Genomic DNA, 70,012 nt, shown 5'->3' with positions numbered 1-70,012 from the left:
TGTGCGCCACTCAATCACGGCTGTTTGTGATACAGCCTGGAATCGAACCAAGGTCTGTAGGGAGGCCTCTAGCACTGAGATGCAGTGCCTTAGACTGCTGCGCCACTCAGGAGCGTGTCATGATTCTAGAGGATCATATAAAGTGTGTCATGATTCTAGAGGATCATATGAAGCGTGTCATGATTCTAGAGGATCATATGAAGCGTGTCATGATCATAGATTACAATCTGAAGCGTGTCCTGATTCTAGATGATCATCTGAAGCGTGTCCTGATTCTAGATTACAATCTGAAGCGTGTCCTGATTCTAGAGGATCATATGAAGCGTCATGATTCTAGATTATGAAAAGGTTAAAGAACTAAATTCAAATTACGATTATTTAATGTTCTTAGAACATTATTGTAAATTCACTAAAATGACACTTCTCTTACTTGGACAGATATAAGGTTTCAAATTCAAACACAGGTCTTCTTGAATTCACTCTATTGCAACCATCAGTGCACTTCTAATGAACCTCACGTTCAACAAAGCAGTTTGTTGCCAATGATAGATTGAGCCTACATAGATTTTTCTTTCCTTCCATACATGCAGGCCTCTTGGGCATTAGAATGATGTTGACAGTTTTATGCGTCTGTGGATATTGCTTTGGAAAATACGGTAGCAAGCCTTATGATCACTATAAATCCTATACGGCAGGGTTTATTATGGCTTCTGTTGATAATCCACAGTCATCATCATGTGAGAATAAACAATTGCAATGATAATTGAAACGATAGATTCATTCATAATCTTGTATCAGCCAATGTTTCAACAACCAAATGCAACAAATGGAAGAGTAGACTAAATCGACCGCGTATCCAATCATGCGACACTGAAATAGCGGCGCAGAACTGCCATAATAAAAAACCATTCTTACCGAATATACGCGTGCGATGCAGGCCTGCCATAACGGCAGCATAAACACTTCTAAAATGTTTAAATTGAGATGTTTGATTCGTTGTTTTTCAGCTTCGGTAACGGACAGATGGGAGACACGTCATCGCAAATAGTCTGGCTGGTTAGGACGTAAGGACCACTAGGCGTGATAAACGGCTGAACTTGGATGCGCCGGTTCACGATTATCTGCAACTGAGCGCTGTGGCTGCGTGGAGACAAGTTTGCTGTGACAGACGATGCTACCACAGAGTTTCTAATCCCAGAGGCGCAACATCGCGAGACTTCCGGGAACGCTTACAAGGGAAACCAGACCAAGCAGACCAGGCCGGGGTTTGGGAAGTCAATGAGAGAGGTGGTATAATAAGCATTAGTATTACAAGCTAGGTTTCCATCCAATTGGCGACAGATTTTCATACGAATATTAAAAAATGTGCATAAAGAAAATGAGTTTTCATGTACTGAATAAAAATATAAAGTTCAATGTGTTTCCGTCACATTTTCAACTATACCGATAGTGTTGTCAATTATTTATTTTTTTGCATACATAGCAAACGTGCCTGCATGGTCTTGGCATGTGTACTCTAGCCAACAGCTAGCAAATACAGTGGGGATAGGTCAGGGGCAGACTGGGACAAGAATTCGGCCCTGGCATTTTATCAACACCAGCCCACATCCCTCCACTCTTGGTGTCAGTTGTGTCACTAACTTCTACAGTTGGCGGCACCAGTACATGATTTGGTCGGGAATCAAATCATGAGTAATCATGTTATAAAGTCCTTCATAATGATTTATTAAAAAGTATAATAAATAGACTAAATCATTATGAATGACTTCATAACATGATTTGATTCCGACCAAGTCATGGGCTGTACAAGTTAGTGACAACTTACGCCAAGGGGTGCAGTGATGTTGGCTGGTTGCCACCAACTGTACAAGTTAGTGCAGATAATCGTGAACCGGTGCATCCAAGGTCAGCCATTTATCACACCTAGCTGTCCTTACGTCCTAACCAGCCAGACTATTTGTGTGTTAGTTTAAATGTAACCTTTATTTCACTAGGAAAGTCAGTTAAGAACAAATTCTTATTTACAATGACGGCCTACCGGGGAACAGAGGGGTTAACTGCCTTGTTCAGTGGCAGAACAACACATTTTTACCTTGTCAGCTCGGTGATTCGATCCAGCAACCTTTTGGTTACTGGCCCATCACTCTAACCACTAGGATACCTGCCGCCCCAAAATATCATAGGCTAATTCATTTGGGGTTTGAACACCTGAGGAAGTGGAAACTCAAAACACATTAACTATATCACTGACTCTAAATATAATACCCACTGCTAGTAGCCATGTATTCATCCAACAGTACATTTTGCCCTAAAAAGAAAAGTTGCAGTTGTAGCCTACTATCAATGAGACCTATAGGCCTATTCCCTCATAATGGCCGGTGAGTGAAATGCGTGGATACAGCTCTATATCTAAAAGCTATATAAAATATCTTGATTCTAAAATAGTTGCTATTAAGCTGAATATTAAGAGTTGAGAAATATAATTTATACCTACAGAAAAATGAAACACTCTTCGACAGGGACAAGGGTACGAAGCTTGAAAGCTGTGTTGTTTTTACCCCCGCAATTGCATTTTGAAATGTTATACTATCAGAACAAATATTTCTCTTGAGCACATGGGGGAGAGGAGAGTGGCTTGCTCTTCAGAGCAGCAGGCCCCAGCGAGGGTACAGGCACAGGGGCAGGGGCAGGGCAGACACTTACATTACAGGAATAATGATGATAACACTGTTTGACCAAATTAGGGTTTTAGCCACCCAGAAAATAGCACGCTTTGAGTGAGGTGAAAATGTAGAATGTTCTCTTTTTAGGTTTGTAGGCACCCTTTCTATTTTTTATTATCCAGGATCTTGGTTAACTGATGACAGTCGGAGCAGGTCTCTTTGCTGAACGCAGCGTTCGACTTTAAAAATGTGCGTTTGCGTGACCTCAGCTCAGCCTATCAGGCGTTCGCCCATTGATCAACCACAGGCTCATTATAGATTAGTATAACAGAGAAATTGCACAACAAAAAATCTGTAGCCTAATAAATTGCATACTTTCCCAAGTCGTAGTGGGAGCACCACACACAACATATCATCGTGTGACTCCAAGATAACTTTGTTGTGATGGATATTATATCAATATTTGGGCATAAAGAAGAATTCGCCGGCATTTCTTGCATAATACATGTTACCGACACTATAAGATCCCACCATGTCGAATAAACAAATTATCCGTCTGCATTTATAAAATAGTAATGAAACATCCCGTTTCCATCACAGCTGTTATAATTTTTTAAAAGTATTTTTTTGATATAGTATAACTTTACTGGCATAAAAATTGTGGATGGAAACGTGGTTACAGAATGTCAACAGTGACACTTCAGAGGGCAACCTTCTGCTCTGATTTGCATGCAGACAGTAGCTAGGTTTCCATCCAATTGGCGACAGATGTTCATGCGAATATTCTTAAAACTATTTTCCCACCAGGGATGTGTTTCCATCAAATAAAGTCTGTGCGTGATGAAGTAGTTCATGTAAAAAAAAATATGTACCTACTCTGAGGTGCGTTCAGTTCGCTTGAACGTTTGCTACATTGCCGAACCGGTTGTGCTGAACGACACGTTTCCCCAAAACGTTCTTGTACATTCTTTAACAGACTTTGAGGTACGTTTGCTACCGTTTGGTGGGTGTGGCTTGAAGCAATTAGTGATGTATTTAAAAGGGTAGTGGACATACTGACAGCATTCCCCAACCCCAACCCACATCCAAACCCCTCACCGTTTCTCAACTGGACGTTCAGTACAGCACCGTTTCTCAACTGGACGTTCAGTACAGCACCGTTTCTCAACTGGTCGTTCAGTACAGCACCGTTTCTCAACTGGACGTTCAGTACAGCACCGTTTCTCAACTGGACGTTCAGTACAGCACCGTTTCTCAACTGGACGTTCAGTACAGCACCGTTTCTCAACTGGTCGTTCAGTACAGCACCGTTTCTCAACTGGTCGTTCAGTACAGCACCGTTTCTCAACTGGACGTTCAGTACAGCACCGTTTCTCAACTGGACGTTCAGTACAGCACCGTTTCTCACCTGGTCGTTCAGTACAGCACCGTTTCTCAACTGGTCGTTCAGTACAGCACCGTTTCTCAACTGGTCATTCAGTACAGCACCGTTTCTCAACTGGTCATTCAGTACAGCACCGTTTCTCAACTGGTCATTCAGTACAGCACCGTTTCCGTTCAACTGAATGTTAAAGAACATGAACATGTTCTGGACGCAGCCCTGGATTCGGCACGTGCTGCTGTAGCCAACTGTGCTGATAGGCTAGTCGACATGAGATTATGGAGGTGTCATAATACACTTAAATGTAGCGGTCAAACAGGAAAATGGTTACTATTTGACATATCTTCATTTTAAGCCTACTAGAAAGTGTGTGCACTCAGGCCTGGAAGGAAGCGAAACTCATCCCGCTACCCAAGGGTCGGCAGCGTAGCCTAGTGGTTAGAGCGTTGGACTAGCAACTGGAAGGTTGTGAGTTCAAACCCCTGAGCTGACAAGGTACAAATCTGTCGTTCTGCCCCTGAACAGGCAGTCAACCCATTGTTCCCAGGCCGTCATTGAAAATAAGAATGTGTTCTTAACTGACTTGCCTGGTTAAATAAAGGTTAAAAAAATAAAAATAAAAAAAGAATAGTTAAGCCCCCATTACTGTCTCAAATAGCTGACCAATCAGCCTGTTACCAACCCTTAGTAAACTTCTGGGAAAAAATGGTGTTTCACAAGATACAATGCTATTTTACAGTAAACAAATTCATAACACACTTTCAGCATGCTTATAGGGAAGGACATTCAACAAGCACAGCACTTACACAAATGACTGATGATTGGCTGAGATAAAATTATGCTAAAAAGATTGTGGGAGCTGTTTTCTTAGACTTCAGTGCAGCTTTTGACATTATCGATCATAGTCTGCTGCTGGAGAAACGTATGTGTTATGGCTTTACACCCCCTGCTATATTGTGGATAAAGAGCTACCTGTCTGACAAAACACAGAGGGTGTTCTTTAATTGAAGCCTCTCAAACAAAATCCAGAATCCATTAGGAATTCCCCAGGGCAGCTGTTTAGGCCCCTTACTTTTTTTCAATCTTTATGTCTATGTATGTCAGATACTACAGCGACTGACATGACTGCAACACTTAACAAAGAGCTGCAGGTAGTTTCAGAATGGGTGGCAAGGAATAAGTTAGTTCTAAATATTTCCAAAACAAAAAGCATTGTATTTGGGACAAATCATTCACTAAACCCCAACTAAATCTTGCAATGAATAATGTGGAAATTTAACAAGTTGAGGTGACTAAACTGCTTGGAGTAACGCTGGATTGTAAACTGTCATGGTCAAATCATATTGATAGAACAGTAGCTAAGATGGGGAGAAGTCTGTCCATAAAAAAGCACTGCTCTGCCTTCTTAACAACACTATCAACAAGGCAGATCCTACAGGCTCTAGTTTTGATGCAGCTGGACTACTGTTCAGTAGTGTGGTCAGGTGTCACAAAGAGGGACTTAGGAAAATTACAATTGGCTCAGAACAGGGCAGCACAGCTGTCAATCTCTCATGGCTCAAAGTGGAAGAGAGACTGACTTGAACACTACTTGTTTTTGTAAGTGTTGACAAGCTGCATGTAACGAGCTGTCTGTTTAAACTTCTAGCACACAGCTCGGACACCCATGCATGACCCACAAGACATGCCACCAGAGGTCTCTTCACAACCCCCAAGTCCAGAATAGACTATGGGAGGTGCACAGTACTACATAGAGCCATGACTACATGGAATTCTTTTCCACATCAGGTTACTGATGCAAACAGTAGAATCAGATTGGGAAAAAAACAAATAAAAATACACCTTATGGAACAGCGAGGACTGGGAATAGACACACACACAAAGGTACAGACACATGCATACGCACACAAGCGCTAGCACACGCACTCTACACACACAGGTACAGTCGTGGCAAAAAGTTTTGAGAATGACAAATATACATTTTCACAAAGTCTACTGCCTCAGTTTGTATGATGGTAATTTTCATATACTCCAGAATGTTATGAAGAGTGATCAGATGAATTGCAATTCATTGCAAAGTCCTTCTTTGCCATGCAAATGCACTGATTCCCCCAAATCATCAGGTGTCAGGAGACAATGTGGCACCATCCGATGATACCCCCGGACAGGGCCAAACAGGCAGGATATAACCCCACCCACTTTGCCAAAGCACAGCCCCCACACCACTAGAGGCATATCCTCAACCACCAACTTACCATCCTGAGACAAAGCCGAGTATAGCCCACAAATATTTCCGCCACGGCACAACCCAAGGGGGGGAGCCAATCCAGACAGGAAGACCACGTCAGTGACTCAACCCACTCAAGTGATGCACCAGGGACGGCATGGAAGAGCACCAGTAAGCCAGTGCCTGTAATAGGGTTAGAGGCAGAGAATCCCAGTGGAGAGAGGGGAACTGGCTAGGCAGAGACAGCAAGGGCGGTTCGTTGCACCAGTGCCTTTCCGTTCACCTTCACACTCCTGGGCCAGACTACACTCAATCATTGGACCTACTGAAGAGATGAGTCTTCAATAAAGACTTAAAGGTTGAGATCGAGTCTGCGTCTCTCACATGGGTAGGCAGATCATTCCATAAAAATGGAGTTCTATAGGAGAAAGCCATGCCTTCAGCTATTTGCTTAGAAATTCTAGGGACAATTAGGAGGTGTGCGTCTTGTGACCGTAGCATACGTGTAGGTATGTACGGCAGGACCAAATCGGAAAGATAGGTAGGAGCAAGCCCATGTAATGCTTTGTAGGTTAGCAATAAAACCTTGAAATCAGCCCTTGCCTTAACAGGAAGCCAGTGTAGGGAGGCTAGCACTGGAGTAATATGATAATTTTTTGGGGTTCTAATCAGGATTCTATCAGCCGTATTTAGCACTAACTGAAGTTTATTTAGTGCTTTATCCAGGTAGCCAGAAAGTAGAGCATTGCAGTAGTCTAACCTAGAAGTAACAAAAGCATGGATTTATTTTTCTGCATCGATTTTGGACAGAAAATTTCTGATTTTTGCAATGTTATGTAGATGGTAAAAAGCTGTCCTTGAGATCAGGGTCCAGAGTAGCGCCGAGGTCCTTCACAGTTTTATTTGAGACGACTGTACAACCATCAAGCTTAATTGTCAGATTCAACAGAAGATCTCTTTGTTTCTTGGGACCTAGAACAAGCATCTCTGTTTTGTCCGAGTTTAAAAGTAGAAAGTTTGCAGCCATCCACTTCCTTAGGTCTGAAATACAGATTTCATTGAAATGTACAGCTGTGTGTCATCCGCATAGCAGTGAAAGTTAACATTATGTTTTCGAATGACATCCCCAAGAGGTAAAATATATAGTGAAAACAATAGTGGTCCTAAAACGGAACCTTGAGGAACACCTAATTTTACAGTTGATTTGTCAGAGGACAAACCATTCACAGAGACAAACTGATATCTTTCAGACAGATACGATCTGAACCAGGCCAGAACTTCTCAGTGTAGACCAATTTGGGTTTCCAATCTCTCCAAAATAATGTGGTGATCGATGGTATCAAAAGCAGCACTTAGGTCTAGGAGCACGAGGACAGATGCAGAGCCTCAGTCTGACGCCATAAAAAGGACATTTACCACCTTCACAAGTGCAGTCTCAGTGCTATGATGGGGTCTAAAACCAGACTGAAGCATTTCGTATACATTGTCTTCAGGAAGTCAGTGAGTTGCTGCGCAACAACTTTTTCTAAAAAAAATTGAGAGGAATGGGAGATTCGATATATGCCGATAGTTTTTTAATATTTTCTGGGTCAAGGTTTGGCTTTTTCAAGAGAGGCTTTATTACTGCCACTTTTAGTGAGTTTGGTACACATCCGGTGGATAGAGAGCCGTTTATTATGTTCAACATAGGAGGGCCAAGCACAGGAAGCAGCTCTTTCAGTAGTTTCGTTGGAATAGGGTCCAGTATCCAGCTTGAAGGTTTAGAGGCCATGGTTATTTTCATTATTATGTCAAGAGATGTAGTACTAAAACACTTGAGTGTCTCCCTTGATCCTAGGTCCTGGCAGGGTTGTGCAGATTCAGGACAACTGAGCTTTGGAGGAATACTCAGATTTAAAGAGGAGTCCATCATTTGCTTTCTAATGATTATGATCTTTTCCTCAAAGAAGTTCATGAATTTATTACTGCTGAAGTGAAAGCCATCCTCTCTTGGGGAATGCTGCTTTTTAGTTAGCTTTGCGACAGTATCAAAAATACATTTCTGATTGTTTTAATTTTCCTCAATTAGGTTGGAAAAATATAATGATCGAGCAGCAGTGAGAGCTCTTCGACACTGCACGGTACTGTCTTTCCAAACGAATCGGAAGACTTCCAGTTTGGTGTGGCGCCATTTACGTTCCAATTTTCTGGAAGCTTGCTTCAGAGCTCGGGTATTTTCTGTATACCAGGAAGCTAGTTTCTTATGACAAATGTTTTTGTTTTTAGGGGTGCAACTGCATCTAGCGCAAGGTTAAATTGAGTTCCTCAGTTAGGTGGTTAACTGATTTTTGTCCTCTGACGTCCTTGGCTAGGCAGAGGGAGTCTGGAAGGGCATCAAGGAATCTTTGGGTTGTCTGAGGATTTATAGCACGACTTTTGATGCTCCTTGGTTGGGGTCTGAGCAGATGATTTGTTGCGATTGCAAACGTAATCAAATGGTGGTCCAATAGTCCAGGATTATGAGGAAAAACAATAAGATCATTTATTCCATGGGACAAAACTAGGTCCAGAGTATGACTGTGGCAGTGAGTAGGTCCGGAGACATGTTGGACAAAACCCACTGAGTCGATGATGGCTCCGAAAGCCTTTTGGAGTGGGTCTGTGGACTTTTCCATGTGAATATTAAAGTCACCAAAAATTAGAATATTATCTGCTATGACTACAAGGTCCGATAGGAATTCAGGGAACTCAGTGAGGAACGCAGTATATGGCCCAGGAGGCCTGTAAAGAGTAGCTATGAAAAGTGATTGAGTAAGCTGCATAGATTTCATGACTAGAAGCTCAAAAGACAAAAACGTTGTTTATTTTTGGTAAATTGAAATTTGCTATCGTATATGTTAGCAACACCTCCACCTTTGCGGGATGCAATGGGGATATGGTCACTAGTGTAACCAGGAGGTGAGGCCTCATTTAACACAGTAAGTTCATCAGGCTTAAGCCATGTTTCAGTCAGGCCAATCACATCAAGATTATGATCAGTGATTAGTTCACTGACTATAAATTCCTTGGAAGTGAGGGATGTAACATTAAGTAGCCCTATTTTGATATGTGAGGTATCACAATCTCTTTCAATAATGGCAGGAATGGAGGAGGTCTTTATTCTTGAGATTGCTAAGGCAAACACCGCCATGTTTAGTTTTGCCCAACCTTGGTCGAGGCACAGACACGGTCTCAATGGGGATAGCTGAGCTGACTATACTGACTGTGCTAGTGGCAGACTCCACTAAGCTGGCTAACAGCCTGCTGCCTGGCCTGCACCCTATTTCATTGTGGAGCTAAGGGAGTTAGAGCCTTGTCTATGTTCGCAGATAAGATGAGAGCACCCCTCCAGCTAGGATGTAGTCCGTCACTCCTCAACAGGCCAGGCTTGGGCCTGTTTGTGGGTGAGTCCCAGAAAGAGGGACAATTATCTCAAAATTCTTTCTTTTGGGAGTGGCAGAAAACAGTTTTCAACCAGCGATTGATTCATCATTGCTTTGCACAAAAAAAGGCTTCACAGGCCAGGATATTGCTGCCAGTAAGATTGCACCTAAATCAACCATTTATCAGATCATCATGAACGTCAAGGAGAGCGGTTGAATTGTTGTGAAGAAGGCTTCAGGGCACCCAAGAATGTCCAGCAAGCGCCAGGACAGTCTCCTAAAGTTGATTCAGCTGCGGGATCGTGGCACCACAAGTACAGAGCTTGCTCAGGAATGGCAGCAGGCAGGTGTGAGTGCATCTGTACGCACAGTGAGGCAAATACTTTTGGAGGATGGCCTGGTGTCAAGAAGAGCAGCAAAGAAGCCACTTCTCTCCAGGAAAAACATCAGGGACAGACTGATATTCTGCAAAAGGTACAGGGATTGGACTGCTGAGGACTAGGGTGAAGTCATTTTCTCTGATGAATCCCCTTTCCGATTGTTTGGGGCATCCCAAAAAAAAGCTTGTCCGGAGAAGACAAGGTGAGCGCTACCATCAGTCCTGTGTCATGCCAACAGTAAAGCATCCTGAGACCATTCATGTGGGGGGTTGCTTCTCAGCCAAGGAAGTGGGCTCACTCACAATTTTGCCTAAGAACACAGCCATGAATAAAGAATGGTATCAACACATCCTCCGAGAGCAATTTCTCTCAACCATCCAGGAACAGTTTGGTGATGAACAATGCCTTTTCCAGCATGATGGAGCACCTTGCCATAAGGCAAAAGTTATAAGTGGCTCACGGTACAAAACATTGATATTTTGGGTCCATGGCCAGGAAACTCCCCAGACCTTAATCCCATTGAGAACTTGTGGTCAATCCTCAAGAGGCAGGTGGACAAACAAAACCCCACAAATTCTGAAAACTCCAAGAATTGATCATGCAAGAATGTGCTGCCATCAGTCAGGAAGTGGCCCAGAAGTGAATTGACAGCATGCCAGGGCGGATTGCAGAGGTCTTGAAAAAGAACGGTCAACACTGCAAATATTGACTCTTTGCATCAACTTGATATAATTGTCAATAAAAGCCTTTGACACTTATGAAATGCTTGTAATTATACTTCAGTACTCCATAGTAACATCTGACAAAAAATATCTAGACACTGAGGCAGCAGACTTTGTGAAAATTAATATTTGTGTCATTCTCAAAACTTTTGGCCACGACTGTACATTGTAATATTGTTGTAAGGTGGTAGTATACATGCTGTATTGTAGATCTGTAGTGTTGTAATAATGTTATATGATGTATGTACTGTTTTATATTTTGTTTGATATGTAATCTAAGTGTCTTAATGTGTTTGGACACCAGGAAGAGTAGCGGCTGCCAGAGGGATAGTTTTTCATTTTTCCAAAAGGGAATTTCAGGAACACTTCAAATAAGGGCTGTGTTTCGTGTAGGTCTACCCTGGTGTGACGTTTTGATATCCATCTAAATCTCTCTCAGACACGGTGACTTTTATCAATATAATTCAGCTTCATTTACTCTCAAATTCGAAAAATGCTAATTAGCATCAAAGTAGACATCATGCAAGACTACAAATCCCAGCATGCTCTTGCACGTCATCTCCAGCTGACACCTTTGCTAACAGGTATTGTCAATTTAAAACTTGCCCAAGACAGATCACAGAATTGTCAATTTAAAGAAATATAGCCAATTTATAAACGACTAAATTTAGCTAAAACGTTAGATAGTTAATCCAGAGATCCTTACATTTTCTTTGATTTGGCAGTCTCGTCCAGATCATCATGGTATTTGTAGTTCTTTATGATAGCCACATTAGCAGCTAATTAGCATTTCATTTTGGGGGGGTAAATACTGGTGAATATAATTGATAAAAGTTGTCTTGTCTTAGAGAGATTTACGCGGTTCTAAAATGTCACGCCAGGGTAAGCCTTCACGAAACACAGCCCTTGTTTTAAGTGTTTCTAAAATCCCCTATAGGAAAAATGAATGTTGGAAAAACTATTGGAACCATTTCCTTGTTTGACCGCTAGGTTTTATGGGTATTATGACTCATACTGTGGTAATCTATTATGGATATTTTTATTTGTCAAATGGCAGTCAAGCATCAATCATGTCACCAGAATAAGAAGCTTGATATTTATTGGAAAGGATCATCAAAACTCATCACGTGCACTTTCACCACCCCATGAAGTTTATCATGACTTATTTCATATGTAGCCTAATAAACTACATTGTTTCCCGAGTGGGAGGTCCACACAACATATCATCACGTGACTGCCAAGATAATTGACTTCGATATGGTTATTATATCAAAATTTGCACATAAAAGAGTTTCCACCGCCATTTCACGCATGATATATTTTACACACAAAAAGATACCGTGTCGAACGAACAAATTCTTTCCACATTTATAAAATTGTCCTGTTTCCGTCAGCCCAGTAGTCACTTTTTTCATGAGTCAGCTAATTACTCCAGGCTCCCGAGTGGCGCAGGGGTCTAAAGCACTGCGGTTCAGTGCAAGAGATGTCACTGGTTGAATCCAGGCTGTATCACAACCGGCTGTGATTGGGAGTCCCATATGGTCCCACAGGGCGGCGCACAATTTGCCCAGCGTCGTCCGTCTTTGCCCGGTGAAGGCTGTCATTGTAAATAAGAATTTGTTCTTAACTGACTTGCCTAGTTATATAAAGGTTAAGTAATTTAAATAAAAAAATCTGCATAGAATGGTTGGATGGAAAACTGGTTGCAGTGATTTTTAACCAGAAGAAACCGCCTTTATGAATGGCGAGACTCGAGGCTATAACAATGTGTATTCTACGTCACCGACACACCCATAAATGTCGATTCGCTGATAGAGCTGTACATGCAGCAGGCCACTAGGACTACAGATGTTGATCCTTGCAGTGGCAGCAGGTGACACACTGTCCGCAAATGACACTTTGAGTCCTCCTAAATACACGTTCTGACCATGTCTTCAGTACACGTGGCAAGCTTCAATAATTGTCATTTATTAACCCAAAAAATCCCTGACTTCTACAGTCCCAGAACTGTAATGCATGAAGGTCAGCATTAAAGTCATTGGTACAGATGAAAACCATATTACAACATCAAGAAGACTGAGTCCAACCTGAAATCACAGACTATCCACAACACCTCTCACGGACAGACAACGTAAATATATACAGAAAAATATAAAATGCAACAACTTTAATATTTTACTGAGTACAAGTTCATTAAAGGAAATCAGTCAATTTAAATACATTCATTAGGCCCTAATCTATGGATTACACATGACTGGGCAGGGGTGCAGCCATGGGTGGGCAAAGGCCCACCCACTGGGGAGCCAGGCACAGACAATCAGAATGAGTTGTTTCCTAACAAAGGGGCTATATTAGACAGAAAAACTCCTCAGCACCCACCCTCAGACCATCCTAAAGGTGAAGCAAGATGTGTGGGTTCTGGGCTGGCGTGGTTACATGTGGTCTACAGTTGTGAGGCCAGTTGGACATACTGCCAAATTCTCCAAAACAACATTGGAGGCAGCTTATGGTAGAGAAATTACCATTCAATACTCACTCTGGCAACAGCTCTGGTGGACATTCTTGCAGTCAGCATGCCAATTGCACGCTCCCTCAAAACTTGACATCAGTAGCATTGTAGACAAAACAGCATATTAATGGAACCAACAAGGTGCACCTGTGTAATGCCTTTTCATCAACTTTCTTGATAGACCACACCTGTCAGGTGGATTAATGATCTTGGCAAAGGAGGAATGCTCACGAACAGGGGAAAAACAAATGTGTGCACAAAATGAGAGAAATGTACAATTTAAGGTATTTTTTTATTTCAGATCATGAAACCAACACTTTACATGTTCTGTTTATTATTATTTTTTGCTAAGTGTACATGGTGCAGTCAAATTATGCAATACTTTAGTTCTGGGTCGACCAAAATTAACCCAGAACTATTGTAGTTTATCTTTCAAAAACATGAATACAGCTAAACCATAACATTACAAAAACACTTCAATTTGACAACACACAAGCTGTGTTCTAAGATGAGAAAGTTGAAAAGTTCATAATGAAGAAATATACATGTTACATTCACACAAGTCGTACAATGAATCCAGACCATGAATCCAGTCCAATTGTAACATTGCTAAGAAATTGGCCATTTTACGATTTATTAGAATTCTCCCAACAGCGTGACAAATATTTACAATTATTTACACATCCAGACTGAGATAGTGCCCCCAAACAGCACCCTGTGAGCCCTGGTCCAAAACTAGTGCACTACCCTACGGTCCCAGGTCCAAACGTAGTGCACTACATAGGGAATAGGGTGCATTTAGAACACAGTAGGTAGTCGTCCCCCAGGCAACAGCAGATGGACAGACTTAGAACTGCTGCAGGATCAGCTTCTTCTTCATGTCGTGAGAGAACTTGTTGGATCGGAACGCTTCGCTGTCATAGAACGCTGACAGGTTGTGGATGCTGATCTGTCTGGCCTGGGGAAGGAGAGAACAGAACAATTCAACTATACTGAACGAAAAGGCAAAATGCAACAATTTCAAAAAGATTGTTACTGAGTTATAGTTCACATGAGGAGATTAGTCAATTTAAATACATTTATTGGGCCCTAATCTATGGATTTCACAGGACTGGTAATACAGATACCACCCCCGCAAAAAAACAGGATCTCATCACGGTATTCCTTTGCATTCAAATTGTCATGGATAAAATGCAATTGTGTTAGTTGTCAGTAACTTATGTCTGGCAATTCCATAACCACAAACCCAACAGGGGGCACTCGTTTTACAGGAAACCGCTTGCCCACACATGTCTGCGTTGTAAGGCCAGTTGGAAGTACTGCCAAACTCTAAAATGACTTGAGGTGGCTTATGGGGCGAAGGTTCACCTTCCAACAGGACGACGACCCTAAGCACACAGCCAAGACAGCGCAGGAGTGGCCTCGGGACAAGTCTCTAAGACTCTTTGTGGCCCAGCCAGAGCCCTGACTTGAACCCAATCAAACATCTCTGGAGAGACCTGAAAATAGCTGTGCAGCAACACTCCCCATCCAACCTGAGAACTTGAGAGGATCTGCAGATAAGAATGGGAGAAACTCCCCAAAAACAGGTGTGCCAAACTTGTAGCGTCATACCCAAGAAGACTCGAGGCTGATATTGCTGCCAAAAGTGCTTCAACAAAGTACTGAGTAAAGGGTCTGAATACTTATTTGTAAAAAAATCTAAACCCGTTTTCACTTTGTCATTATGGGGTATTGTTTGTGTGTAGATTGAGGGAAACAAGCAATTTAATCAATTTTAGAATAAGGCTGCAACGTAACAAAATGTGGAAAATGTCAAGGGGTCTGAATACTTTCCGAATGCACTGTATATGGGGGAAACTATTGAACTTCACAAATAGCCCCAAATTATGTTTAATCTAGTCAAGATATAGAATGTTGCATTTATATTTTTGTTCAGTTTATATCAGCATTGACAACAAGTTAAACATTTTCCCCAAGGGGAAGAACAGAAATAGAAAGCAACTTCACACTACTCTATACAACCGTTACTCCACACAGAAGCATACAAAGCTCACCCTCCATTTGGAAAATCTGACCATAATTCTATCCTCCTGATTCCTGCTTACAAGCAAAAACTAAAGCAGGAAGCACCAGTGACTCGCTCAATACGGAAGTGGTCAGATGACGAGGATACTACAGGAGTGTTCTGCTAGCACAGACTGGAATATGTTACGGGATTCATCAAATGGCATTGAGGAGTACACCACCTCCGTCACCAGCTTCATCAATGACGTTGTCCCCACAGTGACTGTACGTACATATCCCAACCAGAAGCCAAGGATTACAGGCAACATCTGCACAGAGCTAAAGGGTAGAGCTGACGCTTTCAAGGAGCGGGACACTTATATGAATTCCCGCCATGCCCTCAGACGAACCATCAAACAGGCAAAGCTTCAATTCAGGACTAAGACTGAATCCTACTACCACAGCGCTGACGCATCTTGCTAGAATACAATGAGGGAGAGGAGACCGAGAGGAAACGATCTCAGATTGAGATTGCACCATGGTTAGCAGCTCGGTATAGTACATTACAGTAGAAATGAAAGGAATACATTTTACACCATTCATTAAGACACCAGCTTCATGACTAACAGCTCATTACCTTGTCCACCAGGTCTTTCTCTGGGATCTCGATGGTGTCCTGCTGTGCTCCGTACCGGTTCCTCTGATACGCCACCTGCTCTGACACCAGCTGCTTCAGGATGAACAGCAGCAACTCATTGTTGTCTTTTCTGAACGCCAGGTAACGGGCAAACGTCTAGAGAGAGGAGGAAACAAGGGATAAGTTTAGCAGACCTGGCAACCCTGTCCAAACTTTTAGAGTGCCAGACGCATGCGGCAAATGAGATTCAACACGCCGAATTGAGATCCCCCCCCCCCACGCTTGTGCGCATGCTGTTTGTGAGTCTGATCGCAATTGTAGAATTGTACTAAATCAAGTCTTGCAAAATGTTGGAATACTTTGACAGCATTCCATTTACACCCATGGTAGAAGTCAGGCTACACAAAGCTTAACTAGGCTAAGCTTGTTCAGTAGGCTACCGTAAAGAGAATCTGACTGCTGTTCAGTAGGTTACCGTAAAGAGAATCTGACTGCTGTTCGCTAAAAGAGTCTGGTGTTTCAGCCCATGTAAAAAGGTGCTCATTGTATTTCTTTGCAGCGCAAACATAATTTCAGATTTTTGAAATTGATACAATCTCAAATCTAGTGCCAAGGCGTTTTAGAAGCATTGCCTCTATAACTAATACCGGACACTCGTTCATTCTTCATCGCGCCGTCTTCTAAACTCCCGACTCCACTTAATGACAAGAGGTTCATATTTATTTTTGATTATACTTTTTGTGACGTGGATCAGAAGTAGTTACCGTCTATCAGGTCCGTCTATCAGGTCCTCGTAATGTTAAATGGAAAACACCTAATGAGATGCAGAACTAAAATGTGTATCCCACTCCCACAAACGCGACCAGGTATTTTTCCATTTCATTTCTTTCAATAGCAAAATGCGAGTGAACTGCTGGCCCTTCAGAGCCCACTGAATGTCCATCTTATGTTCTCTGACGTTAGCTTGAAACAATTAGTGTTCACCTTTCCACAACACACGGGGTCGAAAAGGGATTTGTCCATGTGTTCACGTACAGCTGACAGTCTGCAAACTCAGCTTCACAACAAACAGGAGGGGGGCCAGACACAGGGCAGCTACGTCCAATAATGATGTATTCATCTCCATGTCCGTTGACACAAACTCCGTACATGTCTGTGTGTTGCAGCTCGAGAATCGGGATGTGAGATTTACTCAGTTTTTGTTATGTAAAATAAATACCAAATCAGGCCCTATTCATTTCTGCATACTTTTAACTCGGATCTCGTACCTGGACAGAGAATTGCATAGTTGGTACGCAAAATGCGTACATGTTGGCAGGTCCGAATTAGTTTCAGAATAAAAAGCAGCAGTTTGTCATCTCGTCTGAGTGCCAGGTAACATCAAGAGGACCAGGAACCAGTGTTAGACATACTGTATTCACCTTGTTGTGACAGACAGTCCAACCCTTCTATATTAATAGTGTATGACCACTTAAGTGGAGACAAATCTATGTTGGGCTTTTCCTCCCTCCTGCACCATCTTACCCTTCACAGAACTAGAACACATATGACCCTTTTCCTCCCTCCTGCACCATCTTACCCTTCACAGAACTAGAAGAACACATATGACCCTTTTCCTCCCTCCTGCACCATCTTACCCTTCACAGAACTAGAAGAACACATATGACCCTTTTCCTCCCTCCTGCACCATCTTACCCTTCACAGAACTAGAACACATATGACCCTTTTCCTCCCTCCTGCACCATCTTACCCTTCACAGAACTAGAAGAACACATATGACCCTTTTCCTCCCTCCTGCACCATCTTACCCTTCACAGAACTAGAAGAACACATATGACCCTTTTCCTCCCTCCTGCACCATCTTACCCTTCACAGAACTAGAAGAACACATATGACCCTTTTCCTCCCTCCTGCACCATCTTACCCTTCACAGAACTAGAAGAACACATATGACCCTTTTCCTCCCTCCTGCACCATCTTACCCTTCACAGAACTAGAAGAACACATATGACCCTTTTCCTCCCTCCTGCACCATCTTACCCTTCACAGAACTAGAAGAACACATATGACCCTTTTCCGCTGCAAAACGGTTTGCTACAATTTGCTGTAGTGAACACGAAACCACGAATAGTCTAGCACATTCCCTGTGCTTACCTTCCTCATGCTCCTCATGACGCTGAACTTCTGAGTGTCGATGAAGCTCTCCAGCATGACTCTGATGGCCATGTTGACGTCGTCCTCCACTACGTAGTCTCGGAGGTGCATCCTGGCGTGGGCCTCCGCCATGCGGATCATAGACTCGATGTGACGTACCGTGATGGGGATGCTGCCTGTCGCCTACACAGACACATTAAGTTATTCAATTGTTATTGACAGTAGACAGTTTGGACAGATGAAGGTCACGACACCCCTCAAGGACAAAATACAACTACATGATAAAAGTATCCGTTTCGGCATCAACTCAGAAAGTAAATTAAAACATGAAATCGGCCCATGCCAGCTAAGGGCCTTGCATCATCTCCCCAGGCTTTAGCTCAGCTAGCTAGCTTACAGTCTTACCGGCTGAGGGCTCGAACCACCGGTTGTGACACACTCACCATGGACTCTTTGCGCAGGTCGCTGTAGATGCGAGCCACTTTATCCTGGTCCATCTGGTTGAGTTTGGGCCGGACCCTTTCCTTGGAGTACATTATGTATTTCCTCAGCAGCTCCTGGGGGATAGGAGGCACGTCTGTGGTGTTGGGCAGAACCACCTCCTCCAAACCAGCCATGCCACCCTCCTTGTTGCTGGGGTGATGCTTGATGTGGCTTCCCACCACGAAACGAGCCAGCATCTCATCCTGTAAATGAGGGACAAAGACATGTTAGAAGGTTGCAATATTGCAAAGAAGACATTGAAGACAATGATTGCTTCCTATGTAGGGACCCAGCACAAACACTGGGACAAGCACCTTCACGAGTTTCGATTTGCCCTGAATTCTGCTGTGCAAGAGTCCACTGGAGTCACACCTGCAGAGCTGAACCTAAGTCGTCCTCTCCGAGGACCCTTGGATATGGTGCTACAGCCCCAGCAGCTTACTCCAGACGCTGCTTGCTATGACCAGGTAGTCCATCTCCCGACTTGAGAGCTCTTGTCTCAAAGAACACGATCCAGGCTCGACTCAAGCAGAAGAGAAATTATGATAAGAACAGACGAGACATGCAGTTCCAGCTTCGTGATCGGGTGTGGCTTCGCTCTCATCCTTACTCGAAAGCTGAACAATTCTTCTCTGCCAAGCTCGCTCCTAAATGGCAAGGACCATATAGGATTGTGGAGCAGATGGGCCCTTTGAACTACCGAGTGGTGAAAGAGGACACAGGTGAAGATATGCGCGTTGTCCATGTCTCACGCCTTAAGGCCTGTTACCCCTCGGCTGAGGAATTGAGGCGATTGAGCGCCGCAAGGTCCTGGATATCTTTGAAGAGGAAAGTGAGGAGACTTTTCTTGGATTCCCAGACTCAGAAGTCTCACACCTTAAGGCCTGTGATCCTTCAGCTGAGGAGCGTGAGCTCCAAAAAGTAATGAATATTTTTGTAGAGGAAAGCGATGAGACCTTTCTCGGTTTCCCCGACCAAGATGTGCCTTCCAGGGCAATGGTCGGCTTTTTCCAGGGGAGGGGTGTGTGACGGCCCTGAATTATTCTGAACCGTCTCAGTGCAGCTCCTTCCAATAGGGCGCTTTCCCTTTAATTCCCAATTAAATAGCCAGCATCAGCTGCGCAAAGGGGTTGTGATGGAGACGTGAATGAGGATGTGTTCAACCCTCAGTGCCGAAGCTTCTCTATTCCGTTTGTTTTGTTGCCGTTAAACGTGTGTTTTGTAGCCTAAGAGAGTTTACCCAGGATCGGATCCACTCTTTGCGTCCGTGGACCACACCTCTCCGTTCTTCGTGGCCTTTCTCCGCTGGAGATCTATTGGCGGATTGGATTGTCTGACTGACCGACTGACTACCACCTTTTTGTATACGGTATTTCATTTGTTTTGATGCGATGTATACTTTGATTTATGTAGTTAGTTGTAGTTGAGGACTTAGTAAGAGTTGATACGCTTTAAAGTTCTGTGGTAAAATAATTGTTATATTGATTGTATGTTTAATACTGGGTTTACGCTACACGGAATGAACGGACAAACATTGCGTGACAAAAGTCACTTGAGTTCACTGAACTCCTTTACCGGGCTGGACTCTTTTTAGGCCCGAGGTACAGGACATTTCTGGAGGAACCAGAACTCATTGTGATATTATTATATGTGTGTAATCATTGTTGTTGCTAATACAACCCACGCAAAAGAATATAGTTGTTTTTGAAGTTCTTTCCAATGTTTTAAGGGTTTATGAAAAGTTTATTTCCATCCTGACTTTTACATAAGTCCTTTGTATTGGTGTAGACTTGACGGACCAGATGGGACTCATTCCCACCCAAACTAAAAGGAGAAACCAATGTTTTCTCTGGTAGGCACAACCTACCTGGCACCCCTATAAATAATAACCTCAAGTCAAAACCGTTACAAAGTGTCAATTCAATCAGCTAACTAACAAAACATCCGGTCATCTCATTACAGGGATGATGCGAGAACAACAGAAAGCTGAGAAGTTGGCCAATAGTCTATACCTGCACTGGGTCCACAGTATCTCTGACTACACACAGGATGTCAAAACGAGACACGATGGGCTCGGTCAGATCCACGTTCTCAGAGAAGGTCAGAGACGGGTCGTAGCGACCACCGATAGGGTTGGCAGCAGCGATGATAGTACAGCGTGCCTGGAGCGAGGTGACGATGCCAGCCTTGGAGATGGAGATGCTCTGTTGTTCCATGGCCTCATGGATACTGGTCCTGTCTGCATCGTTCATCTGGAGAGGAGACATGTTGAGCACTGCAGTCTACAGGAGGGGGACAGGAGTGTCCACAGACAGGAAAACCTACACTTCCATTCAAATATACTATACTTGGTCTCCCAAGTCTAACCCACACATTTCCCTCCCACACCTCAACCACCCTCCCCCACACACACCTTAACCATCTCCTTTCCCCCACACCTTAAAGTCGATGAGACAGACCCCTCTGTCCATTAACACCAGGGTCCTAGCCTCTAGAGTCTTAGTTTAACCCAAATCCCTTTCTTCCATCATATCAACCCTTTCTCCCTCTCACCTTGTCAAACTCGTCGATGAGACAGACCCCTCTGTCTGCTAACACCAGGGCTCCAGCCTCCAGGGTCCACTCCCTGGTGACCGGGTGTCTCTGTACGTAGGCGGTCAGGCCCACAGCGGAGGCTCCTTGGCCTGTGGTGAACACCGCTCTGCTGGCCACCTTCTCAACGTACTTCAAGAACTGGGACTTGGCCGTACCGGGGTCACCGCACAGGAGCACGTTGAGGTCACCACGCACCTTGTGCTTCCCACCTGGAGAAAAGAGGGAAAGGTAAGAGCCCAGAACAGAGGAAGGATAAATGACAGATGATAGAAGCATCATAGCAGAGGGTTGAGCAGCCAACCAGGGTGGCCCTCATTCAAAAAAGCTACTGAAAATGCTTTTTTATTTGATCAAACAGCCAACTCAGTTTAAAGGAAGGTTGTTCTCCAGAAGGAGCGTTGGCTACCGCTGATGTTGAATGGTTCACCAACCTGGGTTCTTGGGCTCTCCGCCAAACAGAGCCAGAGCCAAGCCTCTCTTGATGTCTTCATGGCCGTAGATGGAGGGGCCGACACTGGCAAAGACCTGCAGAGAAACAGGAGACAGCCCAGGGGATGAACAGGGTGTAAACAGTAGGGGATGAACAGGGTGGACCGGTTGTGGGGGGGATGAACAGGGTGTAAACAGTAGGGGATGAACAGGGTGGACCGGTGGGGGATGAGACTAAAGAAAATATGACTAAAAGCCAATCTACAGATATTGACAATTAACATTTGCTATAGACACTGACCAGGTGAAAGCTATGGTCCCTTATTGATGTCACCTATCAGTGTAGATGAAGGGGAGGAGACAGGTTAAAGAAGAATTTTTAAGTCTTGATACATGGATTGTGTATGTGGCCATTCAGAGGGTGAATGGACAAGACTAAATATTTACGTGCATTTGAACAGGGCATGGTAGTAGGGACAACGGTTTGTGACAAGAGCTGCAACGCTGCTGGGTTTTTCCAATCTCAACAGTTTTTCCTGTGTGTATCAATAATTGTTCCACCACCCAAAGGACATCCAGCCAACTTGACACAACTGTGGGAAGCATTGGAGTCAACATGGGCCAGCATCCCTGTGGAACGCTTTAAATAAAACGCCCTGATGAATTGAGGCTGTTCTGAGGGCAAAACAGAATGGGGTGCAAATTAATATTAGGAAGGTGTTCCTATTGTTTTGTACATTCAGTGTATATTGTGCCACAAGCCATTAATAATTGTTTCCACAGTATGTCAATGGGCTTGTATCTGTTATTAAATACATCAAAGAAAAAGACTGAAGGACTTATGACCACAGGGCCCCCCTCCCCTCACCGTACCAGCAGGGCCCCCCCCCCTCACCGTACCAGCAGGGTCCCCCCCGTACCAGCAGGGCCCCCTCCCCTCACCGTACCAGCAGGGTCCCCCCCTCACCGTACCAGCAGGGTCCCCCTCACCGTACCAGCAGGGTCCCCCCCCTCACCGTACCAGCAGGGTCCCCCCTCACCGTACCAGCAGGGTCCCCCTCACCGTACCAGCAGGGTCCCCCCCCTCACCGTACCAGCAGGGTCCCCCCCCCTCACCGTACCAGCAGGGTCCCCCCTCACCGTACCAGCAGGGTCCCCCCCCCCTCACCGTACCAGCAGGGTCCCCCCTCACCGTACCAGCAGGGTCCCCCCTCACCGTACCAGCAGGGTCCCCCCTCACCGTACCAGCAGGGTCCCCCCTCACCGACCAGCAGGGGCCCCCTCACCGTACCAGCAGGGTCCCCCCGTACCAGCAGGGTCCCCCCTCACCGTACCAGCAGGGTCCCCCTCACCGTACCAGCAGGGTCCCCCCTCACCGTACCAGCAGGGTCCCCCTCACCGTACCAGCAGGGTCCCCCTCACCGTACCAGCAGGGTCCCCCTCACCGTACCAGCAGGGTCCCCCCCCTCACCGTACCAGCAGGGTCCCCCCTCACCGTACCAGCAGGGTCCCCCCCCTCACCGTACCAGCAGGGCCCCCCCTCACCGTACCAGCAGGGTCCCCCCTCACCGTACCAGCAGGGTCCCCCCGTACCAGCAGGGTCCCCCCCCTCACCGTACCAGCAGGGTCCCCCCGTACCAGCAGGGTCCCCCCCCTCACCGTACCAGCAGGGTCCCCCCCGTACCAGCAGGGTCCCCCTCACCGTACCAGCAGGGTCCCCCCCTCACCGTACCAGCAGGGTCCCCCCGTACCAGCAGGGTCCCCCCGTACCAGCAGGGTCCCCCTCACCGTACCAGCAGGGTCCCCCCCCCGTACCAGCAGGGTCCCCCCGTACCAGCAGGGTCCCCCCCCCCTCACCGTACCAGCAGGGTCCCCCCCCGTACCAGCAGGGTCCCCCCTCACCGTACCAGCAGGGTCCCCCTCACCGTACCAGCAGGGTCCCCCCTCACCGTACCAGCAGGGTCCCCCCTCACCGTACCAGCAGGGTCCCCCCTCACCGTACCAGCAGGGTCCCCCCTCACCGTACCAGCAGGGTCCCCCCCTCACCGTACCAGCAGGGTCCCCCCCCCCTCACCGTACCAGCAGGGTCCCCCCTCACCGTACCAGCAGGGTCCCCTCCCCTCACCGTACCAGCAGGGTGTCGTCCCCCCCGTACCAGCAGGGTCCCCCACCCCCTCACCGTACCAGCAGGGTCCCCACCGTACCAGCAGGGCCCCCCTCCCCTCACCGTACCAGCAGGGTGTCCCCCCGTACCAGCAGGGTCCTCCACCCCCTCACCGTACCAGCAGGGTCCCCCACCGTACCAGCAGGGTCCCCCACCGTACCAGCAGGGTCCCACCTAACTCACCCTCTCTCCGAGGTGCTCGTGGTCTGACGTCGCACCAGCAAAGTCCCTCCTAATGGAGTCTCTCTCTGATGTGCTCGTGGTCTGACAGTTTACCAGTAGGTGTTACTAACTTACCCTCTCGCCGATGCGCTCGTCCTTGGACAGCGCCACGATGGCCTTGATGTCCTCGTCAGTGAGCTCAGCCACGGCCACTTTGTTGTCTCTACGAGCGATATGATTGGCCATGATGACTGTAGCGAACACTGGGAAGCCGTTGGCCATGTTCAGAGAGCCGTCATAGTTGTTGTTGTAGATCCCGGTCAGTTCCTGGAGGAAAAGAGCAGTTATTATTACAACCAGCTAGCTAGGTTATTAAGTCAACATTCTCTTTGACAAGCAGCATCTAGAATGTTAACATTCTCTTTGACAAGAAGCATCTAGAATGTTAACATTCTCTTTGACAAGAAGCATCTAGAATGTTAACATTCTCTTTGACAAGAAGCATCTAGAATGTTAACATTCTCTTTGACAAGAAGCATCTAGAATGTTAACTCCAGACATGATGCTGGGATTAGAAAATAAAAGTAAAAAACATGGCTGTTCAGAATGGCCTCGCATTCATCAAGTACCTACTAAAATAATACTTGATGCAATGACATGAGTCTTTCGTCTCACAGCCCCGTACATCCCACAAGCAGACAATGTTACACTGCCCTACAGTGTTGAGAATTAGAGAGACTAGTTCTGTTAGGAGTCAAACTTACTATTTCGTCTCCAGGTTTGCATTGGTCCACCAGGTCAGCCAACAGGATGGCATCTTTGGAGCGTGGGAGGCGGCCAGCGGCGATCTTCCCGGGGCTCTCCTGGATGGTGATTCGCTGGTAGTTCTGGTACACAGTCTGATAAAAAAATTTATCAGTGGTCAAAAACACTTATTTATTGCCTAGTCTATCTATTAGTCAGCCCCTCAGCCTTCACATTCTGGTGAAGAATCCGCCGTGGCGCTGAGGGCAGAAGCCTGGCTTCCCTTCCTGGTTCAACCTCATTAGATACTATTTTTATTGGTCCACTCATGTTTCTAACCTTTTTATGAGTATTTCTATTGGTCGACTGACTCACCAACTCCATATTAATGTCGAAGGGGCCGAAAGACTGGCACTCAGGGCAGGAACCTGGCTTCACTTCCTGGTTCTGGGATTGGAAGAAGGGCCCCAGGATGAAGTTACACTTGTTACAGTTGTACTTGACCATTCCCAGCTGCGGTAGAACACCTGTACAGCAGGTCACCACTCCACTGGTACGGATCAACTGGTTCAGGTGGAGTTGTCTGGAGAGGAGAAAAAGCATTCATATTAATCCTATAGAGAGGAAGTGATGCAAGAGGCTCAGTATCAGCCTGTGTGCATGCGAGTTCCCTCAACTCTACTGCCACGTTGTAGCTCTGTGACACTGTAGGAGACGAGCCTCTCGCTCTGTTGTTACTGCAAAAGTCAGGCCTGATCTACTAATGCTAAATTTGTATCGCGGAGTCTACTTTTTTTTTTAAATCATGGAAGACATGTGATCAGTATTAACCTGAGGGATCTCAGCTCCTCGACGAGGGGCAGGTTGCAGATCCTGACGTGGATCTCCTGAGCGATGCGGTCGTATTTTGGATACATGGCCAGGACTACCTCCTTGGCTGCCTCGTCAAATATCTTCAGCATCTCAGTTGGCGCCTCGGGCAGGAAGTAGGCCAGGACATGCTCCCTGGCTGCTAGGTCCTCGTAGTTCACCACCAGACTCTCCTTGTTCTCTGGATGGGGTTGGATCAAATACATCAATCTTTCGTCAAGACTGTGAACCTTTAGACACAGTAGAGTAAAGCCAGGTGCAGAATCCCTAATGTTGTAGTTCATATAGTTTGTTCTCTATCCTCTTTAAAAATAGTGAACCAACATGGTTTTCAGCACTTCCCCTGACTGATCAAAATTAGTTCTCATGGCTCTCGTCTCTCTGCAGCAGAGGTATAGGTGAGCAATGTTAGGAACATCAAATCGTAATACATATAGAATCGTGAGAATAGCAATACATATTGTATCGGCACCTTCGTATTATAATATCGTATCGTGAGGTCCCTGGCAATTCCCAGCCCTACTATAGATACTGAAAATTACAAGTCACCTTGTGACTCTGCAGTCCGACTTCAGAACAGACCTAACAAAGCTCTAACAATACAAATACATTACATGACCAAAAGTATGTGGACACCTGCTCGGCAAACATCTCATTCTGAAATATTCAGCATTAATATGAGAGTTGGCCCCCCCCTTTGCTGCTATACCAGCCTCCACTATTCTGGGAAGGCTTTCCACTAGATGTTGGAACATTGCTTCCATTCAAACACAAGAGCATTATAGTGAGGTTGGGCACTGATGTGTCAGCGTTCCAATTCATCCCAATGGTGTTTGATGGAGTTGAGGTCAGTCCTCTGTGCAGGCTAATCAAGTTCTTTCACACTGATCGAGAAACCATCTTTATATGGACCTCACCTTGTGCACGGGGCATTATTATGCTGAAACAGGAAAGGGCCTTCCTCAAACTGTTGCCACGAAGTTGGAAGCACAGAATCGTCTAGAATGCCATTGTATTTCCCTTCACTGGAACTAAGGGGCCCAGCCCGAAACATTAAAAAAAAAAAATACGACAAAGACCATTATTCCTCCTCCATTAAAATGTACAGTTGGCACTAGGCATTCGGGCAGGTGGCATTCTCCTGGCATCCACTAAACCCAGATTTGTCCATCAGACTGCCAAATGGTGAAGTGTGATTCATCACTCCAGAGAACGCATTTCCTCTGCTCCAGAGTCTAATGGAGGCGAGCTTTACACCACTCCAGTCGACGCTTGGCATTGCACATGGTGATCTTAGGCTTGTGTGCGACTGCTCGGCCATGGAAACCCATTTCATGACGCTCCCGATAAACCATTCTTGTGCTGACGTTGTTTCCAGAGGCAGTTTGTCACTCAGGTGTGAGTGTTGCATCCGAGGACAGACAAATTTGACCCACTTCAGCACTCCCGTTCTGTGAGCTTGTGTGGCCTACCACTTAGCGGCTGAGCCATTGTTGCTCCTAGACATTTCCACTTCACAATAACAAACACTTACAGTTGTCTGGTGCAGCTCTAGCAGGGAAGAGATTTGAAAACTGACTTGTTGGAAAGGTGGCATCCTATGACGGTGCCACGTTGAAGAAAGTCACTGAGCTCTCCAGTAAGGCCATTCTACTGCCAGTGTTTGTCTATGGAGATTGCATGGCTGTATGCTCGATTTTATACACCTGTCAGCAACGGGTGTGGCTGAAAAAGCCGAATCAACTCATTTGAAGGGGTGTCCATATATATTTGTATGTATGTATGTATGAGTACCTTTGCACATGTCGCTGATCTTCTCCTTGAACACGTTGTGACCGTTCTCATCTACGTGGGTGCGCAGGAAGTTCTTAAAGCGGTGGTAGATCTCCAGACGTGGCGCGGCCATGACCACCCACTCCCTGACCGAGTGGCCCTGCAAGCAATACATCCATCAATCCATCCACCAACCAATTAATCCATCCATCAACCATCAATCAATCCACCAACCAATTAATCCATCCATCCATCCATCAATCCATCCACCAACCAACCAATTAATCCATCCATCAATCAATACATCCACCAACCATCAATCCATCCACCAACCAATTAATCCATCCACCAACCATCAATCCATCCACCAACCAACTAATCCATCCACCAACCATCAATCCATCCACCAACCAATTAATCCATCCACCAACCAATTAATCCATCCATCAATCCATCCACCAACCAATTAATCCATCCATCAATACATCCCCCAACCAATTAATCCATCCATCAATCCATCCACCAACCAATTAATCCATCCATCAATCCATCCACCAACCAATTAATCCATCCATCAATCCATCCATCCCCCAACCAATTAATCCATAAATATAGCACGTGTTGTGTTGTACAAGGTAAGGTAGGTGAAAATACAGTGGACTTCACAGAAATATAAGTCAATAATATGAATGAATATAATAAATATTTTATTACCTTCATGTCCTCTAGGTTCTCGATGCTCTCGATCATTTCCTCATCGTCCACCCCTGTGCCCTCTGCAGCCCGCTCCGCCAGGCGACGCCTCCGGGCCGGGCGCTCTTCATCCTCATCCTCACTGTCTGTTAGAAGGAAGAGGAAGGTGATGAGGAGGTGGAGAGTTGAAAGGTGATGAGGAGTTTCTTAAAAACTGACCATTGTGTGTCATTTCAATCCCACTATCTAAGAGTAGAACAACTAATCTTATGGTCAGAAAATATATAACAGACTATGAAAAAGAGAACTTCTCACCATACAGCAGTCCTCTCCTCAGCCTGCCTCCCTGCTCCCGGTCTCTCCTCCTCATAGCGTCCTCAGCAGCAGCCCTGGCTCCAGGAGACAGCTCCGACAGCTCCTCATCAAGATCCAGACCCTCCACCTCATACCTGTCCAGCTCAGGAATGGCTCGGTAGTCTCTGCATGGGGAGGGATGGGAAGAATGTATAAGCAAATCATATTGTATTATAAACCTATATAATTTGTGGTATAAGTGCTTAGTAAACATGCGATAACATAGCTATAACCTGAAAACACTACACGTAAAGCACTACAGTACAAGACTACATGGTCTGAACACCTCTCTCTCCCCTCCCTTGCTCACCTCTCCATTGCATCTCCAATCAGTTCCTCCCCGTCTCCCTCATCCTCCTCCCCAGGCAGAGTTCCTTCACCCAGGAGCCCCTCAGACTCATCCTCAAAGGGGGGCAAGTCTCTCCCGGGGCTGGAGGTCAGTTCCCCCCGCCTGGAGAATCTGCTGGGGCTGGTTGCCATGTGATATGACTCAGATGAATCCTGACAACAGAAAAAGACAAGCAGTCAAGTCAGATGTATTTTTGCGTTGTTACATTTGCTACAGATGTTGCATTTCATATATTACAGAGTCCATCTATTGTCTCAACACACAGTTTAGTGCTAGATAGCTTGCTAGCTAAGATTAATATACCTATTCCTTAAAGATGGTGAACAGAAGCTCAAACTGTGGAAAGCAGTTTACTAGCCAGCTAGCTAACGTTATCAGTAATTTATTGCTGCATTTAAAATTAGTAATTTAGCAGACGTTCTTATCCAGGGCGATTTACAGAAGCAATTAAGGTTAAGTGCCTTACTCAAGGGCACATGAGATTTTTCACCTGATCGGCTTCGGGATTCGAACCAGCGACCTTTCTGGCCCAACGCTCTTAGCAGCTAACTTTCATAGTGACAATGATGTGCCTAGCTACGATGGCTGACAAAATGGCACACTTTAGCTACCTGGCTAACAATAGAAGCCATGCAGATCACATTTTTTTTGTGTAATTTAGTTACCGTTACATGGCAATGAACACTGAACTTACCTATATAATATAAACGATTAACTACAGATTTTAGATCAGTTTGATATCTGGCTAGCTAGCGAACTAATGAAGATTAATACAACTATGGATATAACGTTAACCAGCACATGAGTTGTCTGTCTCAGACAACGTGAGTCGATTCTTAACACTTTCTCAACTTTGACTGGCGAGCAAAAGACTTCACGAAAAAACAGAAATCTTCAGATAATTTATCAAGGAACATAAACAACTTTCAATGCAATGGGCTTTATTGGCATGGGAAACATGTTTACAATTGCCAGAGCAAGTGGAATAGATAAACGTGAAATAAACAATCAACTATCTGTCAAGTAAGAAACATATAAGATGAATATATTGCCGATTTTGATAATAACCACTCACCGCCATTATTCCGTGCTTGCTTGTCTCTACTGCTGCCACGCAAAAGTTTTTTTTTTTTTTTTTACCACTTACTTTTCCCGCGAAATAATCACGTGATATACAAAACGCGCGAAATATCATGAATATGTAATAATGGTACCAAAGAGCAGCATTATCATTGGTCAGAGCAAAAAGAGTACTCTGTGATAGGTCAATATAATGTAAAGCAGGATACTTAGGATGCGCTCGATTTGTTTCACTCAGAAAGCCGGGTAGCTGATTATCAGTTGTTTTACTGAAGACGTGAGAAACAGAATTGTGCCGTGTTCTCTCACATATTGGCCATCTTTTCTTTGTGAAATACACATGACATATTACGCTCATTTTTTACAGGAATTATACATTATTTCTGCACTAATGTTTAGAACCATTTACATTAAAAAGATGACAAAATATTTGACAATGTATTACATTTTAATAGACAGTACTCTAATTCAAATATTTTACAATGTATTACATTTGCTTTTTATCTAGATAATGCAACCAAATTATTTTAGCTTCACACTCAATATATACAGTATTGATTTAACATCAGTGCATGGTTCATTTTGCCTGTAGTAAAAACATAAACAGCAATCAGAATATTAATATGTAATTATTTCATTGTAAATCAAGATGGACCCTGTAAGATTAATATCACTCTTACAGTACATAACATTAGTCAAACACCTCTAAAGAGGATATACAGCGCAGGAACAGTGACAGCAAGCGCACCGTAAGCCAGAACAGTGTTGTACATGGTAGTCTGGCTTATTGAGGCCTCAAGTCTTCTCTCCGTCTGGTCAAGACCTTGCATGACGCTCTTAGTGTCGCAAACAAACATCTGGGAATCTTGCTGACTTATAACTACTGACGGCTTTTCTTCCCTATGATAAGTCTCTATCAAGTTTTGAACAGCCAGAAGTTCTGATTCCACCTTCCCAACACTCTGTTCAAGCTGACCTAGCTGTGGCTGGATGCCTTCTAGAAGACTCTGTGCTTTCTGACTATAGAACAATATCTCTTTCAGAACTGCCTCGGAGGCACTGGGAGAAGGCTGGGGTGGAACCACGATGGGTTCCGGAACCCGAACAGCCACTGGCTTCTTCACATCCTTCTCAGCTATCACCTGAGCTGCTCTATGCTGAAGAGTAACCCTCAGAGTGTCTATAAGGCCTCTCAGCTCCTGTTGTTGAGACTTATGCATACCGGCCTGGACTTTTATAGCCTCCTGTAGACTTACAGGTCCTTTCTGAGCCTCCAGTAGTAAGGTCTTCAGCTCCTGTAGGCGTACTCTGTTGATATAGGTTGACCCCATGACCCCTATCAAAGCTCCGAGCACTGAGCCTATCACAGACCAGTTCTTTGTGCGCTCCGCCCGTGTCCGCTCTTTTTCGTGGCTCTCACGCACACCAGCTGAGAATAAGGCAAACTTCTCTCGTTCTGCACCCTCTGCATTCTCGTAGGCTGTCCGCAGGCGACGCTCCTCCTACAAAAGTGAGAATGTCTTATTTTCCTTATTAAAAATGGATACAACAACTAAAGTCGCCAATGTGAGTCTCTTCAACTCAAGCACAACAAACTGCTTTGCAGCTGACGCTGTGTGTGTGCGTCTGTGTGTGTGTATTTTCATGGGATTGGGCAATGTGACAGCAAAAATATACATTCATATTCAACAATGGATTGTACATCTGATTATGTCTCTTAACAGTATTACCTGCAGCAGCTTGTGCTCCAGTGTGGCCAGCTCAAGGTAGTGGGCCTCCTCTCGTGAGACCCGATCCAGTCGGTCCCTCACCTCCTTCAGCTTGACCTGTAGGGCCTCCAGACTGCAATGGGCCTCGCGCACCATGCCTCTGGCCACCATGAAGGCCCTCTCTGCCTAAATATACAGATGATTAGAAATTTAGGGAAAGTATATGATCTGACCGGAAAAACCTCTGAGGCCTTAGATATAGACCTTAGTTATAGGCTATGGGTCTTGAGCTGTTCAGATTACAAGTTTAGGAAACTGTGTGAGAAATAGAAACAGGAGTTTCCCTGACTACTTGACCTGAGCAGGAAGAACTCTGGGCACTAGTTATAGGTCTCCAGACAACACCTATACACAGGACCCAGAGTTTTCCCTCTTGTAAGGTCATGTGGTCAAGAAAAACTAAGCCTCAAGTGATGAAATAGCGAGATACAGTTAGAGAAAAATACCACAACCTTCAGTTTCCTGACTTGCCTTCCATACGGACTTACCTCTGTGACTTGAGACTGAGCATCTCGGACTTCATTCAGGCCGACAAACTCCTCATACCTCTCCCACCAGTAGTTAACTGTGTTTGAGGCAGTGCTCACTGACTTCTGTCCCCACTGCTTCCCCAAGTCAGTCAGATTCTGTATTGTAGCCACAGCACGCTCTTGAATAGGAACAACAGGTTTGTCTGCTCCGTCATCTTTTGAAGATGGGGGCGGTTGTTGTTGTGTGCTGTAGGCCCTGCTGAAAGACACTGTCCCTCTAACCGTGCCAGTGATGTGGAAACGGTAGAGACATGATGTTCCATGGCACCATGGTAGGAGCTGTTTACCTCTGTACCTCATTGAGAAGCCAGTCGGTTATATTCACTATGATGCTAAAGCACAAGACATTGGAGCTGCCACCTGTGTACAAAAAAATAAATAAAAATAAACAAGACAGTACAGTAGTCAAAGCCTGTTGATGTTTGAGGTATCAATTAATGTTTATCAATGTTTCGACGTAGCTGTCAAAAATGATTGAATAACTCTAGTTAATAACGTTACAGTCTAGTTCGCTAGAGTTAGATCTTCCAAAACGCCACTATCTTAGTTACTGTACTTTGTATCCCCCTGGCATTTCCTGTATCACCTCTGCTTCAAATATGCTGGGCTATCTGGAGGATAATATCTACATTTCTGCAGCACTGCAGAAGCTCGGTTGACCTCTACAATGCTGGTGTTATGGCCATTTTGGATGTCATCCATGATGCAGTGGTTTAGACACCCAATGAACTACCATAGATAGCGGCCTAGCCAGCGTAGCTACCTAGCTAGCAGCTGAGTTTTCAAACTTGCTTTAGGCAACCCAGGGCTAAATACACATCATGTTTTAATCCTGGCTATTGCTCTCTGATTTTTTTGTTTTGTTGTTGTTGTTGTACATAATAAGAATAATCACGTACCGGTTGTCTTCAAGTATGAAGCAAATTATCAGCTGGCTACAAAACGTAGGGAGTAATTTTATCATAAAATGTTTATGATCAGGCACATCACAAACATTCTGCATCCGGTTTAGAGTGGAAGTAAGGTCCTAACAGCGCGGATTAGAAACAAAGATTGTCTAATATATTGCCAAGATAGTCAAGTGACCGCTCTGACAAAGAAAATACTCGTTCTCAAATATGTAAGCAAAGATTATGGATATACTGACAAGATACACGCCTCTGCCCTAACAGTGGTATTCGTTGTCCACAAAACGTCTGTCTAGCTCCCGCCTATTCTTTCTTTGGATTAGTGGATACAACTCATTTTTGTCATATTTTTTGGAATATTTGATGAGGGTTGTTGACGTCAACAGCCAGTATTCAATGACGCTATATATTTATTTAACTAGGCAGGAAAGTCAGTTAAGAACAAATTCTAATTTACAATGACAGCCTACACCAGCCAAACCCGGACGACGCTGGGCTAATTATGCGGCGCCCAATCACAGCCGGTTGTAATACAGCTTGGAATCGAACCAGGGTGTCTGTAGTGACGCCTCTTGCACTGAGATGCAGTGCTTTAGACTGCTGCGCCACTCGGGAGCCCTATTTTATTAGTATGCATTGCAATCTCGAGACAACTCCAATATATAGTGTTTTTTCTCAAAGTTTACGGAATGTTACGTGTCCAGTCATAACAATTGAAGCATTATGAAACTTCTATTCGATCAAATAAACCTCACATAGCAAATAAGCCATTCGTTTTTTGGTTGACCAAATTCGTCACTCTCTCATTGACCTCCGTTTGAAAACCCCATGCTTGGTGAGCGAAACAAACGAAAATAGCCACCTGCTGGAGGGAGACAGATTTTCCACCGAGTTGGGCCTCTTCCTCTTCCTCTTCCTCTCTGATGTAAAGCATGCAGGAAGAGACCAGATCAGGTGGGACCATTCTAGTCAATGAGAGAGTAAATAAACATGCAAACAACAGGCCAAATAGATAGATATATAGCTAGGACACATCTTTGTATCTGTGCCATTATAGTGTCTATGACAGCATGGGCAGCGTCATTGAGGCTATCTCAATTTTAAAGCAGTCCATCTTATTTTTCTTCATTGGCAGATTGCTCCCAACTCAGGAATCACCACCCAGTTAACCCCACGTTAAAATGGTGGATGCCCTCATTGGCAATGTCCACACTATAACAGGTTATATCCATGATGACTGGCGCAGCAGTCTAAGACACTGCATCTCAGTGCAAGAGACGTCACTACAGTCCCTGGTTTGAATCCAGGCTGTATCACATCTGGCTGTGATTGAGAGTTCCATGGGGGCACACAATTGGCCGGGGTAGGCCGTCATTGTAAATAAGAATTTGTTCTTAACTGACTTGCCTAGTTAAATAAAAAATGGTATTCTATTTATCTCCATAGTAACAGTCATAACTCTGATATAAAGAGTGTGTTTGTAAATTCAATCTGGAGTGCCAGAATGTGCTCTGGGGTTCATAAATTCAGAGCATTGTCAGTTTGTAAATTCAGAGCGCTTTGCTCTCGGAGTGTTCAGAGTGCACACTGGGTGCTCTGGCCAAGGAGTAGGGTTGATGCAATCATTCTGACCTCACAATGGCAGTCAAGCACCAAAGCTAACTCGTTAGCTACTTCCAGACTCGAATGAGAGAACCTCACTGACCATTTTACTTGCCCTGGTAGAGCTGGTTAGGCAGTGTTCATGTTATCCAGAGCGTTGGTGACTGTAACTGTGCTGCTGGCAACAATTGAATTAAATGTTTTGCTGACGTTTACTGACACCGGCCATATTCAATGGTTGTTGAGCGTTTGTAAATTCATCAGTTGTTCTGCGCTCTGGCACACTCAGATGAGAGTGCTCTGAAATTGGAGTAGATAACCAGAGCGAATTTACGAACACACCGAATGTTGTTAATTTTTCTGAAATGCTATGTGACTCCACTTATATCAGTGCAATCATAACAACCTAACTAACTATCATGAAACTTCTATAAAATCAAATAAGCCTCAGGTGGCAAATTAGCAATTACTTTTTTTTAAACAAATTTGACACATTGACCTCCATACAAACATCCATACAAACATTCCTCACTTATTTTGGTGACCGGAGAAGTAGGTGACAGTCAGGTGAAATCCATATATTAGGGCCTAGTTAGTTTCTTTCAATTGACACATTTCCTTCTATGACCTGTAACTCAGTAAAAGCTTTGAAATTGTTCAATGTTGCGTTCATATTTTTGTTCAGTAGTAATATATATATATATATGTACAGTACCAGTCAAAAGTTTTAGAATACCTACTCATTCAAGGGTTTTCTTTATTTTTACTATTTTCAACATTGTAGAATACTAGTGAAGACATCAAAACTATGAAATAACACATATGGAATCTTGCAGTAACCAAAAAAGTGTTGAACAAATCAAAATATATTTTATATTTGAGATTCTTCAAAGTAGCCGCCCTTTGCCGCCCTACTACATGATTCCATATGTGTTATTTCATAGTTTTTATGTCTTCACTATTATTATAAAATGTAGAAAATAGTAAAAACAAAGAACAACACTGGAATGAGTAGTTATGTCTAAACCTTTGACTGTTACTGTTAATTGTTTTTTCGTTGTTTGTGTGGATTTTTGGTCATTATATTTCCCCGATACTGGAATTACTTTTCTTTGGTGAAGTTTTTCACCCCGTCCAGTTGATGGCGACAATACACCTTTTGCGTGTAGTTCGCCAATAAACCAGAAGAAGAAGAAGAAGCTTATTTTCGTGGACAGACTTTTGGCGGAGTAGAATTTCTCGCTTAGCCTCTTCCTCTCTGTTAGAAAGCAACTGCGGACACGCTAGCTCAGTTGTTTTATTTAGATTTTATTGAAACACTCGCAAATATGTCCGGAAGAGAAGGTGAGATTCACATTTAAATATTTGACATGCACCTCGATATTTATTTTAAGGTGAAAAGTAATAATGACGCTACTAGATGGTTAGCAACCCATGCAACGTAATGTATGTATCTAGCTAGCTGGAATAGCTGGCGAGCCTTACTACTAATTTAGGCTAGAAAGCTGAATCTTTTAAAACTGCGATGGCATTTGTATGTACCATAAATGCCCATACATTGCTGTTTGCTCAAAACATCTTACTACCTGCTCCTAGGTAATACATATATCAAAATGATTCTATATGGTCAGCTTGTGTAAAGTGTGGAACTATACCGCATGTCATGAGCAGTTTAGCTAACAAGCTTCCTTCTGAAGGCTTCTGTGTGTGACGCGCTTATGCGGTATTCATTCATTCATTCATTCATTCATTCATTCATTCATTCATTCATTCATTCATTCATTCATTCATTCATTCATTCATTCCACGATACATTGATTCATATTGATTGAATGCGATATGTTCTTGTCTCATAGGTGGTAAAAAGAAGCCATTAAAAGCTGCCAAGAAAGCGACAAAGGAGATGGATGATGTGAGTTTGTCATTGTTTGCACGATGTTATATGTAGCCTATATCGTGTAATAAACTATTCTAATGAGGGAACACTCAGTGTTTTTCTAAATGTTTGGAATTAAATAGCAGCCTAGTGTATTTCCATTGTAATCCTTATCACATTTGCTTTATGTCAAATCCAGGATGAAATGGCCTTCAAACAGAAGCAGAAAGAAGACCAGAAAGCCTTGGATGCGTTGAAGACGAAAGCAGCAGGAAAGGGACCATTAAGTAACAATCATTTATTTGTTTTTGTTGACGATCCGAATCTAATCTGGATTCTTAAGTGTTTCTGATTTACTGAACAGCCAAAAGTAATCAAAAGGTGGACTTTCAATTCGCCCCAAATCTACCCAACAACCCATACACTGATTCCACATATGCAGAGTATTAATTGACCTTGCCTTGTGTTTGTAACTGTTTTATACTGCAGCGGATAACGCCCATTAGCCCAAAGAAAAAGCATTGCAAGTCAACGCTGAGCTGAGGAGAATAGCTCTAGTGATTCTGATGTCACTAGGTGGCAGTGTTTAGCTTTCTGGATTTTCTTGCCCTGTTCAATGTACTCTGCTTGCCACAGCTCTTTTAGTAGTCCCTCTGTCTACTTAAGTTTTCTAGAAAAAGTTGAGCATATTTTGCATGGTTTTCTCCATTCTCTTGATTTTTCCTTTTTGTTTCAGCTGGTGGAGGAATCAAGAAGTCTGGAAAGAAGTGATTATACATTTGAAGACTATGTACTCATTTGTTGCTGAATCACAGCCCCCTGTCAAAATCAACTCCTGCTACCCCCTCCCCCTCATTATTTGTTTCATTTGGGTCCATTGTAGAAAGAGGAAAAACATGTAATGACCCTTTTGAATAATTTCCAATGTGTTCTTGTCAAGAAAGTTCTGAAATAAACTATTGTGACTACTGCAGTATTTTCACTCAATCTATATTGAGATTCTGTCAAGAAACACATCAGTATTAGATCATTAGCTACACTAAACACATACAGTACTAATATGACAAGTATTGTGGTAAGTTCAATGTAACTTTTCCCAAGGTTGACCATCTGCATCTTCAGAACCAGTATCACTAAATTCAGCTTCTCTGGTTGGATAAGGCTTCTTCTCCATCACCTCTTCACTCACTTCCTCCGTCCTCCTGTCCATGTACAGGGTTCTATGTCCCAGTCGCAGAGCCTGAAAATGAGTGATACTTATCTGCATTTTTCTGCATCGTTTTTTGTTGTTGTCTGTGGAGTGATATTTGTAAAGATGTTGCTGTTTTGTTCTGTGTTTAATACCCCGTTTTGACAATTTTCTTTTAAGAGGAAAGTTTGGGAGATTCAGAATAAAGATCAATGATGCTGCTTACTCTGTTCTGTTTGTGTTTTCCTTTTCAGCTCTACCTCCACAGGGTAATGGTCGCTCACCTTCAGGGCCTAATACAGCAGAGTAGTTAGATGTTGAGACATGAGCCAGACGGCTCAACTTTGACATGTACTGTATTTCTATAGACGGGTTGTCAAAATGTAGACTACTAACATGTTCATTTCATCTAGTGCATTGGAATGTATTCAGAGCCCTTGATTTGTTTCCCCACATTTTGTTACGTTAAATTTACCCTAAACTTGATCACGTTTTGCCTCTAACCCATAATGATGAAGCAAAAACTGATTTGGACTTTTTTTTTAGCAAGTGTGTTACAAATAAACACCTTATTTACATAAGTATTCAGACCATTTATGAGACTTGAAATTGAGTTCCGGTGCATCCTGGTTGCATTGATCACCCTTGATGTTTCTACAACTTGATTGACCTGTGGTAAATTCAATTGATTGGACATGATTTGGAAAGGCACACACCTGTCTATATAAGGTCCCACATTTGATGGTGCATGTCAGAAACCAAGCCATTAGGTTGAAGGAATTGTCTGTATAGCGCCGATACAGGATTGTTTAGTGGCACAGATCTGGGGAAGGATACCCCAAAAATTCTGCAGCATTTAAGGTCTCCAAGAACACAGTGGCCTCCATTCTTAAATGGAAAAGAAGTTTGGAACCACTAAGACTTTTCCAAGAGCTGGCAAACTGGGCAATCGGTGGAGATGGGCCTTGGTCAGGGAGGTGACCAAGAACCCGATGGTCACTCTGACAGAGCTCTAGAGTTCCTCTGTGAAGATGGGAGAACCTTCCAGAAGGGCAACCATCTCTGCAGCACTCCACCAATCAGACCTTTATGGTAGAGTGGCCAGATGGAAGCCACTCCTCAGTAAAAGGCACATGACAGCCCGCTTGGAGTTTGCCAAAAGGCACCTAAAGAACTCTCAGACCATGAGAAAAAAGATTCTCTGGTCGGATGAACCCAATAACTCTTTGTCCTGAATGCCAAGCATCACGTCTGGAGGAAACCTGGCACCATCCCCACGGTGAAGCATGGTGGTGGTAGCATCATGCTGTGGGGAGGATTTTCAGTGGCAGGGACTGGGAGATTAGTCAAGATTGAGGAAAAGATGAACAGAGAAAAGTACAGAGAGATCCTTGATGAAAGCCTGCTTTCCTTACAGTTACTGGCCCAACACTCTTAATCACTACGCTACCTTCCACTTAGCTGTATAGATATTTTCAAAACAGGTCACATGGTTTTAAAGAAATTCCGGCAAAAAATGCATGGCCCTAGGGAGAATGAAAACTGTCAAACAGCAGCAACCTTGTACTTGTTCATATGTATTATATTAAACCTAGACTAACATGGGGTTTCTTTTCGTCAGGGAGCCTTGCATTCTCTGCTTTAAAATGTCTCAACACTGGTAAGGGGAAACCGGAGAGCTATAATTAAGATCCATCCAAATGCAATTTGATTTAGCAAATAACAAAGATGTGGACTCGAGTCACATTACTTGGACTGGAGTACTACTCTAGTCACAAATTGTTGTACTTGAGACATGACTTGCAAAAATAAAAAACACTTGACACTCAACTTCGATTTGAGCATCTATGACTCGTGACTCAACTTGGTCTGGAGCTGTATGCCTTCCCTCCGTGGCGTCATCCCTCTAAGGCCTTTCTGTTCGCCTGCTAGCCCCGTGCCGCTAGCTGCCTGAAGCCACGCACTGGGCATGTATAATCACCTGGCTACGCATGCCTTTCCCTAACGTCACCATGCCGTGTCGATTGCTGTTCTGGTTTGTAACTATTCTTTTATTTCACTGTAGAGCCTCTAGCACTGCTCGACAAGCCTTGGCTAACAATTTAGTTCCACCTCCCACACACGCAGTGACATCACCTGGTTTAAATGCTATTTCTAGAGACAATATCTCTTTCATTATGACTATATGCACAGGTTTACCCCCACTGTATTCACATCCTACTATACCTTTGTCTGTACATTATGCCTTGAATATATTCTACCGTGCCCAGAAATCTGCTCCTTTTACTCTGTTCTGAACGTACTAGGCGTCCAGTTCTGTTAGCCTTTAGCCGTACCCTTATCCTACTCCTCCTCTGTTCCTTTGGTGATGTAGAGATTAATCCAGGCCCTGCAGTGTCTACGTCCACTCCCATCCCCCAGGCTCTCTCATTTGTTGACTACTGCAACCGCAAAAGCCTTGGTTTTATGCATGATAACATTAGAAGCCTCCTCCCTAAGTTTGTTTTATTCACTGCCCTAGCACACTCCACCAATCCGGATGTCCTAGCCATGTCTGAATCCTGGCTTAGGAAGGCCACCAAAAACCTTGAAATTTCCATTCCTAACTATAACATTTACCGACAAGATAGAACTACCAAAGGGGGCGGTGTTGCAATTTACTGCAAAGATAACCTGCAGAGTTATGTCTTACTATCCAGGTCTGTACCCAAACAATTTGAGCTTCTACTTCTAAAAATGAACCTTTCCAGAAACAAGTCTCTCAGCGTTGCCGCTTGCTATAGACCCCCCCCCCCTCTGCCCCCAGCTGTGCCCTGGACACCATATGTGATTTTATTGCCCCCCATCTATCTTCTGAGCTCGTGCTGCTAGGTGACCTAAACTGTGACATGCTTAACACCCCGGCCATCCTACAATCTAAGCTTGATGCCCTCAATCTCACACAACTTATCAATGAACCTACCAGATATAACCCCATATCTGTAAACATGGGCACCCTCATAGATATCATCCTAACTAACTCACCCTCCAAATACACCTCTGCTGTTTTCAACCAAGATCTCAGCAATCACTGCCTCATTTCCTGCATCCGTAATGGGTCTGCGAGCAAACGACCACTCCTCATCACTGTCAAACGCTCCCTAAAACACTTCTGCGAGCAGGCCTTTCTAATTGACCTGGCCGGGGTATTCTGGAATGACATTGACTTCATCCCGACAGTTGAGGATGCCTGGTTATTCTTTAAAAGTGCCTTCCTCACCATCTTAAATAGGCATGCCCCATTCAAAAAATGTAGAACCAGGAACAGATATAGCCCTTGGCTCTCCCCAGACCTGACTGCCCTTAACCAGCGCAAAAACATCCTGTGGCGTTCTGCATTAGCATTGAATAGCCCCCGTGATATGCAACTTTTCAGGGAAGTTAAGAACCAATATACACAGGCAGTTAGGAAAGCTAAGGCTAGCTTTTTTAAACAGAAATTTGTATCCTGCAGTACAAACTCAAAAAAGTTCTGGGACACTAAAGTCCATGGAGAATAAGAGCACCTCATCCCAGCTACCCACTGCTCTGAGGCTAGGAAACACTGTTACAACCGATAAATCCACTATAATTGAGAATTTCAATACGGCTTTCTCTACGGCTGGCCATGCTTTCCACCTGGCTACACTTAACTCGGTCAACTGCCCGGCACCCTCCACAGCAACCCGCCAAAGCCCCCACCATTTCTCCTTCACCCATATCCAGAAAGCTGATGTTCTGAAAGAGCTGCAAAATCTGGACCCCTACAAATCAGCCGGGCTAGACAATCTGGACCCTCTCTTTCTAAAATTATCTGCTGAAATTGTTGCAACCCCTATTACTAGCCTGTTCAACCTCTCTTTCGTATCGTCTGAGATTCCTAAAGATTGGAAAGCTGCCGCGGTCATCCCCCTCTTCAAAGGGTGAGACACTCTAGACCCAAACTGCTACAGACCTATATCTATCCTACCCTGCATCTCTAAGGTCTTCGAAAGCCAAGTTAACAAACAGATTACTGACCATTTTGAATCACATCGTACCTTCTCCGCTATGCAATCTGGTTTCCGAGCTGGTCATGGGTGCACCTCAGCTACGCTCAAGGTCCTTAACGATATCATAACCGCCATCGATAAGAGACATTACTGTGCAGCCGTATTCATCGACCTGGCCAAGGCTTGTTACTCTGTCAATCACAACATTCTTATCGGCAGACTCAACAGCCTTGGTTTCTCAAACGATTGCCTCGCCTGGTTCACCAACTTCTTCTCTGATAGAGCTCAGTGTGTCAAATCAGAGGGCCTGTTGTCCGGACATCTGGTAGTCTCTATGGGGGTGCCACAGGGCTCAATTCTCTGTATACATTAATGATGTCGCTCTTGCTGCTGGTGATTCTCTAATCCACCTCTACGCAGATGACACCATTCTGTATACTTCTGGCCCTTCTTTGGACACTGTGTTAACTAACCTCCAGACTAGCTTCAATGCCATACAACTCTCCTTCCGTGGCCTCCAACTGCTCTTAAACGCAAATAAAACTAAATGCATGCTATTCAACTGATCATTGCCCGCACCTGCCCAGCCCATCCAGCATCATTACTCTGGACGGCTCTGACTTAGAATACGTGGATAACTACAAATACCTAGGTGTCTGGTTAGACTGTAAACTCTCCTTCCAGACTCACGTTAAGCATCTCCAATCAAAAATTAAACCTAGAATCGGGCTTCCTATTTCGCAACAAAGCTTCCTTCACTCATGCTGCCAAACATACCCTCGTAAAACTGACCATCCTACCGATCCTTGACTTCGGCGATGTCATCTATAAAATAGCCTCCAACACTACTCAGCAAACTGGATAGTTGTGATGTCTTCACTATTATTCTACAACGTAGAAAATAGTAATAATTAAGAAAAACCCTGGAATTAGTAGGTGTGTCCAAACTTTTGACTGGTACAGTATTTAGCATGGTTTTATTAATGTCTAGATTTTCACTTTTTTCAGCTGGTGGAACAATCAAGAAGTCTAGAAAGAAGAGATTTGGCATTTGAAGACCATGCACTCATATGTTGCTGAATCACAGCCCCCTGTGAAATCCAGCCCCCCTCCGTCTCTCTCCCTCAGTTTTTTTCTTTCATTTCGATCAATTGTAAAAAGAGGAAAAACATGAAATGACCTTTTTGAATTATAATTTCCAATGTGGTCTTGTATATAATAAAGTATTGTAACTACTGCAGGATTTTCACTCCATCTTTATTTGAGATTCTGTCAAGATACAAATCAGTATTAGATCAGTAGCTACACTAGACATACAAACATGATATACAGTATTAATATGACTAGTATTGTGGTAAGATTTAATCACAGATCAACGTAAGTGTTCCTAAGCTTGACCATCCGAATCTTCAGCACCAGTATCTCTAAATTCAGCTTCTCTGGTTGGATAAGGCTTCTTCTCCATCTCCATCACCTCTTCACTCACTTCCTCCATCCTCCTATCCATGTACAGGGTTCTATTTCCCAGTCGCAGAGCCTGAAAATCAGATTTCTTTTGTTATATCTACAATTATTTTTCTGTGTCAGGTGATATGTGCATCTGTGTATGGATTGATATTTGAATGTCTGTGTGGAATGATTTGTTTGTAAAGATGATGCTGTTTAGTTTTTTTGTCTTTACACCGTTTTGACAATTTTTTGAAGAGGAAAGTTTGGGAGATTCAGAATAAAGATCAATGATGCTGCTTACTCTGTTCTGTTGGTGTTTTCCTTTTCAGCTCTACCTCCACAGGGTAATGGTCGCTCACCTTCAGGGCCTAATACAGCAGAGTAGTTAGAGGTTGAGACATGAGCCAGACGGCTCAACTTTGACATGTACTGTATTTCTAGGACAGGTTGTCACAATGTAGGCTACTAACATGTTCATTTCATCTACTTATAATATTGTAATCAAACCATCTACCAGGATGGAATTAGTCTGTAACCTGCATACTTACATCTTCTTCAGAAAGCCCGTATTCAATCTGGAAGTTGAATGGTTTGGCAGAGTTTGGCACGACGGCGTCAAGCATGTCATCCCCATAGATCACAATCCTAGATGTTGATCAGAAAAGGAAGTCAGCAGTCATTCCATATTACACACAAGTACACTAGTTTTATAATAGTTCTTATGACGGGTATTATGACATTTTAACCACCTTTAAACAATACCAAAGAAATGTCAAATGAACTCCATAGGTGATCATCTGTTTCATACATGAGGTGTTCATTAATTAATTTCACAAATCACAGTGCGCCACCTGTCATAAGTGTTATCGTTGCCTGTGTTTGCTGTGGTATCCACATCATCTTCAATCAGCCAGTGGAAATTTTTGTCACTGCGGATACGGATGGCTTTCATGCCCTTTTTAGAAAGGTAGGAACCGTCTGCATTGAAGTCACCTAGGATCATAACGTTCTGGTACAGAGAGAAACATTCAACAACAAAGTTACGTTTCATCCAGAATAAGGAAACTGTTTTTAGTTATCTTGAAATCACCATGTGGCTGGTTTTGTATTTTACTTGTCAAAGGCTCATATATGGTTTTTGGTGACAAGTGCACTTTCTAAACCCAAGGGAGGTGTTAAGCTCTGTCAATGGCTTATTTCAGAACTTACATCAGTCTTCCATTTCTTTGTCACTTCCAGGAAGACATCATAAAGCTCATCCAGCTCCTTCATTGAATCGTCAGGCTTGGTGTGCACTGGGATCAGTACCAAGTCCTCCAGCACTGAGAAACACAGGAAGAGATGAGAAATATATATTACAGCTGTTTATGATTGGGCTGTCATTCTCTGCTGCAATATCCAGCTGTCTGTCTGTCACGTTCATATTATTTGCTAAATTAAATGCCATATGGCTGGATCATGCTTAATTCTAGCACTCCTGTGCCCCTTACCAGTGTTGAGACATTTGAAGCGGAGAATGTAAGGCTCCCTGGCAAAGGCGTCCACATCTCCAACCTGGTTGTCCTCATATTGCCAGGAACCAACCAAGTCCACCAAATCATCCCTTTCAGAACAAACAGTGCAACATATTTAACAGCATTATTCCTGCATTAAAAACATGTTTTTATCAGATCACAATGTGAAAAAATTAACAGCATCAGATAGAGGTTTATGAGGGTAAAGTTGACGGTGGGTTTGAATTGTACCTGTACAGAAACATAAACTGCTCCTTGTATCTGTCTCTTCCCAGACGAGAGCTGATTTGCAGAGTGTAGTGTTGCTTCTTATTGGCCCTGTAATGACACACCTGTAATGAGTGATACTTATCATGTAAGGCCAGGAGTTTCCCCAGTTGTATATTTTATAGCGTCACATGAGGGAAATCACTTGACTTATTTAATTCCTCCAGGAACGTTTTCACTGAAGTTTCTCTCTTATCCACCACCTCCAGAATCAGTATGATGTCATAGCGAGACACAATCTGATAGGACGAAAGGAAGGAAAAGGAGAAAAAGTTCATTAGTTTATCTGTTTATATGTAGGATAACATCCTTGTTTTAGGATAGTTTGCCAAATGTTTATCTGATCACAAATACAATCATATACAGTTGAAGTTGGAAGTTTACATACACCTTAGCCAAATACATTTAACTCTGTTTTTCACAATTCCTGACATTTAATCCGAGTAAAATTCCCTGTCTAAGGTCAGTTTAGATCACCACTTTATTTTAAGAATGTGAAATGTCAGAATAGTAGTTGAGAGAATGATTTATTTCAACTTTTATTTCTTTCATCACATTCCCAGCGGGTCCAGAAGTTTACATACACACAATTAGTATTTGGTAGCATTGCCTTTATATTGTTTAACTTGCGTCAATTGTTTTGGGTAGCCTTCCACAGGATTCCCACAATAAGTTGGGTGAATTTTGTCCCATTCCTCCTGACAGAGCTGGTGTAACTGAGTCAGGTTTGTAGGCCTCCTTGCTCGCACACGCTTTCTCAGTTCTGCCCACAAATTTGCTATAGGATTGAGGTCAGGGCTTTGTTGTCCGTAAGCCATTTTGCCACAACTTTGGAAGTATGCTTGGGGTCATTGTCCATTTGGAAGTCCCATTTGCACCTAAGCTTTAACTTCCTGACTGATGTCTTGAGATGTTGCTTCAATATATCCACATAATTTTCCTTCCTCATGATGCCATCTATTTTGTGAAGTGCACCAGTCCCTCCTGCATCAAAGCACAGCAACATGATGCTGCCACCACCATGCTTCACGGTTGGGGTGGTGTTCTTCGGCTTGCAAGCCTCCCCTTTTCGACAAAAAGGGGATGGTCATTATGGCCAAACAGATCTATTTTTGTTTCATCAGACCAGAGGACATTTCTCCAAAAAGTACGATCTTTGTCACCATGTGCAGTTGCAAACCGTAGTCTGGCTTTTTTTATGGCGGCTTTGGGGCAGTGGCTTCTTTCTTGCTGAGTGACCTTTCAGGTTATGTCGATATAGGACTCATTTTACTGTGGATATAGATACTTTTGTACCTGTTTCCTCCAGCATCTTCACAAGGTCCTTTGCTGTTGTTCTGGGATTGATTTGCACTTTTCGCACCAAAGTACCTTCATCTCTAGGAGACAGAACGCGTCTCCTTCCTGAGCGGTATGATGGCTGCGTGGTCCCATGGTGGTTATACATGCATACTATTGTTTGTACAGATGAATGTGGTACCTTCAGGTGTTTGGAAATTGCTCCCAAGGATGAACCAGACTTGTTGTGGAGTTCTACAATTTGTTTCTGAGGTCTTAACTGATTTCTTTTGATTTTCCCATGATGTCAAGCAAAGAGGCACTGAGTTTGAAGGTAAGGCCTTGAAATACATCCACAGGTACACCTCCAATCGACTCAAATGATGTCAATTAGCCAATCAGAAGCTTCTAAAGCTATGACATCATTTTTGGACATTTTCCAAGCTGTTTAAAGGCACAGTCAACTTAGTGTATGTAAACTTCTGACCCACTGGAATTGTGATACATGGAATTATAAGTGAAATAATCTGTCTGTAGACAATTGTTGGAACAATTACTTGTGTCTTGCACAGAGTAGATGTCCTAACCGACTTCAACCACTCAACAATACATTTGTTGAGTGGTTGAAAAATGAGTTTTAATGACTCCAACCTAAGTGTATGTAAACTTCCGACTTCAACTGTAACTGTACCTTCACAAGGGTAGCAAGGGTGTTTGGGTTTGATAGCTTACGCCTCCCAAATTTCTGGATGTTGAAAGATGCAACCTTCATGACTGCTGCTTGAAAAAGAGAAAAATAAAATCCAATCCATGTAAAACTATAATGAACTGCTAGTTGATCACACAAGCAACAATTACAGAGAAAGGATGTAATTACCTAAACCAAAACAAGTTTAATAGTCTACACGTGTTAATTGCCCTCTGTGTGGGTTTTTATGATAATGCACAATAGCAATGGGAAACGTCTGCTTCCAGCTCACACTCTCATACACATAGATCCCCTGAATGCAGGTCACTTTCCAGACCACTTTCCAGCCCACTTTCCAGCTCACACTCTCATACACATAGATCCCCTGAACGCCTGAACGCAGCTCACTTTCCAGCCCACTTTCCAGCCCACTTTCCAGCTCACACTCTCATACACATAGATCCCCTGAACACAGCTCACTCTCCAGCCCACTTTCCAGCTCACACTCTCATACACATAGATCCCCTGAACGCAGCTCACTTTCCAGATTCCAATCACCTGAATTATGATCACCTGATCACACACCTGTGGGTCATTTACACACACTATTTAGTTCAGTTCATTGCACCCCATCATTGTGAGGTATTGTTTGTTTTGATACACATTCTAGTCGGAGCTCTGTTTATTTCCATATTAGTCCTCCCGTGTATCATAGTTTTTGGCCATCCTCACTAACGATGCCTTTTTGCCTATTCCCTGCCTGTACTTTTGCCTATCAGATTTCCTGTTGTCAACCTCTAAACTGATCTCCCGGACTACGTTATTAGCCTTTTCCCTGCCTGTACTGTGACCTTTTTGGAGTCCCTGTGTGACCTTCTGCCTGCCCCTGCCCCTGGACACAGCTACCTGCTTCTTCCTGTGGTCTTTTACCAATAAACACCTGCTGCGCCCTGCGCTTGAAACCAGCACTCTGTCTCCCATCATATTCATTACACAATGTCTCATAAATGGCTCAACGCAAGGAAAACATGCTTCAGGACATACATTAGGATATACTCAGTACATCTGGCTACATTCTTGTTAAAATTCCTGATGCAAAGGTAGTGTTTCTATTGGCATGGCCACATGATGAAACTACTTTAGTGAAAGGGTTGGAAAGCATGTCTCTGAGTACACTTATTTAGAACCTTTAAGAAAAGGTTCTTCTGCATGACCCTGTAGAACCCTTTATGGTTCCAGAAGCTTTTCACCCAACAAAGAACTCTTTTAGAGCCATTAATTCTGTAGAGAAGGTCCCTGTAAATAGAACTCTTTCTAAGAGTGCAGTCATCCACCTTGTTCTGTGGCCCTGTGAGATCTATAACAACCCTCCATTATTTTCAATGGCAGAAGATCGCCTCATGGTGTGAAAAAAAAACATGACTATTACAGCGCAACACATGAATCTGCTAGAGATCATAATAGTAGTTTACAAACTATGTAATATGACGGTCATTACATTGTACATTGAATACTGAAAATCTAATTTGGACCGGAGTCTCCTTCAAAAAATTATTTATTTATATCAAGGGATTAAGCTAAAATATCCCTTCATTGTGTTAGATTAAAGGTCAAGAGTAATTGTCATATCAACGGTCTCTCACGGGTTGGATGGAGGTAAAACCAGTTGATCAAGGTAGGATGGAGCTGGATAAACTGTAGCTGAGACATTCAAATTCAAATGCTCCAAGATTAGTTGATCTGCTGACAACAGAATGGAGGGCAATTTCCCTATGGAACACGTTGCAACATCACAGCTCCACAGTCTGTGGTTGCAACTCTAATACAGTAATACAACTGTGAGCCAGCAGTTGTACCATTATTTAAATGTATTCTTTACTTAACCAGGAAGTGCTGTTAGATGAGAATGTATTTTTGAGGGAGACCTGGGAAAAGCAGCATTTCCGTACAGTACTTTCAACAAAGTCTAAAGAGGTATAGGCTTAGTCCCTCCAGATGTGTAGTTCCTCACCCGATGTGAAATTCCTAGTTGTGTGGAATTCCACCAAGCAGGACAGATAAAAAAGTACATGAAGTCACTTTAGTCCTACAGGGACTCAGCATATGGACTAGGAGCAGGTTACTGTAGCAACAGCGTGTGACTGATTCTAACTTCTCTTTGTTGTGCAATAAACAGGGTTTCTTCTCACAGAACAGTAGTTCTGGATGACTGGCTGGAACAGAATTATGAATTCAATGTCATGTAGGTAGCATGCAAAAACAATCCAGCATATTTCAGGCAAATGAAACCACTAGAGTTGTAAAAGGATGTAACATGATCTCTGTTGACAAGCTCCAACATGCTCAGACATTACCTGTGGTATATTGTGTGGGAAGGGGCTTACAATAATGTTCTGTCTGCTTTCTTTCACTGACAAACTTGCAAAAACAAAGGATATATTTGACCATCAGTTCAAATACTTCCAAATCCTAATAGCACCATAATAACAGAAGGCTTAGAACAGTGTTTCCCAACTCCAGTCCTCCAGTTCCCCCGACAGTAAGCATTTATATTGTAGACCTGGACAAGATCCCATGATTCAACTTGTTAATTAATCATCATGTTCTCAATTAATTAAATCAGCTTTGTTTGTCCTGGGCTACAACAACAAGGTGTGCTGTTGGTGGTACTGGAAGACTGGAGTTGGTGAACACCTGCTTAGAGAGGGTTATATCTCTGTAGAATTGGCTACATTTCCAATATATCACAATTCCTCTAGTCTTTTATTGCAACGCAAAACAAGAATCAAGAAAATCATTGAAAACATTCCAAGTATTTCAAATATTTTGTGCAAATGAAGGAATACCTGATATATGTAAATTCCAGCTTGACTTCACTTACCTGAAGGGATGATATGCTCTATGATGTTGTGGCGCAGTATCTTGTTTAGCAATGAACAACTGTAACTTTCTGGGGCTTGGCCTTCTTATAGAGATCACCTGATTGGCTGAAACTGTTTGGTTGGGAGGACCTATAGACTGGCCCCAGCAGAACCAGCCAGTACAGGATAAACATAACACCAACACACCAGTCCTCTTTGCACACCACAACATTCCTGCCCACACACTTATCTCTGAGATCCCCCACAACAACATCTGGAAGTGGCTTAGCTTTCTATTGGAGGATACAGAAGTATTTTAAACCGGGTAGTTCGAGCCCTGGATGCTGATAGGCTGAGACAATATACCGCAGGTATTACACAAAAACACTTGTTTACTGTTCTATTTATGTTTTTGACCTGTTTATAATAGCAATAAGGCACCTCAGAGGTTTGTGGATTATCATATCAAATTCAAATCTAATTGTATTTGTCGCATTCTTCGTAGACAACAGGTGTAGACAAACAGTGAAATGCAGAGTTAAAGAGTTAAAGATGAAATAGAAATAGTGACACAATGAATAATGATTAAAAATAACATGGCTATAGATAGGGAGTAGATAATAACATGGCTATATATAGGGAGTAGATAATAACATGGCTATATATAGGGAGTAGATAATAACATGGCTATATATAGGGAGTAGAACATAACATGGCTATATATAGGGAGTAGAACATAACATGGCTATATATAGGGAGTAGATAATAACATGGCTATATATAGGGAGTAGATAATAACATGGCTATATATAGGGAGTAGATAATAACATGGCTATATATAGGGAGTAGATAATAACATGGCTATATATAGGGAGTAGATAATAACATGGCTATAGATAGGGAGTAGATAATAACATGGCTATATATAGGGAGTAGATAATAACATGGCTATATATAGGGAGTAGATAATAACATGGCTATATATAGGGAGTAGAACATAACATGGCTATATATAGGGAGTAGAACATAACATGGCTATATATAGGGAGTAGATAATAACATGGCTATATATAGGGAGTAGATAATAACATGGCTATATATAGGGAATAGATAATAACATGGCTATATATAGGGAGTAGATAATAACATGGCTATATATAGGGAGTAGATAATAACATGGCTATATATAGGGAGTAGATAATAACATGGCTATATATAGGGAGTAGAACATAACATGGCTATATATAGGGAGTAGATAATAACATGGCTATATATAGGGAGTAGATAATAACATGGCTATATATAGGGAGTAGATAATAACATGGCTATATATAGGGAGTAGAACATAACATGTACCAGTATCAAGTTGCAACTGTTCTGCCTTATTATTATTCAACCATGCTGGTCATTTATGAACATTTGAACATCTTGGCCATGTTCTGTTATAATCTCCACCCGGCACAGCCAGAAGAGGACTGGCCACCCCACATAGCCTGGTTCCTCTCTAGGTTTCTTCCTAGGTTTTGACCTTTCTAGGGAGTTTTTCCTAGCCACCGTGCTTCTACACCTGCATTGCTTGCTGTTTGGGGTTTTAGGCTGGGTTTCTGTACAGCACTTTGAGATATCAGCTGATGTACGAAGGGCTATATAAATACATTTGATTTGATTTGTGCAGGGGTACAAAGTGCAGGGGTACAAAGTAATTGAGGTAGATACAGTACTAGTCAAAAGTTTGGACACACTTACTCATTCAAGGGTTTTTCTTTATTTTTCTTTATTTTACATATTTTCTAATAATAATAATAATAATAATAGAGACCAAAAAAGTGCTGAACAAATCAAAATATATTTTGTATTTGAGATTCTTCAATGTAGCCACCCTTTTCCTTGATGACACAACCTTGGCATTCTCTCAACCAGCTTCATGAGGTAGTCACCTTGAATGCATTTAAATTAACAGGTGTGCCTTGTTAAAAGTTAATTGTGGAATTTCTTTCCTTCTTAATGCGTTTGAAACAATCAGTTGTGTTGTGACAAGGTAGGGGTGGTATACAGAAGATAGCCCTATTTGGTAAAAGACCAAGTCCATATTATGGACCAAAAGCACTCACAAACTTCTACAGATGCACAATCGAGAGCATCCTGTCGGGCTGTATCACCGCCTGGTACGGCAACTGCTCCGCCCACAACTGTAAGGCTCTCCAGAGGGTAGTGAGGTCTGCACAACGTATCACTGGGGGCAAAATACCTGCCCTCCAGGACACCTACACCACCCGATGTTACAGGAAGGCCATAAAGATCATCAAGGACATCAACCACCCGAGCCACTGCCTGTTCACCCCGCTATCATCCAGAAGGCGAGGTCAGTACAGGTGCATCAAAGCTGGGACCGAGAGACTGAAAAACAGCTTCTATCTCAAGGCCATCAGACTGTTAAACAGCCACCACTAACATTGAGTGGCTGCTGTCAACACACTGACACTGACACTGACTCAACTCCAGCCACTTTAATAATGGGAATTGATGGGAAATGATGTAAATATATCACTAGCCACTTTAAACAATGCTACCTTATATAATGTTACTTACCCTACATTATTCATCTCACATGCATACGTATATACTGTACTCTATATCATTGACTGCATCCTTATGTAATACATGTATCACTAGCCACTTTAACTATGCCACTTTGTTTACATACTCATCTCATATGTATATACTGTACTTGATACCATCTACTGTATCTTGCCTATGCTGCTCTGTACCATCACTCATTCATATATCCTTATGTACATATTCTTTATCCCCTTACACTGTGTATAAGACAGTAGTTTTGGAATTGTTAGTTAGATTACTTGTTGGTTATTTCTGCATTGTCGGAACTAGAAGCACAAGCATTTCGCTACACTCTCATTAACATCTGCTAACCATGTGTATGTGACAAATAAAATTTGATTTGATTTGATTTGATAGAACAGCTGAAATAAGCAAAGAGAAACAACAGTCCATCATTACTTTAAGACATGAAGGTCAGTCAATCCAGAAAATGTCAAGAACTTTGAATGTTTCTTCAAGTGCAGTCACAAAAACCATAAGTTCATTAGAGTCACCAGCTTCAAAAATGGCAGCCCAAATAAATGCTTCACAGAGTTCAAGTAACAGACACATCTCAACATTAACTGTTCCAATTGGAGACTGTGTGAATCAGGCCTTCATGGTCAAATTGCTGCAAAGAAACCACTAAAGGACACCAATAATAAGAAGACACTTGCTTGGGCCAAGAAACACGAGTAATGGACATTAGACCGGTGGAAATCTGTCCTTTGGTCTGACGAGTCCAAATTTGAGATAGGTGAACAGATGATCTCTGAATATGTTGTTCCCACCGTGAAGCATGGAGGAGGAGGTGTGATGGTGTGGGGTTGCTTTGCTGTGGACACTGTCTGTGATTTATTTAGAATTCAAGGCACACTTAACCAGAATGGCTACCACAGCATTCTGCAGCGATACGCGATCCCATCTGTTTTGCGTTCAGTCGGACTATCATTTGTTTTTCAACAGGACAATGACCCAAAACACACCTCCAGGCTGTGTCAGGGCATTTGACCAAGGAGGGTGATGGAGTGCTACATCAGATGACCTGGCCTCCACAATCACCTGACTTCAACCCAGTTGAGATGGTTTGGGATGAGTTGGACCTCAGAGTGAAGGAAAAGCAGCCAGCAAGTGCTCAGCATATGTGGGAACTCCTTCAAGACCGTTGGAAAAGCATGAAGCTGGTTGAAGCTGGTCTGCAAAGCTGTCAACAAGGCAAAGGGTGGCTACTTTGTAGAATCTAAAATATATTTTGATTTGTTAAGCACTTTTTTGCTTACTACATGATTACATATGTGTTATTTTTGATGTCTTCGCTATTATTCTGCAATATAGGAAATAGTAAAAATAAAGAAAAACCCTTGAATGAGTAGGTGTGTCCAAACTTTTGACTGGTACTGTATATGCAGAGCAAGCGAACTAAAGACAGGTGCATGTTTTGTGGAACAACACACGCAAGAGCCTGGCTCGTGTCCTGCAGTGAGCCAAGTTATAACGTTTCTGCAGGCCGGGCTCAGGATCAGGGGTCAGCAAATAGGGCTGGCAGGGGTACCCTCTGTCACCAAGCAGGTAACCATCAAACTCTCCTATGATAATACGAGGTGTCACAGGCCGGCTCATAGCCTGTGGCAAAAATGAGGGGACACGAACAACAGGTATCGGCCAATCAAATAGGTTCTTTATTATAAACCAAAACTATTAACCTTAAACAAAGAAAAGGGAATGAGGTGTGAAAGTATCATGATGTAGGGTGTATGTAAAGTGCAGGGATGCGTGAATCTATGTGTGTGAAGGATTAGTGAAGCCGTTTAAATACCCTGAGCCCAGGTGACTCCAATCACTAACGACCCTCCTCAACCTGCAGGAGGAACCAGCCCTGCACTGCAGAGGAGGGGCCGTGACAGAGGATACAGTTTAAATGTTCAGTTGCAATATGAGGAAACAAAATATTGATTAAAATAGGATATAGCTATATATACTGTAAAAACTCACCACGAGCAAATCTAGCGCTCAGTGGACACTCACCATCGCTCAGCGTCACCGATGTTAAATAGAAAACTCCCGTTGGCAAAAAAAACAAAAATAAAGTGCAACACAAAGAATTTGTTCACGAACTCAGTGCATGTCCACGATGTGTCATATGAACGATATGAGGGCTGAGAATATTGTTCAGATGAATGATCGATTGTGCAGGGAAAAAAAACATAAACGCTCAAACTGATAATCATCAGGGAATGAGAAAACATCCAAGCGGGGTCTGATCACCCTCTCTATTTCTGCTGAGTATTTGTGCTTCAATATCAACTGGCTCTTCAAGAAAAGGACACGTCTGACAAAAGGACACGTCTGACACGTTCTTCAACCTGCAGGCTTCAGCTAAAGAGAAGGAGAAACTCCGGGTTAGTTGAAGAAAACCTGCCAGTGAGCAGGTTAACTTCGCAGAGTACATTGCCATAGTAACTGACTCAGAGTTGAGCTGAACTGGCTTTGTGAAAACCCCCAAAAACCCAGAGTTTGCCTTCAACTCTGAGTCAACTAACTCTGATTTCCTCCCCTATATCTGTCACCTCCTTAGTTCCATTCCCCAGGCAGTATTGACTGTGTGTTTCTTCTCTGTATACTACACTTGTATCTGCCCATGATCCGTTTATTATTAAACTCACCACCTGTACTTGCTTCCCGACTCCCAGCTTCCACATTACAAATCTTCTCTTGATAATAAGTGTGGGAATTAGAGCATTTTTTATGTCCTGCTGTGAATTTAAATGTAATGAGTACTTTTGGGTGTCAGGGAAAATGTATGGAGTAAAAAAGTACATCATTTTCTTTAGGAATGTAGTGAAGTAAAAGTAAAAGTTGTCAACAATATAAATAGTAAAGTACAGATACCCCCAAAAGACGACTTAAGTAAAAATTCTTGAAAGTACTATTAAGTGATTTACACCACTGTAGGCTACTTAACTAGAAGCAGCGAATTCTAAGGGTGTGAATAATGAGACAAATAAGTGATTATAATACAATAGCTAGGTCTAGGCTTACGCATACGAAAACAGAAAGTCGAACGTCACCAAATAACAAAAATATTTCTCTCCCGAAGTTGTCTGTTTTCACAACAGCTCCCAACCGCAGCATGAAAAATGCCGACCTCTGTCCAGACCAGCAGGTCCCGCAGGCATTCTGCAGAAATGCAGCCGTCTACCCCAGGGCTACCCTGTCAGAGTTGATATCTCTAGACGGTCAAAGGTCTGGTATGTACTATAGTAAACGTCGGGATAAGCCTAGATTTTTCCGACACTAATATTACAACAAAACTCACTCTAACAATACAAAAATCATCACATGTTTTAGGGTTTGATGACATAGCTAACATGTCAAGACGTTTATTGTTTTTAATTGCATGGAATGCCATCCTGGACATGGCACGTTGGAACTTGCCATGTCCGGGGCCAAAATAAATAGGGTCCCTGTGGACCTCTCAGATGTGCCACAAAACTATTCCTAATCTTGATAATTGTTGTGAACACTCGCTGTGACCTGTGGAATGCACATGGAATGTTGACTTGGGAGCACTATTGGCGGTCAGATGAAACATCAAATGGCACATGGTTACATCTGTATCAAGTCCATTGTGCTCAGGCTGTTGTATCATTCGATGTGCGCGCAACACCAGCAAAGGCATTGATCGTTTGACTTCGTCTGTGACAACCATTACCACGGGCAAGTCTGATTAGGCTCAGTCAGTCATTTATTTATTAATATATGCCTCTGGTATTACCTATTTTTGTATTTGATTTTTTTTAACCTTTATTTTACTAGGCAAGTCAGTTAAGAACAAATTCTTATTTTCAATGACGGCCTAGGAACAGTGGGTTAACTGCCTGTTCAGGGGCAGAACGACAGATTTGTACCTTGTCAGCTCAGGGATTCGAACTTGCTAGGCTACCCTAACACAGCCTCTACCATAGAAACAAACGGAGCAAGGCTTGGTGTCTGTGGTTGTCTCTACTTTATTACCCTTTGTGCTGTTGTCTGTGCCCAAGAATGTTTGTACCATGTTTTTGTGCTGCTACCATGTTGTGTTGTTGTTATGTTGTGTTGCTACCATGTTGTGTTGTTGTTATGTTGTGTTGCTACCATGTTGTGTTGTTGTTATGTTGTGCTGCTACCATGTTGTGTTGTTGTTATGTTGTGTTGCTACCATGTTGTGTTGTTGTTATGTTGTGTTGCTACCATGTTGTGTTGTTGTTATGTTGTGTTGCTTATGTGTTGTTATGTTGTGTTGCTACCATGTTGTGTTGTTGTTATGTTGTGTTGCTACCATGTTGTGTTGTTGTTATGTTGTGTTGCTACCATGTTGTGTTGTTGTTATGTTGTGTTGCTACCATGTTGTGTTGTTGTTATGTTGTGTTGCTACCATGTTGTGTTGTTGTTATGTTGTGTTGCTACCATGTTGTGTTGTTGTTATGTTGTGTTGCTACCATGTTGTGTTGTTGTTATGTTGTGTTTCTACCATGTTGTGTTGTTGTTATGTTGTGTTGCTACCATGTTGTGTTGTTGTTATGTTGTGTTGCTACCATGTTGTGTTGTTGTTATGTTGTGTTGCTACCATGTTGTGTTGTTGTTATGTTGTGTTGCTACCATGTTGTGTTGCTGTTATGTTGTGTTGCTACCATGCTGTGTTGTTGTCATGTTGTGTTGCTACCATGTTGTGTTGTTGTTATGTTGTGTTGTTGTCATGTTGTGTTGTTGTTATGTTGTGTTGCTACCATGTTGTGTTGTTGTTATGTTGTGTTGTTGTCATGTTGTGTTGCTGTCATGTTGTGTTGTTGTTATGTTGTGTTGCTACCATGTTGTGTTGTTGTCATGTTGTGTTGTTGTCATGTTGTGTTGTTGTCATGTTGTGTTGTTGTTATGTTGTGTTGCTACCATGCTGTGTTTTCATGTGCTGCTGCCTTTCTATGTTGTTGTCTTAGGTCTCTCTTTATGTAGTGTTGTGTAGTCTCTCTTTATGTAGTGTTGTGTTGTCTCTCTTTATGTAGTGTTGTGTTGTCTCTCTTTATGTAGTGTTGTGTTGTCTCTCTTTATGTAGTGTTGTGTAGTCTCTTTATGCAGTGTTGTGTAGTCTCTCTTTATGCAGTGTTGTGTTGTCTCTCTTTATGTAGTGTTGTGTTGTCTCTCTTTATGTAGTGTTGTGTAGTCTCTCTATGTAGTGTTGTGTTGGCTCTCTTTATGTAGTGTTGTGTTGGCTCTCTTTATGTAGTGTTGTGTAGTCTCTCTTTATGCAGTGTTGTGTTGTCTCTCTTTATGTAGTGTTGTGTTGTCTCTCTTTATGTAGTGTTGTGTAGTCTCTCTTTATGTAGTGTTGTGTAGTCTCTCTTTATGCAGTGTTGTGTTGTCTCTCTTTATGTAGTGTTGTGTTGTCTCTCTTTATGTAGTGTTGTGTAGTCTCTCTTTATGCAGTGTTGTGTAGTCTCTCTTTATGCAGTGTTGTCTCTCTTTATGTAGTGTTGTGTAGTCTCTCTTTATGCAGTGTTGTGTTGTCTCTCTTTATGTAGTGTTGTGTAGTCTCTCTTTATGTAGTGTTGTGTAGTCTCTCTTTATGCAGTGTTGTGTTGTCTCTCTTTATGTAGTGTTGTGTTGTCTCTCTTTATGTAGTGTTGTGTTGTCTCTCTTTATGTAGTGTTGTGTAGTCTCTCTTTATGTAGTGTTGTGTAGTCTCTCTTTATGCAGTGTTGTCTCTCTTTATGTAGTGTTGTGTAGTCTCTCTTTATGTAGTGTTGTCTCTCTTTATGTAGTGTTGTGTTGTCTCTCTTGTCGTGATGTGTGTTTTGTCCTATATTTATATTTGATTTCTATTTTTAATCCCAGTCCCCATCCCCCCAGGAGGTCTTTTGCCTCGTGGTAGGCTGTCATTTTAAATAATCATTTGTTTTTAACTGACTTGTCTAGTTAAATAAAGGTTCAATACATTTTTTAAATTAAAAATAACAGAAAACCGTTCATCTGTAGCCCAAACCGTTCATCTGTAGCCCAAACCGTTCATCTGTAGCCCAAACCGTTCATCTGTAGCCCAAACCGTTCATCTGTAGCCCAAACCGTTCATCTGTAGCCCAAACCGCTCATCTGTAGCCCAAACCGTTCATCTGTAGCCCAAACCGTTCATCTGTAGCCCAAACCGCTCATCTGTAGCCCAAACCGTTCATCTGTAGCCCAAACCGCTCATCTGTAGCCCAAATCGCTCATCTGTAGCCCAAACCGTTCATCTGTAGCCCAAACCGTTCATCTGTAGCCCAAACCGCTCATCTGTAGCCCAAATCGCTCATCTGTAGCCCAAACCGCTCATCTGTAGCCCAAACCGTTCATCTGTAGCCCAAACCGCTCATCTGTAGCCCAAATCGCTCATCTGTAGCCCAAACCGCTCATCTGTAGCCCAAACCGTTCATCTGTAGCCCAAACCGCTCATCTGTAGCCCAAACCGCTCATCTGTAGCCCAAATCGCTCATCTGTAGCCCAAACCGTTCATCTGTAGCCCAAACCGTTCATCTGTAGCCCAAACCGCTCATCTGTAGCCCAAACCGCTCATCTGTAGCCCAAACCGTTCATCTGTAGCCCAAACCGTTCATCTGTAGCCCAAACCGCTCATCTGTAGCCCAAACCGTTCATCTGTAGCCCAAACCGTTCATCTGTAGCCCAAACCGCTCATCTGTAGCCCAAACCGTTCATCTGTAGCCCAAACCGTTCATCTGTAGCCCAAACCGCTCATCTGTAGCCCAAACCGTTCATCTGTAGCCCAAACCGCTCATCTGTAGCCCAAATCGCTCATCTGTAGCCCAAACCGTTCATCTGTAGCCCAAACCGTTCATCTGTAGCCCAAACCGCTCATCTGTAGCCCAAATCGCTCATCTGTAGCCCAAACCGCTCATCTGTAGCCCAAACCGTTCATCTGTAGCCCAAACCGCTCATCTGTAGCCCAAATCGCTCATCTGTAGCCCAAACCGCTCATCTGTAGCCCAAACCGCTCATCTGTAGCCCAAACCGCTCATCTGTAGCCCAAATCGCTCATCTGTAGCCCAAACCGTTCATCTGTAGCCCAAACCGCTCATCTGTAGCCCAAACCGCTCATCTGTAGCCCAAATCGCTCATCTGTAGCCCAAACCGTTCATCTGTAGCCCAAACCGTTCATCTGTAGCCCAAACCGCTCATCTGTAGCCCAAACCGTTCATCTGTAGCCCAAACCGTTCATCTGTAGCCCAAACCGCTCATCTGTAGCCCAAACCGCTCATCTGTAGCCCAAACCGTTCAAAACGGAAGACCAATTTTACAAGAGTTACATCTTATTTTTTTCTGGCCAGTCTCGCTGGAATAATATGAAATTGGTAAACACAAATTAACCATCATGAGTAAGGAACTATCAAAACAATGAATATATTTCAAATACACCCGATTTAATATACAAATATACAGTACTAGTCAAAAGTTTGGACAACCCTATTCATTCAAGGGTTTCTCTTTATTTTTACTCTTTTCTATTTTGTAGAATAACAGTGAAGACATCAAAACTATGAAATAACACATACGAAACCATTTGGCTTTTAGATTATTCATAGTAGCCACCCTTTGCCTTGATGACAGCTTTACACACTCTTGGCATTGTCTCAACCAGCTTCACCCGTGGAATGCTTTTCCAACAGTTTTGTAGGATTTCCCACATATGCTGAGCACTTGTTGACTGCTTTTCCTTCACTCTGCGGTCCAACTCATCCCAAATCAATTGGGGTGAGGTCAGGTGATTGTGGAGGCCAGGTCATCTGACGCAGCACTCCATCACTATCCTTCTTTGTCAAATAGGGCTCCTGAGTGGCGCAGCGGTCTAAGTCCTGAGGGGCGCAGCGGTCTAAGTTACTGCATCTCAGTGCAAGAGTCATCACTGCAGTCCCTGGTTCAAATTCAGGCTGCATCACATCTGGCTGTGATTGGGAGTCCCAAAGGGTGGTGCACGTCCATGTTTGACTGGGGTAGGCCTTCATTGTAAATAAAAATTGGTTCTTAACTGACTTGCCTAGTTAAATATAGTGTTCTAAATAAATAAATATAGCCCTTACAACAGCCTGGAGGTGTGCTGGGTCATTGTCCTGTTGAAAAAAAAGGATAGTCCAACTAAGAACAAAACAGATGGTGGTTAAGTGTGCCTTAAATTTGAAATGAATCACAGACAGTGTCACCAGCAAAGCACCCCCCACACCATACCCCCTCCTCAGTGCTTCACGGTGGGAGCCACACATGCGGAGATCAGCCGTTCAGCTACTCTGCGTCTCACAAAAACACAGAGGTTGGAACCAAAAATCTCAAATTTGGACAGATTTCCACCGGTTTCATGTCCATTGCTCGTGTTTCTTAGCCCAAGCAAGTCTCTTCTTATTATTGGTGTCCTTTAGTAGTGGTTTCTGTGCAGCAATTCAACCATGAAGGCCTGATTCACTCAGTCTTCCCTGAGCAGTTGATGTTGAGATGTGTCTGTTACTTGAATTCTGTGAAGCATTAATTTGGGCTGCTATTTCTGCGGTGCAGTTAACTCTAATGACCTTATCCTCTGCAGCAGAGGTAACTCTGGGTCTTCCTTTCCTGTGGCGGTCCTCATAAGAGCCAGTTTCATCATAGCGCTTGATGGGTTTTGCGACTGCACTTGAAAAAACGTTCAAGGTTCTTGAATTATTTCGTATTGACTGACCTTCATGTGTTAAAGTAACGATGGACTGTTGTTTCTCTTTGCTTATTTGAGCTGTTCTTGCCATAATATGGACTTGGTCTTTTACCAAATAGGGCCATCTTCTGTATACCACCCCTACCTTGTCACAAGACAACTGATTGGCTCAAACACATTAAGAAGGAAAGAAATTCCACAAATTAACTTTTAACAAGGCACACCTGTTAAAATAAATGCATTCCAGGTGACTACCTCATGAAGCTGGTGGAGAGAATGCCAAGGGTGTTCAAAGCTGTCATCAAGGCAAAGAGTGGCTACGTTGAAGAATCTCTAATATAAAATATATTTTGATTAGTTTAACACTTATTTGGTTACTACATGATTCCATATGTGTTATTTCATAGTTGTGAGGTCTTCACTATTATTCTCAAATGTAGAAAATAGTAAAAAAATAAAGAAAAACACTGGAATTAGGAGGTGTGTCCAAACTTTTGACTGGTACAGTATTTAGCATGGTTTTATCAATGTCTAGATTTTCCCTTTTTCAGCTGGTGGAACAATCAAGAAGTCTAGAAAGAAGAGATTTGGCATTTGAAGACCATGCACTCATATGTTGCTGAATCACAGCCCCCTGTGAAATCCAGCCCCCCTCCATCTCTCTCCCTCAGTTTTTTTCTTTCATTTCGATCAATTGTAAATAGAGGAAAAACATGAAATTACCTTTTTGAATTATAATTTCCAATGTGGTCTTGTATATAATTATTATAAGTATTGTAACTACTGCAGGATTTTCACTCCATCTTTATTTGAGATTCTGTCAAGATACACATCAGTATTAGATCAGTAGCTATACTAGGCATACAAACATGATATACAGTATTAATATGACTAGTATTGTGGTAAGATTTAATCACAGATCAATGTAAGTGCTCCTAAGCTTGACCATCCGCATCTTCAGCACCAGTATCTCTAAATTCAGCTTCTCTGGTTGGATAAGGCTTCTTCTCCATCTCCATCACCTCTTCACTCACTTCCTCCGTCCTCCTATCCATGTACAGGGTTCTATGTCCCAGTCGCAGAGCCTGAAAATCAGATTTCTTTTGTTATATCTACAATTATTTTTTCTGTGTCAGGTGATATGTGCATCTGTGTATGGATTGATATTTGAATGTCTGTGTGGAATTATTTGTCTGTAAAGATGATGCTGTTTAGTTTTTTTGTCTTTACACCTTTTTGACATTTTTTTTTAAGAGGAAAGTTTGGGAGATTCAGAATAAAGATCAATGATGCTGCTTACTCTGTTCTGTTGGTGTTTTCCTTTTCAGCTCTACCTCCACAGGGTAATGGTCGCTCACCTTCAGGGCCTAATACAGCAGAGTAGTTAGAGGTTGAGACATGAGCCAGACGGCTCAACTTTGACATGTACTGTATTTCTAGGACAAGTTGTCACAATGTAGGCTACTAACATGTTCATTTCATCTAATTATAGTATTGTAATCAAACCATCTACCAGGACGGAATTAGTCTGTAACCTGCATACTGTCACGTTCTGACCTTAGTTCTTTTGTTATGTCTTTGTTTTAGGTTGGTCAGGGCGTGAGTTGGGGTGGGTTGTCTATGTTCGTTTTTCTATGTTGTGTTTTGCGTTTGGCCTGGTATGGTTCTCAATCAGAGGCAGGTGTCATTAGTTGTCTCTGATTGAGAATCATACTTAGGTAGCCTTTTCCCACCTGTGTTTCGTGGGTGATTGTTTTCTGTCTTTGTGTATGTCACCAGACAGGACTGTTTCGTTTCGTGTCATTCTCTTTGTTATTTTTGTTTTAGTGTTCTGTGTTTAATAAATTCATCATGAACACATACCACGCTGTGCATTGGTCCTCCGATCCTTCATACTCCTCAGACGAGGACGACGAACGTTACAGAATCACCCACCGCCAAAGGACCAAGCAGCGTGGTATCGGGCAGCAGCAGAAATCTCGGGACTCATGACATGGGAGGAGATTCTGGACGGCAAGGGACCCTGGGCACAGGCTGGGGAATATCGCCGCCCCAAAGCAGAGCTGGAGGCAGCGAAAGCTGAACGGCGGTGGTATGAGGAGGCAGCGCGGCAGCGCGGCTGGGACGAGAGGCAGCCCCAAAAATGTATTGCGGGGGGGCACACGGGGAGTGTGTCTAAGTCAGGTAGGAGACCTGAGCCAACTCCCTGTGCTTACCGTGGAGAGAGGTGAACCGGGCAGGCACCGTGTTATGCCGTGAGGCGCATGGTGTCCCCGGTGCGCAGGCATAGCCTGGTGCGTTACATTGCAGCGCATCGTATCGGATGGGCTAGAGTGGGCATCGAGCCAGGTGCCATGAAGCCGGCTCAGCGCATCTGGTCTCCAGTGCGTCTCCTCGGGCCGGGGTACATGGCACCAGCCCTACGCATGGTGTCCCCGGTTCGCCAGCACAGCCCAGTGCGGGCTATTTCACCTCGCCGCACTAGCCTGGCTACGGGGAGTATTCAGCCAGGTAGGGTTGTGCAGGCTCGGTGCTCGAGACCTCCAGTGCGCCTCCACGGTCCGGTCTATCCGGTGCGCCCTCCACGCACCAGGCCTCCGGTGGCAGCCCCCCTCACCAGGCTGTCTCTCCATCTCCTCCCTACAGGTGCTCCCGTCTGCCCTGAGCTGCCAGAGTCGCCCTTCACTCCAGCACTGCCAGAGTCTCCCATCTGTCCTGAGCTGCCAGAGTCTCCCGTCTGTCCTGAGCTGCCAGAGTCTCCCGTCTGTCCTGAGCTGCCAGAGTCTCCCGTCTGTCCTGAGCTGCCAGAGTCGCCCGTCTGTCCTGAGCTGCCAGAGTCGCCCGTCTGTCCTGAGCTGCCAGAGCCGCCCGTCAGTCAGGAGCTGCCAGAGCCGCCCGTCAGTCAGGAGCTGCCAGAGCCGCCCGCCAGTCAGGAGCTGCCAGAGCCGCCCGCCAGTCAGGAGCTTCCAGAGCCGCCGGTCAGTCAGGAGCTTCCAGAGCCGCCGGTCAGTCAGGAGCTTCCAGAGCCGCCGGTCAGTCAGGAGCTGCCAGAGCCGCCTGTCAGTCTAGAGCTGCCAGAGCCGTCCGTTACTCCGGTGCTGCCGGAATCGCCCGTCACTCCGGAGCTGCCGGAGTCTCTCGCCTGTCCGGTGCTAACGGAATCTCCCGTCCATTCGGGACCCGTTGCTAGGGTCCCCAGTCCGAGGTCGGCGGCGAGGGTCGCCACTCGAAAGGCACCACGGAGGCGGGTTAAGAGGCGGAGAAAGACTATGGTGGAGTGGGGTCCACGTCCCCTTCGCCAGAGCCGCCACCGCGGACAGACACCCACCCAGACCCTCCCCTATAGGTTCAGATTTTGCAGCCCTAGTCCGCACCTTTGGGTGGGGGGTTCTGACCTTAGTCCTTTTCTTATGTCTTTGTTTTAGGTTGGTCAGGGTGTGAGTTGGGGTGGGTTGTCTGTTTGTTTTTCTATGTTGTGTTTTGCGTTTGGCCTGGTATGGTTCTCAATCAGAGGCAGGTGTCGTTAGTTGTCTCTGATTGAGAATCATACTTAGGTAGCCTTTTCCCACCTGTGTTTCGTGGGTGATTGTTTTCTGTTATGTGTATGTCACCGTACAGAACTGTTTTGTTTCGTTCTCCTTTGTTATTTTGTTTAGTGTTCTTTGTTTAATAAATTATATGATGAACACTTACCACGCTGCGCATTGGTCCTCCGATCCTTGCTACTCCTCCTCAGAAGAGGAGGACGACAAACGTTACGGAATCACCCACCGCCAAAGGACCAAGCAGCGTGGTATCGGGCAGCAGCAGAAATCTCGGTACTCATGGACATGGGAGGAGATTCTGGACGGCAAGGGACCCTGGGCACAGGCTGGGGAATATCGCCGCCCCAAAGCAGAGCTGGAGGCAGCGAAAGCTGAACGGCGGTGGTATGAGGAGGCAGCGCGGCAGCGCGGCTGGGACGAGAGGCAGCCCCAAAAATGTATTGCGGGGGGGCACACGGGGAGTGTGTCTAAGTCAGGTAGGAGACCTGAGCCAACTCCCTGTGCTTACCGTGGAGAGAGGTGAACCGGGCAGGCACCGTGTTATGCCGTGAGGCGCATGGTGTCCCCGGTGCGCAGGCATAGCCTGGTGCGTTACATTGCAGCGCATCGTATCGGATGGGCTAGAGTGGGCATCGAGCCAGGTGCCATGAAGCCGGCTCAGCGCATCTGGTCTCCAGTGCGTCTCCTCGGGCCGGGTACATGGCACCAGCCCTACGCATGGTGTCCCCGGTTCGCCAGCACAGCCCAGTGCGGGCTATTTCACCTCGCCGCACTAGCCTGGCTACGGGGAGTATTCAGCCAGGTAGGGTTGTGCAGGCTCGGTGCTCGAGACCTCCAGTGCGCCTCCACGGTCCGGTCTATCCGGTGCGCCCTCCACGCACCAGGCCTCCGGTGGCAGCCCCCCTCACCAGGCTGTCTCTCCATCTCCTCCCTACAGGTGCTCCCGTCTGCCCTGAGCTGCCAGAGTCGCCCTTCACTCCAGCACTGCCAGAGTCTCCCATCTGTCCTGAGCTGCCAGAGTCTCCCGTCTGTCCTGAGCTGCCAGAGTCTCCCGTCTGTCCTGAGCTGCCAGAGTCTCCCGTCTGTCCTGAGCTGCCAGAGTCGCCCGTCTGTCCTGAGCTGCCAGAGTCGCCCGTCTGTCCTGAGCTGCCAGAGCCGCCCGTCAGTCAGGAGCTGCCAGAGCCGCCCGTCAGTCAGGAGCTGCCAGAGCCGCCCGCCAGTCAGGAGCTGCCAGAGCCGCCCGCCAGTCAGGAGCTTCCAGAGCCGCCGGTCAGTCAGGAGCTTCCAGAGCCGCCGGTCAGTCAGGAGCTTCCAGAGCCGCCGGTCAGTCAGGAGCTGCCAGAGCCGCCTGTCAGTCTAGAGCTGCCAGAGCCGTCCGTTACTCCGGTGCTGCCGGAATCGCCCGTCACTCCGGAGCTGCCGGAGTCTCTCGCCTGTCCGGTGCTAACGGAATCTCCCGTCCATTCGGGACTCGTTGCTAGGGTCCCCAGTCCGAGGTCGGCGGCGAGGGTCGCTACGGACCACGGAGGCGGGTTAAGAGGCCGAGAAAGACTATGGTGGAGTGGGCTCCACGTCCCGCGCCAGAGCCGCCACCGCAGACAGACACCCACCCAGACCCTCCCCTATAGGTTCAGGTTTTGCGGCCGGAGTCCGCACCTTTGGGGGGTACTGTCACGTTCTGACCTTAGTTCTTTTGTTATGTCTTTGTTTTATGTTGGTCAGGGCGTGAGTTGGGGTGGGTTGTCTATGTTCGTTTTTCTATGTTGTGTTTTGCGTTTGGCCTGGTATGGTTCTCAATCAGAGGCAGGTGTCATTAGTTGTCTCTGATTGAGAATCATACTTAGGTAGCCTTTTCCCACCTGTGTTTCGTGGGTGATTGCTTTCTGTCTTTGTGTATGTCACCAGACAGGACTGTTTCGTTTCGTGTCATTCTCTTTGTTATTTTTGTTTTAGTGTTCTGTGTTTAATAAATTCATCATGAACACATACCACGCTGCGCATTGGTCCTCCGATCCTTCATACTCCTCAGACGAGGACGACGAACGTTACACATACTTACATCTTCTTCAGAAAGTCCGTATGCGATCTGGAAGTTGAATGGTTTGGCAGAGTTTGGCACGACGGCGTCAAGCATGTCATCCCCATAGATCACAATCCTAGATGTTGATCCGAAAAGGAAGTCAGCAGTCATTCCATATTACACACAAGTACACTAGTTTTATAATAGTTCTTATGACATTTTAATGACCTTTAAACAATACCAAAGAAATGTCAAATGAACTCCATAGGTGATCATCTGTTTCATACATGAGGCGTTCATTAATTAATTTCACAAATCACAGTGCGCCACCTGTCATAAGTGTTATCGTTGCCTGTGTTTGCTGTGGTATCCACATCATCTTCAATCAGCCAGTGGAAATTTTTGTCACTGCGGATACGGATAGCTTTCATGCCCTTTTTAGAAAGGTAGGAACCGTCTGCATTAAAGTCACCTAGGATCATAACGTTCTGGTACAGAGAGAAACATTCAACAACAAAGTTACGTTTCATCCAGAATAAGGAAACTGTTTTTAGTTATCTTGAAATCACCATGTGGCTGGTTTTGTATTTTACTTGTCAAAGGCTCATATATGGTTTTGGGTGACAAGTGCACTTTCTAAACCCAAGGGAGGTGTTAAGCTCTGTCAATGGCTTATTTCAGAACTTACATCAGTCTTCCATTTCTTTTTCACTTTCAGGAAGACATCATAAAGCTCATCCAGCTCCTTCATTGAATCGTCAGGCTTGGTGTGCACTGGGATCAGTACCAAGTCCTCCAGCACTGAGAAAATAAGGAAGAGATGAGAAGTATATATTACAGCTGTTTATGATTGGGCTGTCATTCTCTGCTGCAATATCCAGCTGTCTGTCTGTCACGTTCATATTATTTGCTAAATTAAATGCCATATGGATGGATCATGCTTAATTCTAGCACTCCTGTGCCCCTTACCAGTGTTGAGACATTTGAAGCGGAGAATGTAAGGCTCCCTGGCGAAGGCGTCCACATCTCCAACCTGGTTGTCCTCATATTGCCAGGAACCAACCAAGTCCACCAAATCATCCCTTTCAGAATAAACAATACAGCACATTTAATAGCATTATCAGATCACAATGTGAAAAAAATGAATAGCATCAGATAGAGGTTTATGAGGGTAAAGTTGACGATGGGTTTGAATTGTACCTGTACAGAAACATAAACTGCTCCTTGTATTTGTCTCTTCCCAGACGAGTGCTGATTTGCAGAGTGTAGTGTTGCTTCTTATTGGCCCTGTAATGACACACCTGTAATGAGTGATACTTATCATGTAAGGCCAGGAGTTTCCCCAGTTGTATATTTTATAGCGTCACATGAGGGAAATCACTTGACTTATTTAATTCCTCCAGGAACTTTTTCACTGAAGTGCCTCTCTCATCCACCACCTCCAGAATCAGTATGATGTCATAGCGAGACACAATCTGATAGGACGAATGGAAGGAAAAGAAGAAAAAGTTCATTAGTGTATCTGTTTATATGTAGGACAACATCCTTGTTTTAGGATAGTTTGCCAAATGTTTATCTGAGGGAATTCTGAAATCATGAATACAATCATATATCTGTACCTTCACAAGGGTAGCAAGGGTGTTTGGGTTTGATAGCTTTCGCTTCCCAAATTTCTGGATGTTGAAAGATGCAACTTTCATGACTACTGTTTGAAAAAGAGAAAAATAAAATCCAATCCATGTAAAACTATAATGAACTGCTAGTTGATCACACAAGCAACGATTACAGAGAAAGGATGTAATTACCTAAACCAAAACAAGTTTAATAGTCTACATGTGTTAATTGCCCTCTGTGTGGGTTTTTATGATAATGCACAACAGCAATGTCTCATAAATGGCTCAACGCAAGGAAAACATGCTTCAGGACATACATTAGGATATACTCAGTACATCTGGCTACATTCTTGTTAAAATTCCTGATGCAAAGGAAGTGTTTCTATTGGCATGGCCACATGATGAAACTACTTTAGTGAAAGGGTTGGAAAGCATGTCTCTGAGTACACTTATTTAGAACCTTTAAAAAAGGTTATTCTGCATGACCCTGTAGAACCCTTTATGGTTCCAGAACCTTTTCACCCAACAAAGAACTCTTTTAGAGCCATTAATTCTGTAGAGAAGGTCCCTGTAAATAGAACTCTTTCTAAGAGGGCAGTCATGCACCTTGTTCTGTGGCCCTGTGAGATCTATAACAACCCTCCATTATTTTCAATGGCAGAAGATCGCCTCATGGTGTGAAAAAACCTGACTATTACAGCGCAACACATGAATCTGAGATCATAATAGTAGTTTACAAACTATGTAATATGACAGTCATTACATTGTACATTGAATACTGAAAATCTAATTTGGACCGGAGTCTCCTTCAAGAAATTATTTAAGAATATCAAGGGATTGAGCTAAAATGTCCCTTTATTGTGTTAGATTAAAGGTCCTCTGGTAGATATCCAGAGTACTTGTCATATCAGCGGTAACTCCTGGTTGGTTGGAGATAAAAACCAGTTGATCAAGGTAGGATGGAGCTGGATAAACTGTAGCTGAGACATACAAATTCAAATGCTCCAAGATTAGTTGATCTGCTGACAACAGAATGGAGGGCAATTTCCCTATGGAACACGTTGCAACATCACAGCTCCACAGTCTGTGGTTGCAACTCTAATACAGTAATACAACTGTGAGCCAGCAGTTGTACCATTATTTAAATGTATCCTTTACTTAAACAGGAAGTGCTGTTAGATGAGATTATTTTTGAGGGAGACCTGGGAAAAGCAGCATTTCCGTACAGTACTTTCAACAAAGTCTAAAGAGGTATAGGCTTAGTCCTTCCAGATGTGTAGTTCCTCACCAGATGTGAAATTCCTAGTTGTGAGGAATTCCACCAAGCAGGACAGATAAAAAAGTACATGAAGTCACTTTAGTCCTACAGGGACTCAGCATACGGACTAGGAGCAGGTTACTGTAGCAACAGCGTGTGACTGATTCTAACTTCTCTTTGTTGTGCAATAAACAGGGTTTCTTCTCACAGAACAGTAGTTCTGGATGACTGGCTGGAACAGAATTATGAATTCAATGTCATGTAGGTAGCATGCAAAAATAATCCAGCATATTTCAGGCAAATTAAACCACTAGAGTTGTAAAAGGATGTAACATGATCTCTGTTGACAAGCTCCAACATGCTCAGACATTACCTGTGGTATATTGTGTGGGAAGGGGCTTACAATAATGTTCTGTCTGCTTTCTTTCACTGACAAACTTGCAAAAACAAAGGATATATTTGACCATCAGTTCAAATACTTCCAAATCCTAATAGCACCATAATAACAGAAGGCTTAGAACAGTGTTTCCCAACTCCAGTCCTCCAGTTCCCCCGACAG

The 70,012-nt window shown here is 43.8% G+C and overlaps 6 protein-coding genes across 12 annotated transcripts in view; 1 reads left to right on the top strand and 5 right to left on the bottom strand.

Moving 5' to 3' along the window:
- LOC112246283 (podocalyxin-like protein 2) overlaps positions 1-1,178 on the bottom strand; it is a 33,489-nt gene extending 32,311 nt beyond the window's left edge. The window contains exon 1 of one of the 2 annotated variants that reach the window (XM_024414582.2): positions 916-1,178. In XM_024414582.2, the coding sequence (XP_024270350.2) occupies positions 916-946 (31 nt within the window). In that variant the 5' untranslated portion in view covers positions 947-1,178. The remainder of the gene's footprint in view (positions 1-915) is intronic. The other variant, XM_042324857.1, reaches the window with a different exon arrangement.
- Positions 1,179-13,556: 12,378 nt separating this feature from the next.
- Positions 13,557-29,854, bottom strand: LOC112246280 (DNA replication licensing factor mcm2). Its single transcript, XM_042324855.1, has 16 exons — positions 29,773-29,854; positions 28,659-28,849; positions 28,310-28,473; positions 28,016-28,140; positions 27,323-27,461; positions 25,490-25,709; positions 25,034-25,241; positions 24,679-24,813; positions 24,050-24,241; positions 21,591-21,684; positions 21,118-21,368; positions 20,577-20,816; positions 18,525-18,767; positions 18,082-18,264; positions 15,928-16,083; positions 13,557-14,241 (listed from the first exon to the last, which is right to left on the bottom strand). The coding sequence occupies exons 1-16, from the start codon at positions 29,776-29,778 to the stop codon at positions 14,131-14,133; spliced, it is 2,658 nt and encodes an 885-aa protein (XP_042180789.1). The 5' UTR covers positions 29,779-29,854; the 3' UTR covers positions 13,557-14,130.
- A 352-nt stretch (positions 29,855-30,206) lies between these two features.
- Positions 30,207-33,118, bottom strand: ccdc51 (coiled-coil domain containing 51). 3 transcript variants are annotated; one of them, XM_024414578.2, is made up of 4 exons: positions 32,976-33,118; positions 32,035-32,436; positions 31,508-31,672; positions 30,207-31,279 (listed from the first exon to the last, which is right to left on the bottom strand). In XM_024414578.2, the coding sequence occupies exons 2-4, from the start codon at positions 32,374-32,376 to the stop codon at positions 30,473-30,475; spliced, it is 1,314 nt and encodes a 437-aa protein (XP_024270346.1). In that variant the 5' UTR covers positions 32,377-32,436; positions 32,976-33,118; the 3' UTR covers positions 30,207-30,472. The 3 variants fall into 3 exon arrangements, with proteins under 3 accessions (XP_024270346.1, XP_024270347.1, XP_042180790.1); XM_024414579.1 differs by lacking the exon at positions 32,976-33,118 and adding an exon at positions 32,633-32,776; XM_042324856.1 differs by lacking the exon at positions 32,976-33,118 and adding an exon at positions 32,663-32,767.
- A 2,663-nt stretch (positions 33,119-35,781) lies between these two features.
- LOC112246292 (translation machinery-associated protein 7-like) lies at positions 35,782-37,876 on the top strand. Its single transcript, XM_024414590.2, has 4 exons — positions 35,782-35,930; positions 36,443-36,498; positions 36,662-36,749; positions 37,199-37,876. Exons 1-4 carry the CDS (start codon positions 35,915-35,917, stop codon positions 37,231-37,233), a joined length of 195 nt encoding a protein of 64 aa, XP_024270358.1. The 5' UTR covers positions 35,782-35,914; the 3' UTR covers positions 37,234-37,876.
- Positions 37,625-49,965, bottom strand: LOC112246289 (deoxyribonuclease gamma). Of its 3 annotated transcripts, XM_024428115.2 has the most exons (10): positions 49,739-49,859; positions 46,861-46,946; positions 45,042-45,130; positions 44,856-44,942; positions 44,601-44,713; positions 44,320-44,432; positions 43,962-44,119; positions 43,659-43,755; positions 43,412-43,478; positions 42,902-43,198 (listed from the first exon to the last, which is right to left on the bottom strand). In XM_024428115.2, exons 2-10 carry the CDS (start codon positions 46,939-46,941, stop codon positions 43,179-43,181), a joined length of 825 nt encoding a protein of 274 aa, XP_024283883.2. In that variant the 5' UTR covers positions 46,942-46,946; positions 49,739-49,859; the 3' UTR covers positions 42,902-43,178. The 3 variants fall into 3 exon arrangements, with proteins under 3 accessions (XP_042180788.1, XP_024283883.2, XP_024270354.2); XM_042324854.1 differs by lacking the exons at positions 42,902-43,198; positions 45,042-45,130; positions 46,861-46,946 and adding an exon at positions 37,625-37,702 and having other exon boundaries at positions 49,739-49,965; XM_024414586.2 differs by lacking the exons at positions 45,042-45,130; positions 46,861-46,946 and having other exon boundaries at positions 49,739-49,965.
- An 11,840-nt stretch (positions 49,966-61,805) lies between these two features.
- Positions 61,806-70,012, bottom strand: part of LOC112246291 (deoxyribonuclease gamma) — an 8,491-nt gene continuing 284 nt past the window's right edge. The window contains exons 2-10 of one of the 2 annotated variants that reach the window (XM_024414588.2): positions 68,202-68,287; positions 67,969-68,057; positions 67,783-67,869; positions 67,552-67,664; positions 67,271-67,383; positions 66,913-67,070; positions 66,622-66,718; positions 62,318-62,384; positions 61,806-62,102 (exon numbers count right to left, since the gene is read on the bottom strand). In XM_024414588.2, coding sequence (XP_024270356.1) covers positions 62,083-62,102; positions 62,318-62,384; positions 66,622-66,718; positions 66,913-67,070; positions 67,271-67,383; positions 67,552-67,664; positions 67,783-67,869; positions 67,969-68,057; positions 68,202-68,282 — 825 coding nt within the window. In that variant the 5' untranslated portion in view covers positions 68,283-68,287 and the 3' untranslated portion in view covers positions 61,806-62,082. The remainder of the gene's footprint in view (positions 62,103-62,317; positions 62,385-66,621; positions 66,719-66,912; positions 67,071-67,270; positions 67,384-67,551; positions 67,665-67,782; positions 67,870-67,968; positions 68,058-68,201; positions 68,288-70,012) is intronic. The other variant, XM_024414589.2, reaches the window with a different exon arrangement.

The sequence above is a fragment of the Oncorhynchus tshawytscha genome, linkage group LG07 (genome assembly GCF_018296145.1).
Source record: "Oncorhynchus tshawytscha isolate Ot180627B linkage group LG07, Otsh_v2.0, whole genome shotgun sequence".
Classification (NCBI taxonomy): domain Eukaryota; kingdom Metazoa; phylum Chordata; class Actinopteri; order Salmoniformes; family Salmonidae; genus Oncorhynchus; species Oncorhynchus tshawytscha.
Note: the sequence above shows the minus strand (reverse complement) of the source record. Positions and strands in the feature narration are given on the sequence as shown.

Coding starts and splice junctions, on each gene's coding strand:
- ccdc51 (XM_024414578.2), bottom strand. CDS start 32,376: ATGAGGTACAGAGGTAAACAGCTCCTACCATGGTGCCATGGAACATCA. Junction 31,673..32,034: donor CTCAGTCTCAAGTCACAGAG/GTAAGTCCGTAT, acceptor CTGTATATTTAG/GCAGAGAGGGCCTTCATGGT. Junction 31,280..31,507: donor TGGAGCACAAGCTGCTGCAG/GTAATACTGTTA, acceptor TCACTTTTGTAG/GAGGAGCGTCGCCTGCGGAC.
- LOC112246289 (XM_042324854.1), bottom strand. CDS start 49,950: ATGTTGTGGTGTGCAAAGAGGACTGGTGTGTTGGTGTTATGTTTATCC. Junction 44,943..49,738: donor AGAGCATATCATCCCTTCAG/GTAAGTGAAGTC, acceptor GTGTCATTACAG/GGCCAATAAGAAGCAACACT. Junction 44,120..44,319: donor CAAAGAAATGGAAGACTGAT/GTAAGTTCTGAA, acceptor TCTCTGTACCAG/AACGTTATGATCCTAGGTGA.
- LOC112246280 (XM_042324855.1), bottom strand. Junction 28,474..28,658: donor ATTGGAGATGCAATGGAGAG/GTGAGCAAGGGA, acceptor CTCCCCATGCAG/AGACTACCGAGCCATTCCTG. Junction 18,265..18,524: donor ACCTGCGCAAAGAGTCCATG/GTGAGTGTGTCA, acceptor GTGTCTGTGTAG/GCGACAGGCAGCATCCCCAT.
- LOC112246292 (XM_024414590.2), top strand. Junction 36,499..36,661: donor CGACAAAGGAGATGGATGAT/GTGAGTTTGTCA, acceptor TGTCAAATCCAG/GATGAAATGGCCTTCAAACA. Junction 36,750..37,198: donor AGCAGGAAAGGGACCATTAA/GTAACAATCATT, acceptor TTTTTGTTTCAG/CTGGTGGAGGAATCAAGAAG.